The sequence below is a fragment of the Phalacrocorax aristotelis genome, chromosome 8 (assembly GCF_949628215.1).
Source record: "Phalacrocorax aristotelis chromosome 8, bGulAri2.1, whole genome shotgun sequence".
Taxonomy (NCBI): Eukaryota; Metazoa; Chordata; class Aves; order Suliformes; family Phalacrocoracidae; genus Phalacrocorax; species Phalacrocorax aristotelis.
The window spans coordinates 35,126,404-35,198,492 of NC_134283.1; positions in this window are offsets into that span (position 1 = coordinate 35,126,404).

Consider the following 72,089-nt stretch of genomic DNA (forward strand, 5'->3'; position numbering starts at 1 on the left):
AAATAGAAAAAAAATTGCTTAGAAAGTTATTTGGATCAAAATTACAGTCAAAGCAATTATTTTTAGTCTTATTATCCTGTGTTACAATCCCCCTGAAACACATGCCTTTGGTTGACTGAGGACATGAGGCTATTTAATTGTAATTTCAATTTGTAAAGGCCCATCCTTCCAGAGCCACATTTTCTATCACAGATGATCAGAGCCAGAGCTCAGTTCTTTTTTTGTCAGTGTTTGCCACCACTGCCTTTTAGGTTTCCTCCTTTCTCAGCTCTGTTCTCCACTCCCCCTCCTGTTGTTGCTATCACAAGAGCTGTAAACCAGCACCTCTTTCCATGGAAATTCTGATATCACAGGGGAAAAGTGACCTTCTGCTACAGCTGCCTACAAAGAGATCATGGACGTTGCAATTGGCTGAAAAAATCAAATTGTTCAATAAAAGTTGTGTGAATGAACACCAGTTTCATGGGTGCTTGAGTCCTTTCTGCTCCTTAAAGCTATCACTAAAAACTGCACTGTTGTGCAGTTCCTGTACGATCCTTCTGTCTTGCAAGGGATGGTGTAGCTGGCAGTTTGGAGCTCGCTGTGCAGAATACACAGCAGTGGAGTCCTGCCTGCATTCTCAGTGATGACACTCATTTGGGTCCCTGTCCACCCAGCTTTGGATTTTCATTAAGTCTGTAGAAATGCATTTACCGTTGAGGAGTGTATCCTGTATTCTGTTTTATCGCTGTGCAGAGAAAATGAGGTGTTTTTTCCTTCCTCAGCAGTGAAGACCAGCTTTCTACCTTTGTTCCTGCTTTTGCCTGATACCAGCTGGTATAATCTGCCCATCTCCAGTGCTTGGGAACAGGTCAGCTGCTGGAAAGGCAGAAAAAGCCAGAGTATATCATAAACAAGGTTTCATACAGCATTGTTGGCTTTTGTATGTTTGACACGATTTATTCCTTAGACAACATGTGTAGTTTTTTCCTACAGGATGATTTGAGATACAAGTCCCTGGTCATGAGGATTTGGGGTGGGGGCAATTGCTGTGGCTGGGAAGAGGGGAAGGTTCATTTTCCTCTCTTGACGTTTTCCACCTCCAGCTCCTGTATCATTGTTAAAAGACAGAGACTGTTCAGAGAAGACATAGTTGGCAGTTTTCTCTTCCTTGTCCTGACAACCTCTGGCTGCAAAATTAAAAGCCAGTTACTGAGTCTAGTTTCTAACAGCTTTTTCCTTGCCAATGGTTAAAGAAACCTGGAAGAGGTGGCTGTGGCCAGGCACTCTGTGCTGGAACACACGGAATTACCATGGGGACTGTTGCAGAGGCAGAGGGTGAACCTACATATTCATGCACTCCCCCTGCCTCTCTCGTGCACACATGCACACACACATTCAGATTGCTAGCCATGGAGCGATTGAACTTTGGCCATTTTAACTGAAAAACTGTAGTGTCTAGCAACAGTGCTGGGTTTCCTGATAGACTAGGTCATTGAGTATTGCAGTGGGACTATGATTTTCTATTGCCTATGTGTTTTGCAATTGGGAATAGGGTAAAGACCTCAACGTGTTTGGGGAAAAATCAATGACACAACTGTAATAGTTAATTACAAGCTGTATTAGTAATTTGGCTGTGGTGTCTGAGAGCAGAGGCTGCTTGGATGGTTCTGAAATTGCAGATAATTCTTTCAGCATAAAGGCTCAGATGTCCACCTAAAGACAATGAACAGAGACTTGAACTCTTGGTGCTCCAAGACGTCTCTCATTTCCAGTTCGGCAGAGCTCACTGCTGGGAAGGATGTGGGGCAGAGAAAGAGAGACAAATTCTGAAATGAGGAATCAGGGGAGTATGAAAGAAACTCGAGGTTAACCCCAGGAGGAGATTAGAAAAAGCTCAGTAGGTATGCAGGCATTCCCTTCTCTGAATGGAATTTCCACTCTGTAAATCCAAACTATTTATCTATAAAGAAGGTTAAAATTAATTTTAAAGATTACTCTTCTAATATTAATGCAGGAAAGCCCCCTAGGAATCTTGCCATGCTATCAAAAAATAAAGGGAAACCATTTCAGGGCCTTACTGAAGTTGCACTTTGAATTTGTTACACAGCCTAGCACGCTCAAAATGGGCATCTGACAGATGTGTATTTTTTTCCAGGGAAAGTAACATCAGTGCTAGGTTTCTTCACCACCCCCTTCCATTTCCTCTGCAGGAAAGGCTTTCTGGGTTGGAAATGGGGTTATGGGAGGCAGAGAAGACGTGAATGGACACACTTCTGCTCCAGGAATTCTGTGTCCCTGTAAAATGCTGCTGAATCTAGAGTTGATATCAAGTCAGCTGTAGCTTCTGCAACACAAAACCAGCTGCTCCTGGGTAAGAGCTGTAGAAGCTGCCTCCCTTTCTCCCTGTGCTGGGACTTCCAGCAGTACAGACCCAAATCTGGTTTGCTGTTATTAGCAGGTGAGCTTTTTCCCTGGTGTGTATGCAACCTAGATATTGCCCCGATACGTCTGTGCATGAGAACTGTAACGTGTGATTTAGTACGAGCTGACTATAAACCAAGGTGAATCTGGCAGCAGCGTCAATGAGACTAAATTTGCTCTTCTTCATTAGGAACACATAAGCAATGCCTGCTGGCTTGGGGGCAAGTTTGCCTACTTTTTGTAGGGTTGTATAATTTTGCAGAAGCTCGGATTCTGCTCCTTTCACATGGTAGGATAGAGCTGTGTTCAGGAATACAGCCCTAGTCCTCTGCACTGTGGTGGTAAATACACAGCAGTGCACAAACCTCTGAAGTAGAGAAAATGTGTGCGTGAGAGTATGGTCCATTTGGCATCACCAGTTCCAAGCTTGCTGTTTAATCTTTGCATCAAACCTTGAAATAGTTAATGCAGTATTCACCGTGTGTGTAGATGGATCGGGGTCAGCGCTGCGGTGAGCTTTCTTTGGCAGCCAGAGGAAGTGCCAGAGTTTTTAGATCCTGCAGATTTACAGAATGAACAGCTTGGCTACACAGGTGGCAAATTATTGAAAGAGTTGAGAAGTAGGAGGAATGTTCCCCAGCCCATAATTCTCTCCTGAAGAATGTACACCATGCACTCAGCCTGCCAACCTTTCAGAGGATCCAGAGCCCTGGAAGAAAACATGTATTCCCTGCACGTTTGCCATTTGTGCTCAGCAACATACTATCCATGGAACATATGCTGTATATATGACACACTTTCTGAATTGGCCTCAACTCAGACTAAGGCCCCCAGTCCTGCAAATGTGTTAATGGTAATGATTCCAGTACAATAGATTTACTCTTGAGGTTCAGTTTTTATGTATTGCTTGCAAGACTGGGCCCTCTAGCATTATAAATATTACTGGCGCAAAACTGTATTGCAATTTATAGATTGGTTTATTTTATATGTAAATATAAACGCTTGTGTGCGTGCATATGCATATTAAACCTTCAGAAGTACCTGGGTGTTGTAACAGCAGGTATTTAGAGACTTAGGTAGACAAAATTTGTATACAACATGCCCGTCTCCAGAATGGTGTTTAATTCTATATCGTTTTGGTGGTTTCTATCTTGTAACTGAAACAACTTGGTGCTCAAAGTACTGTATCTTTAAGTACCTAAGGAAAAAACATTTGTAAAGCAGAGCCACTGCGGAACTGTTCAGAGGAGATGCATGCTGTGTCCTCAAACAGAAATGTCAGTTGTTCATTCTTGTATCATTGTTTCCATTATGATGAAAGACTAAAAGCATGTGGGAAAAATAATATAAATATTATTGCCATATATGCAGAAGGGGGTGATTTTCCATACTAGATCATCACATGAAACCTTGTAGTGTATCTGTGTAATATAATAAATGGGAATAATTGGCTTTCATTTGAGGTTTTCACAAGTTTTATAAATGTTTATAAAAACATGCCAATTAAATTGATAAATTCAGTAACTGCCCCACTATGCAGGGGAATACAGGCTTTTTGGTGGTAAAATTAATTGCTTGTGATCACTCTGGAATGTGGTGTCAGAGACGGGAATAAAACTGAGCAACAGAAACTATCTGTGCAAACTGCTGGACAAAATCATGTTTCTCAAACTGCAGTATTTACCTTTCTTGCCCAAGCCTGAGAAGTATCTCGCTTTCCATACCACAGATTTTACTACTGAGGGCAGTGCTGCTATAAAAACCACTATGCAGAGTGGTGTGCATGGGATAAAGTGCAGCTTATTTCTGATCCTTCCATTTTAATATATGTGTCAGGGTAACATACTATGATAGTCAGCAGTCACTTGCTTGCTCCTACTGCATCGTCTTTCCAGAATTTCTTCCCTGGAATTCTCTATAGTTTTGAACCTGAGCAGGGTTTGACCCTTTTCTTCTCCTTGCTGTATCCTACCTCAAACTGGGGAATGAAACCCCATATTTAGAGTTTCTGAGCAGGAGGAAAGCATGACACACTCTAAGCATTTAGGGACCTAATGCTGTCTTACAGCTGATTGGAAATACACTAGTGTCAGAAAGGAAACCAGCTGTTCATTTACCTGCTGCAGAGAGGCAAGGACTAGACTCTGTCACAGCCAGGAGTAGAGGAGCAATTACCCTGACATTAGAGGATGAAAAGATGAAAACAATTAGGCTGAAAATTAATTTCTTCCGACCCTCTGTTTCATACATCCATCAGCAGTACATCTGGGCATCATGGATCTAATTTAAAAGTGTAATTTTTACCCCAAAAGATCATATTTGCTGTACTTCCTGCTCTCAAGTGAAGTTCAAGGGGGAGCAAACATGGAGTAGAGGTTATTTCTGCCTCTGTATGCTGCTTCTGGAGCTCTGCTCCACATAAGTTACTTGTCGCTTATTTACAGCTTGCAGTTTTCTTCCCTTCTCTGAGGACCTTCAGCTCTTGACCTTTTAGCCTGGTAAATTATTTACACATGAAACAGTGAATCAAAATGATGGGTCTCAGGAAGGTGCTGCTTATTCTCAAGGAACAAAAACACATTTCTTCATGAAATCTCCTTCCTGAGGCTTTCATTTTAGGCTTGTATGTCCTATCCTCCTCATCCCTTCCCATTATGAGAAGGAGAGGCATTCCTTTTTCACACGGCTGTTCCACCCGCAAAGGGAAATGTTTTTCTGCCTCTAATTTTGAAATATCCCCTTGATATTTTGGGGATTGGGTGAGAGGACATTAGTTTGATATCTTTCTGGAACTGGAAAACAGTGAAAGAATGCAAAGAAAAGGTGTGTGTAACAGCCCAAGTCGCTACGGAAATCCCAAACTGAGGGAGATACCGGCAGAGTTAGAAATGCTTAAAGCTCTAAAAAAAAACCTGCCTGCTCTGTGGAGCTTCTGGCTGCCCAAACACTCATTCTTTGTACAAACAGCTTCGCCTGACATGAAGGCTGGTTGGCTGTGATGCCCTGAACATTGTGTCTGGAGAACATGGCCATGCCATGATTTGGCGCACTTGGCTGCGCGCTCATCTGGGATTTGAGAGGCCATTGGCACTCCTGTATTTACTCATTGTGGGGCTTACGGCAGCTCACAGAGGAAACATTTTCCAAATGTTTGGTTTTTGGGCACTTTGGTGTCTGGTACTTTGGGGTTAATTTTAAAATTGTCCAAAGCCCCCTGATCCCTCTTAAGTCTGGAACTTGCTGTAACTTCCCACTTTAAAAGTCTGAAATAGAAATGCTTCATGCTAGATATTAAAAAAAAAAAGTTATTTCACATCAAGAGCTTCTAAAAAAGGTTATTTTTAATACACTATAAAGTACACATAACACTACTTCTCAGTAAAGTCCTTGCAGATTGTTTCATGAAAGGCGCTATTGTAAGTGAGACAATTGTGCACACGGGGTGATGGGGGAAATGTTTTTTCCTAGAGCTATATTAATCAAATTGAGAAAATGGTGTTACAGTCCTTGTAGCAAATATCTCATTGATGCTTACACAGTTTCATCTGCAGTACAGAGAAAACATACACAGAGAAATGTGAACCCAAGAAAAAAAGTGGATTGAAAACAGAAAGTTATTTAAATACTATGATTTCTTACCACAGAATTTTGCCCATTGAAGGAATGTGGGAAAATAAACAAGAAGACAACATTTGAAAAGCAGAGTTTTGTTTTGGAATTTTCTCTATCAGATTTTTTGTTTGTTTGTTTTGTTTTTTTTTAACAGTGTTTCCCTTCACATTAAAAGGTTGGAACATGGCAAGCACCTCCTTTTCTGAAAACACCCTAGTTCCGAGTCAAAAAAGGAAAAGAAAGTATTCTGACATAAAACTGAGCATTTTCTCAGATTAAAGTGGTTTATTTTCTCAAGAGCATAAGGTATTTTATAATTCATGCATATTTCATGAGGAAAGTGGCCAGTTTATGGGTATTTCATGAGAAATGAAATTTTTACATCATTAAATGGCCACAGAGTAAATTGAAAAGGAACATGTATAATTTTTATGAGAGCTTTTAAATTCATTTATTGTAGTTTTAGAAACTATTACATGATTTGCTATTGCTACCACTTATGGAATGGTGAGTTATGCCTGTCAAGTAGTGGCAAACAGGCCCCAAAATGCTGTATCAAGGGAAAGAAAGACTAATGTAAAGGGTTTTTTCACAACATGGATCTGAAAGGAGTATCAGGTTGGTAATTTTCTCCTATAAATTTTACATTCAAAAAAAAAAAAAGCTGGGCTTGATCATGAAATCCTTGGAGTGAAAAATACCTAATTTCTTCTTCCTTATATATGACTGCATAAAATTGCCGCCTTCTGAGCTTTGTGCAATGCTCAGTGCTCATCATTTGACTAACGCAAAGTAGCCAAACACACTGCAGCTGGTATTTGAAATCCTTTTATCCATCTTTCTTCATACACACACACACAGAGACAAAAGTTACTTTCCTTTAGGCAATCCAGAGCCCTGGGAGAGTGGCAATTTCTTTGATTGCTTATTGTAGCTGTAGCACTGGAGATAAAAGTTTAATGCATTCTTATTGTCTCAGTGCTTTTAAGTATTCAGCTGCACTGAGCAATGCATCTTCATTCATGTAAGCAACTGAATGTAGTGGTTTAAGATTAACAGATACAATGTCAGTGCTGTTACCTTTTTTTGTTGGTGCTCAAGAAATCATTTGCATTTGAGGTAAACGTAGCTGTAATAGTCCCTGGCAGATGGGGAATGTACAGCTCAGGTATGAGACAATGCAAAGAACCCAGTTAATAGAGGGAATAGTGGCAATTCACAAATATGATATTACTGTAATGAATGATGGACAAATTGGCTTGGAAAAACTGGGACTGACCCAAAATTCACCTATGGAAATCTGGTGTTGTGGAGCTGCTGGGCTGAACGTGTTTGTGGGTGAGTGCTGGGCCACGAGCATGGCTCAGCTGAATGCCCGCTTCTCAGAGTGGAGGCACTGCTGAGATGGATCCCTTGTCTTCACCATTCCCTCCATTTTCCTAGAGGGAAGTGAGAGAATTTTTTTAACCAAGACAGACATTGCAAGGCTGCTCCCATTAGATAGAAACAAAAGAAGACGGAGGCCAAGTTTTAGGCTGCCCTAATTTTAGACCAACATTTAAATTATTTCTCTTTTCTTTTGTCACAGCACTGGTTTCCCCTTGCAGCTCCTAGGAAGATGCTTATTGTGTTATTTTCCTGGCATTTCCTCTCCCCTTTCCTAACCACCATTCAGCTCTTGTTGCAAAAGGGAGGTCAGGAGAATAATGCCCTTTTGCTGACACACGGGTAACCCAATCCTCCACCCTGTTGGTCTGCTGTGCTGAATTCTAACTCATCTGATTGCACTGAGGGCTATTGTACTGTCCCTGCCATCAGAGCTGGGTAATTGATATGCTTGAAGGGACTTTAATGAGGAAAAAAGCTAATTAGTTAATGTAAGGAGTGAAAAATAAGTCCGACAACCTTGTAGTCCATTTTGTTCCATTGCAGCTTCCCACAGTGCTTAGCACTGCGCCTAATTTTGAGTGGAGTGTGACTGAATTGAAAGCTTGGCAAATCCTAGCAGCAACTGCATAGCAGAACTGGGGTTAAGTTCAGGGTTTGGGTCTTAGCTGTGCTTGGAAAGGATGGGCGTGTGCTGGCACACACTAGGGAGTCTGGTCTGGAGCATATTTATGAACTGGGGAGGGCCATGGGGGAGCTGCTATGCAAACTCTGAAATTAGGAGCTTCCTCTATAGGGGCTGCTGAGGATGAAGGTCCCTGTGTTGGCCAGCCAGGCAAACAGCAGCGGGGAGGAAAGTGCCATTGTGGAGATGTGGTACCTCAACATGTATACCTAAATATTTCCAGTAACCGCTGCTATCCTCAGGCAAGTGCAAATTCTCCAAAGTCCACATAGTTTGGTGGGACTTAGCCTTACCTCTCCCATGGGGACTGGAAAGGGATTTGGAGGGGGAAAGCAGAGCTGTAAAAGTTATATTTTGGTGGAATAAGTGAGCAAAAGGGATTAAGAGAAAATAAGGCAGAGAATTAGAAAGCATACAAAACAGATGCTGGATCTGAACTTCACATTCTATGTGCTTGTAGAAATTATCTAAAGCTGGTTAAGTGAAAAAGCTTCTGGTTGACTGGTCTAGTCTGGAAATCACGTCTTTCAGGTAGCATGATGAAGGCCTGTATGTGTCATGGTGGAGCTCAGGATTCCAAGTGACACTGGTGCGAGTGTCTACCACTGTTCCTTTCACTGTCTTTTTTTTGGAAGTTGACATTAAAAAAATTATGGTCAGAATAGTCCACCCTCTCTATCAAGTGGATTGAAAAGAACAAGCTCAGCCTTCAAAGGTGTCTCATCTGTGGTTTCCTGAAACCTCCTTGAATCCATCCTAGCACAGCACAGTCCTCTCCTTTTTAGCCCTGGGGAAAAAAGTTGGAATGGAATCAGAGAGGTTGGCCTAGATAATCTCTCATGCCCTTCATTTTATTCACTGGTTTAATGCTCTCCCCATACTTGGACATGGTGAAACTAACTGAGGTGATTTGTGTCCCCCCTGCCTGGGGAGGAGAGGTCAGAAGGTTTGAAAGGTTTCTAAGACTGACAAAGTCTGTGGAAATTTCCTCCCTGGCTTTGATGGATGCTGACTCTGTCCATTAGAGAGGAAAAGAAAATGAGGAAGGAGAGAAGGAATAGGAAAGAAGAAGGAAAAGAAATGGGATAAGAATAAGACAGCAAAGAGATACATAACTGAATATGGCTGAATAGTGTTTGATCTGAATAATTTGTGTTTCCCAGTGTGGCCTTCAGATATGTATTCTTTGTCAGAAATCCAGTTTCTTCTATCAAGTCCTGTAAACACCACCTGCCTCTGGTGCTCTAGATAATGATATGGACCAGACCATGGGAACAACTGGGGCTGAGGCTGATCAAAGTGGGAAGGCAGTAAGAGGTTATCAATTATTTGAGAGGAAAGAGTCAATAAAAAGCTTTTTTCAATATAAATATCTTGTTGAATGTGGTGGGACTCTGGGGAGTGAGCTGTTCACATGAGATGAAACTCTTTGTTGACAGTAACTAATGTTTGAAGACATCTTTGAGGTACTGATCTAATAGCTGCTGCTTTGTCCTGCTTGCATCAGCCCTGTCTTGAGAGCCTAGGAATTGTACATAGCCACACTCTGTACGCCAGTGTATTTCCAGGACCTGGTTCCTTATTACATAGTCCTGGTACCCTTTTACCTGTGATCAAATTGCTCTTTCCCAGAGGCTGCTCATCCTTGAGTCACACCAGAGCAGGAAGGCAATGAGAAGGAAGTCTCCAGGTTTAGGAGGAAGGTATTCACAAAACTGAACACCTTCCACCCTGTGTTGGTACTGTCTCCCTTGACAGTTCCTTACGCACTCTGGATTTGTGCTCATGGACATGTCTGGGGTATTGTGTCCAGTTCTGGGCTCCCCAGGACAAGAGAGATGTGGAGCTACTGAAGAGAGCTCAGCAAAGGGCCACTAAGATGGTTAAGAGACTGGAGCATCTCTCCGAGCTGGGACTGTTCAGCATAGAGAAGAGAAGGCTTAGAGGGGATCTCATCAATATGTACAAATACCTGAAGGGAGGGTGTAAAGAAGACAGAGCTAGGCTCTTTTTAGTGGTGCCCAGTAGTAGGACAAGAAGTAATGGGTGCATGCTGAAACACAACAGGGTCCATCCAAATATCAGGAAACACTTCTTTGCTGTGGAGGTGACCGAGCACTGGAGCAGGTTGCCCAGAGAGTCTGTAGACTATCCATCCTTGGAGATATTGAAAAGCTGTCTAGACGAGATCCTGGTCAACCAGCTGAGGGTGGCCCTACTTGAGCAGGGGCTTGGACCAGATGACCTTCAGAGGTCCCTGCTAACCCTGCTAACCTGCCAGTCTGTGACTCTGTGGTGTGTGTTTGCATGGGCCTGCTTTCTCCTGAGTATGCTTGTTTCCACACTTAACCACATGCTCTGTAGCAAAGGTAGCCAGATGAGTAGATCAGGTGCACTGGCCTTGTTGCCTGTGGCTCTGCGTCTGTGCACCCGCATGTGTTATCCTTTGCTCAGAAATACTTGTTAGCATGCACACACACACCAAAGTGCTCACACATGATTGCAGTGTATTCACAGGTGTGACACGCCTACGCTCTCCCTGTGTTGCTAGTGCTGGTGGAGCTGAATGTTTGTTAGCAACCATGAGAAATTTTCCCAAAAAGGCCCTTTTAAAAGAAAAACTTGAGAAAGGGAAGGCTGCTTACTTGCCTCTCTTGTAGAAGAGGTGCAAAACTGCCGTTAACAAGCAGTCAGCTTCAAAGCTTGGGTTTCTCAGACCTTTCCATTTGCTTTTGCATTCTGGACCCTGGCATTTTAATGGTATCTATGTCATTTAAATTGCAACATCCTGATGTGTGAATATTCATCACATCAGTGTTCTGACAGTCACACTTGCCAGGTCCTAGGTGTGTTCATTAAATAGTCTGTGACAGAAGAATCATTATCAGGTACAGCTACAAATATGATACTGAGTATTTGGGACTTAATGAGACTTTTTTTCTGTGTAGCTGGTTGCAAAATCTAGGTAGTTCCTTACTGTATGTGTTTTCAGCCTGATTTCCAGATTGTGCATCTTGACCACTCCCTTTTCCCCTCTGAAAAAGCTTTTGGCCAGATTTCAGCTAGACTCATCAAATCACAAAAAGAATGAAGTTCCTACAAATTTTATGAAAACTGATGACTGGATAGTAGAGAAAGTCCAAAATTAGTCCCCCAGTGAGAGCAAAATAGGCAGAATTTAGCAATCAGCCACTGTTTGTAGCTCCCAGCCAGCCCATAAACAAGTTTATAGTTGTGACCCAGCTATCGCTTCTGCTCCTTCTTGCTCTGCCAAGCAGAAGGGAGATGTGGGAGGGAGATCCTGGCTTTTGGGAGAGGGAGGGAACATTGCACTGGGAAAAAAATTTCAGGGACAAAGGACACAGAGCTTCATTACTTCTCGTGAGCACGGAATAACTTGTTTTGATAAGTAGTTCACAGGCCTTAAAAAATCAATAATAGCAACCAGTGCTCCCTAGCAACCCTACAAAAACAAAGCGGTCTGTGCAGCTTAGTTTTCATGAGCAACAGTGTCTGCTTCATTACAGTAACAGATTTCAGTGTGAGCCTTTCAAGGGGTTCCCAGTAAGCAGAGAGCATGGGAAGGATACTGGCTTGGTCCTGCATGATTGCATCCAACCCCACATTCCTTGCTTAGAGAAGTTAATGGAAGAACTGGGTGTACAGGGAATTCTGACTTAGAGTTTGTGTTGTGCTAAGAACTGAGCAGCAGTAGCAGTCACGTGTGTGGACATGAGACAATTATAAAGCTCCTATATTTCCTTGCATTGCCTCGCCTCGCCTCATACTTTGTGGAGTACAAAAGACACAGGAATTTAATCTCATATTAAACTAATTCTTATATAATAATTACCACAAGTGTGCCCATGAGACGTTCTAGTTAGGATTCAGTACCGATTGCTTATCTGAGCACGGCTCTCTCAAAATTCTTCTCCTGGGACTGAAACTTCCTCAATGGCATTTACTTAGAGGCAGATTTATCATTTTAGGAAACTAAGTTTAGTGAGACAAAGGAACTGGGCTTGGTGGTGGATGTGGCGCAGGGGAAGAAGAGGCAGAACCCCTTCTGCAGGATTTAGGTCTTGTACCTGGGTGGGAGCAGCAGCCATTTGTGTACCCTGTGGGATTGAGATACTCTGACATTTGTACTGTAAACAGCCCTCATGCTTTCTGTGACTTGACATCTCTGTTTGTGCTACATGTGGGTGAGGTTAATGCCAGTTTGCTTCTAATAAGGTGAAGAGCAGTACAGAAATGTCAGCCTCCTCCTTTCCATCCTCCAGAGCTCAGGTCACGGCTGACTGACTGAAAAGGCACCCCTTGTGCTTTCCCAAGAAAAAAGATGTTAGCTTTTAGCTCCATTCTGGAAAACAAGAACAGTGTGCGTGATAGCAAGAAACTCCTGTATGGAGGACAGGCCCACCACACAGAAAAGAGCTGCGAGAAGTGCTGAACCTGGATTTCCCCTGGCCCAGCTCCCTCGAAGGTTTACATTGCATTTGGGAGCATGAGGCAAAAGGTAGAGCCCTTGGAGGGGAGCACTGAGGTTGCAAAACAGGAGCTTTCCCTGTGCTGCTCTGGCAAAGGTGGCAAATTGTACGGGTACACCCACGTGAGTCACGGGTCCGGACTCACCTGCCAGATGCTTGGTGTTAGGGACTACCTGGGTTAAAATGTTACTAAATCTGATTAACTGGCTTTGATACCTCCTTGCTGGGATTAATTGGAGGCAAACCGCTTGCATTTCTATTATTCATGCATGGCTGGATCTTACAGGTCTCCAGTGCAAGTTTTTAAGTTTGTCTCATATTGCAGTCCTGGTTCAATGGCTTGGGGAGGTCTGCAGGACCACAGGGTAATCCGGCCTTATTCTGCTCCTACCACGCACCTGCTCCACCTCCTCTCTCCTCCAGCCTATCTATACCCTACTGTAGCTCATCCCCAGAATGAAAACATACCCTGTATTTATACGTTGAATATTCAGAGGCACACATGGGGATCTCCCACTCTATCAGAAAGCAACATGCTGCCTGGGATGGACCTGTTGGCATTCCTGCACAAGCGTGCTACTCGCACAGTTGGTTCCTGTCTTTCTTGCCTTCCTCCTCCGCTGGTGCTGCCTCTTGCAGCTCAGCACAACCTCTCCACCCCTTCATGACCCCATGCTCAAGACACTGCCCAGCGACCCCTGGCACGTGGGGTTATGCGGAAATGGAAAGTCAAGCGCACTGTGCTGCAAATAGCTGGTGAGCCATTCAGCACCCCCTACTCTGAGCATGCATTCCAGCTCCAGCTGGCCCTGGGGTCCCCTGCCACATCCCAGCATTGACTTGCCAAACACAGGCCCTTACCTTGCATGTTGGAGAAGAAACTTCCCAGGTCTGATACACTGACTGAACATGCTGTCTTGCAAGTTTGTTAATATTTACTAACCTTTTTAATGACCTCTGGGATTCCTGAACAGATTTGGGCAAACCATATGAGGCTTTTTTTTGGCTGATATTTGTCATGTGTAAAGCAGATTCAAATCCAGCTCAGGGGAGTTTGCAGAGTGGGGCAGAATTGAGCAACACATGGAACAGACCTGAGGAAACTGCTCCAATCCTCAGCAGAAAGAAACAGCTGAATTTCACATGTGCTGAGCGGTTACCGTTGCGGGCCATGAAGGGTCCCTGGAGTTGTAAAACCTACAAATCCCACCCCTTTACCCCAGCACTTTTCAGTGCCATATAAAGATGCTGCGTCACAGCATGCCTATGCACTGCTGTCATGCTACAACATAAGCACTGTCGAGCTGTGGCTTCGTAACCTTCTTCCAGCAGGCAAGCTCCCAAGAGGAGGCATCCCCAGAACACGCTCCAAAACAGGCAGCCGGGAACAGAAAGTTCAGCGCAAGCTTCAAGCGCTTGCAAGTTCTGCTGCAGTGTCCTTGAGTGCCCTCCCTCTGCCCCAAGCCTTTGCCTCTAATGCTTTCAGCTCCTACAGCTTAATCCATTTTACAAAACGTTCCCTTCCTGTTTCTTTCCACTTTGTCAGCTCTCCAGCTCTGCTCCAGCCTCATCTTACAGCCATTCCTTTCTTCCTTGCCTCTGCCTTTTGAGATCACTCTTCCCTATGAGGACTTTGGATCTAAGGCACAAATCTGTTCCTCACGTTGTGGCTCTGCATCATGTTTTTTTCTCGTTTTGCTCCCTTGGTTGTTCGTCATGTAAAGCATTTGGGACAATGTGTTTGTAAGATGTGATTAAAAACAGCGTTCCATCTATCTTGGCACATAGGACTATCAATCCCCATTAAAGCTTGGGGGCGGGGGGCGGGCAGGATTTGAAGGGGGGATGTTCCAGTTCAAAGGTACATGAAGCCAATTTGCATTTTAAACTATTTTTCCCTAATGCTTGCCTCTGGAGTAATAAGGTGCTGTTTGCAGTACTTCCTGCAGTATTTATATTGCCCATTGTTAAAATGCAATGAACTCAGCATGGATTTCAGTGTGAGGATTTCTAGGTGTGTCTCCTTAGTGGTCAGTGTATCAGTTCATCACAGACTGAGACAGAAACTTAGAGTCTGAGAGAGCTGATTTTATCAAAAGTTAATGCAAAATGGGCAGTAGCAGATATTGGAGAATGCTGCTTAATGCAGCGCTTAAAATAAGCAAACAGGAACCTCTGTATGGCAGTGTTCAGGAGCTCCACAGGTACTGTTTAGGGAATACTGGGTTCTGTGGACTGTGTGTTTGAAAGTGCAATGCAGGTGGAAAGCTGTTACTTGGAGCGGTATCCTTTCAAAATTTCCCCAAAACTAGAAATAGGAAACCTTGTAGTTAGAGCTTTTCTGTGAAGGTGGAGATGTGCCAAGCTCTTTTTGATCCTCTGTTCTCTGTATTAAAATTAAGCCAGATTCTGAATTCATTTGCACCACTGGAAATCATGAGCTGTTAATTCTGAATACTTAGAAAGCTTTCAAATAGTGAGTTGACAGTCCTAGAAATCAATACTATTAGCAACTCAGCTTCAGTGCAGTTACTCCATATTGACACAGGAACAAGTGAGACAAGATTTGGTCCTTAATGAAGCATTATTTTGACTTTGTAGCACACATGGAGAGAAGAATTTCTTTTGTGGATTGGAAATATTCTTTTCCAAGGTTTCCCTGGATGGACTTCAGTGTACTCACCCCAGTCTAGTTGCACCTGAAGTGAGATCAGTGGAGATGAATGGTGTTATGATATGAAGAAGAGAAATGAGAATATTAACATGACATTTTTCCTCTTAGTGCATCTAAAGCATATGATCCACAGCAGCCATCTGGACATGCAAACTCTGAGGAGCTCCAGTGTTGTTGCCTTGGGCTGTACAGACCCCGGGCATTGCTGACTTGGAGGATTCCCCTTGTAAGGATGCTCCCCACCTTCCCTCCTGCCTCACCAGTGCTGCAACTAAGAATGCTGTAGCTGCTTGGGAGGGATGCCAAAGAAACCCTACGATATATGAAGACCTGACCTTGTGCTGTTTGGCTGTGTGCCATAGGCCAAGACACCATCATCCTGTAAAATAAACACCTCCTCGTCCTTAGCACAGCAACATCTGTGAAGGATAAAGGCCAACCTGACTGCTGATGCTGCCAAACTGTCACCCCATTACAGCATTGGGGGAATCTCAGCCACTCATCCCAGCCCTGACTGATGTCTCCCAGCCTGGGTAATGAGATGCAAAAGCTTTGATTTGCACGCCCGCAGCAGACAGGCCTGTCCCAGCGGAGCAGCCATATGTGCAAACTTCAGGTGTTCTCGCCGGGGCTGCATATGCTTTAACGTGATTTATTTTTTTGGAACTCTGTTGCCTTTGCTGCCAGACTGTATAATGTCTTTTCAGCTTGTCCCCTGGCATCCTAGATTCCATTTTAATGGAGTTTATCTTGTTGCCTTCTAAAATGGGATGTCAGTGGATGGCTCCTCACTTCTGTTAATAGAACAGAGAGTGACATCCCTTGCTAGCCTAAAAAATGGCCTGGCAACACTGGCTGTAGGTTCCTAGGGTTGTGGACAGGACCCAGCCTCTAAAACCTGGTCCTGTTGGTTTGGATCAAGGAAACATCTGTACTTCAATCTTGATTCAGATCCATGTCATTATGTTCTGTATCAGCCTTCAAAAGGTATACTGGGTACCTGTAAGCACATGAAGTGGGTGTGGGGGCAGTTCAGGGTGGAATGAACCTGGGTGAAAGTGGCTGTACCACGACTTTTTGGTGAATTGGAGCTCTCATTAAAGCCAACAACATTTGAGGGATCTTCAGTCCTTATGGTTTGAGGAAGGTCTTCTACAGATGAACCACTGCAGGGTGCTGCTGTTAATCTAACTAAAGCAACATCTTGAAGAAGCGGCCCTTCAGCAGTGACAGGGTGTAAATGTCCGACAGCTGCCCTGGCTTTTGTGTGCATGCATGTGTGGCAGGACTCTGGCAGTGCTGGGTTCACCATCACAGGGACCAGGGGACATGTGGCACTAAGCATTCCCGAGCGATACTGAAAGGTCATGAGTTGGAGAAGGGACAGACTGTACATAGGTACTCCAAACCTGGGCACTGGGCCTGGATACTGAATGCCTTTCCTCTGGTCCTCTAAAACAAATCTTCCAAGTGATGTCCGTGTATTTTCTGGTTTTATGGGACAGCGTCAAAATCAAGACATCTAACAGTAGCATTGAAATTTCTGGAGGTTCATTGCCACTGATCCTTCTTTCATGTGGCTGTTCTTTGAATAAAGGGTGTTTTATGAATGATGATATAAAATGGCAGTGTTGATATTACAGATTGTTACATCCTTTTGAAGAGTAAAACTTGTGCACTGGTGACCTTGCCACAAATTTCAGTTTGCCATTTTGTGTGGGTTCCTGTATCCTTTAAGTAGCTGTGTTTCTCATGTGTTGTGAAGGACTCTGCTGTTTTGGAGCACAAAAGATTCACACATAAAATTGGCATCTTATAGGCTATGTAAAAATTAATACAATTTATACCAAAGCATTGTGTACTGCACAAATATAATCTCTGCTCCCCCCACCACACCTCATGTGACCCATATGAACTTCATCACAAGCTACCTGAGGCTTTACAGTGGCCTCAGATATCCCAATCAATCACTAAAAGGAATTGGAGTGCAAAAAAAGACACAGACCATCTACCAGAAACATTAACATTGTCTGGTTTTCCCAAACAAAAACCTCCCCAAACTTATAAAATATGTCAAAGTAACACCCATAGAAAAGTTTGCTGCATGTGGGTATGTTTATGTAAAGTTTCTATCACTTGGTACTTCTGCCCATTGCCCAGTTATTAAATTAATGCAAGGGCTTGCATCGTGGTGAAGGGCACAGAAAATTTTTGCCTGTACTTGTGTGCACACCATTTATGCCCACATTGATTTCCAGCCAGTGTATTTCCACTTCAGAGTGCCTAGGGAGGCATGTACAAACAGTGCCAGCCATGCAACATGTGGCCAGACATGTCTTTGGGCTTTTTAATTTTCTGCTGTGCTGGGGCTGTCGGTTTTGTTCTTCTCAGCTCTTTCCATGCAAGCTGAGACTATGCTCCTGGCCAGTTAATTTAGCTCCACTAGCCCTAACCTGGGCTGTGACTCCTGACTCGGAGCTGTTTGCACAGAGATGGGCTCTATTTAGTGGAGTTGCTGTTACCCACTTCCCAGGGATAGAATAATTGCAAGTGCTGCATGTTTTGGGCAATCATGGGAACTTTAAGTCTATTGATAGGCTGTGGATGATACAGTTCTGCTTCATGTAAGTGAGGGTCACCAAGTAAGTACTGTGTGAGCAAATGTATAAACAATTCTAGTGTCTGATGTGCCTAAACCGAGGGAGCATCATCTCTGAGAGGGACTGTTTTACAGGATGTCTGAACACTGAGGGCTTTTTGTCCTGGCTTGTTCAGCTAGGTGGACTCAAACTGGTTAATGAAATCTTGCTGCATGTTTAAATTGCCCCTTGCACATTCTGCTGCCATCTGAAACTGTGGACACTAATCTTGCTGGAATTAGGCAGGCTGGTTCCCTACTATCTGCCATTGACAGCAATAATGTGTGAAGCAGGGAGCAGCCTACAGCTTGATTTTTTTTTCCCCCCAGGGATTTGGGCTTGTATAGCTGGCAAGCTGAACACACAGTCCTTCAGATGTGCTAAGACACGTGACAGGCCAGTCACACAGGCAGAAAGCTATTTGCTGCCATGTTTCCATGCTTCCAAGGTACAAAGGATCAAATTCATGGAGGTTTTTTAAAAAAGGGATTACCCCAGGGATGAATTTGGCCCAGGGAGGAGGCTATAAAGCGACAAGAAACAACACAGAGGGGGAAAATGAGAGCAATTAAAAAAATGAACCTGCTTGACCCTAATTTTGCAAATCTCCAGCTGTCAAAGAACGTACCTCAACTAATTATGTTTGGATGTGAAATTATGGAATCATTATAGCTCTGATTACACAGGTCCCCCAGCTCTTGCCTGCCATGTTGTCTGGGTGTGTGTGCTTTCTAGTGTGATCTTTCATTCTATATTTTCTTCCTTGTTTTAACTGTCCAGTTCTCCAGCAGTATCCAGAAATAGGCCTCCAAAAAAGAAATAATTGTATCCCACATCTGAAATGTGCTATCCTCAGCTGTCCTCCCACGTCCCTCCTTTCTCTTCCTCCTTTTGGCCTTCAGAGACTGGAGTCACTGCTGTAGTTGAGCAATTATGCTTCAAAGCTGAGAACTGCCCTGAACTTTGCCAAAAACTGCTGAAGCAAGCAAGCATCCTGGCTTTGAACGAATGGTGTGGAAGTGCAGTCACTTCCCAGGCAGATGCTCTCGGGGTAAGAGCAGGGCAGCTAATTTGGAAATAATGAGCTAATATTAATGTTGGGTGGTTGAGAAACTTTGAGTTTGGGTAGCAAATGAAGTGTAGTCTCTCTGATGCAAAATGTGTCTTCCAGGTTCCAGGGTAAGGTCTGAGGTATAAAGACTTAGGATTTCTGGGTGTTTTTGAAAAAAGCATTTTCAAATTTGGTCAGCTCAAAATATACCCCTTGTTTTATTTTTATTTTTTTTCCATTCTCTAACACAGCTGCTTGCAAAGTCCACGCTTTTTTTCCTTTAATAGTCAGAGTGCCAAGATGCTCTGTGTAGTATAAGAATAATTCAGCTATCCAAACCTTTATCAGGGCCCTTGCTCTAAGAAATCAATATGACCTGCCATCCACAAGCAACTCTGAAAACAAACCCTTGCCTGCAGCTCTGACAATCAGGAGCAACTCTGCAGCAACAAATTAATGGGCACAGCCTTGCACTTGTTCTGAGCCTCCGCGTCCCTATTCCAGCGAGGGCAGCTGAGCAAGGCATGACTGTGAGGACACAGCATCTGTAACCCCGTCCTTGTCAGCAACCTCACATTAAGGAGCCCACTTTCTATATCTGCAACGAAACAGCTGGTGAAAACAAACAAAACAACCCTTTGCTGCAAAACACCACTCCCAAAATAGATTTTGGAGAGGGTATTACATAAAACAGCACAGAGAGGAAAGGATGATTCAGAAAATAGCTTGCAACAGTCCTTTAAGCAGCTCGGGATCGTATGGTAAATAATGCAGGAAGGAAGGGAAACTGCAGACTCTAAATGGATGTGCTGGAAGGTCTCATCAGCACCTGAAATGCCTTTGGAGACCTTCCAGCAGCAAGAAAACACACCGCAGACATAACTAGTTTTTCTAACACCCCCCTTGGCCTCCCTGGCTCCTTGGAGAAGCTGAATTTCTGAGCATTTAGGGAGGAACAGGGCTGAGTCACAGGTTTGAGGGAAACCCTGAGCTTCGGTTCAGTGAACCCACCAGCTACAAGCAAATACAAAGTGAAGGCTCGTGTATCTTCTGTGCAATTCCCGCCGCAGATAGCAGAGGTGCACAGAGAGGAGCAGAAGGCAGAATCTGGTCATTCAAGGCTCAGAGGTGAGCAGAAGTTCAGATTGCCTCCCTGTTCATGCAGACCAGGATCCTTTGTAGCTCTCCTATACTGCCTGACCTTTATAACACTCAGGAATACCCTTCGCAGGTCAGCTGCTGGTCTGTGCAGCAGTGACCCTGCAGAACAACAGGCGAGGGTCTGCAGCTGGTGCCGAAAATTTCATCTCTGGCACCCTGAGACTGCTACTAGCTTTCCAGGATTTTGCCTTCTTGGCCTCCACAGCTGAGTGATAGATCTGTCCCCCAAAATGATGTGATCTGGCAGCACAGGTAATTGAGTTAAGTGAACTGATACAGAACAGGTATCCTGTACTGTAACCACCACCTCTGAGAGAGGCATTGCTGCTTCTAGCTCTTGTTTGCTGCACGTTTTAGATTTTTGGTTGGGCTTTTTTTGTTTTTAATTTTATGGTTGTGAATTTAAAAAACCCTGAGCTTTAATCAGGAAGGAGATGAAGACCCAGAGGGCGAGTGCTCTGTGATAAGAACATAGAGTTAGGAATAGGACCATACCCATCTGACCTGTTATCACCTAGTACAACGGTGTTGTAACGTGAAAGCAGCCCTTCACTTGCAACAACAGGATGACTGAAAGAGAGTTAAAACTTTTCTTTGAAGGCCTCTCTGTCCTTCATTTGCCCCCTTCTAGGAGGTGGTTTTAAAGCAGTGCCCGCATGAGCCTGGAGACCTGCTGAGTTGCTTTCCAGAAAGAATTTGTGCTCATTACAGAAATGGGCAGCAGGTTATTTCACGTATATATTTTCTGCATACTGAAAAGTGTTTATGGAAGCAAGTTGCGTGCTTCATCATCGTTCCAAACAGACACTTGCAAATGTATCCTTACTGAGACATTAACGTGTGTCAATGTGCGTGTATAAGCAGCGTTTGCATGCTTAATCGGGCACGTGGCCTTTGTTAATTAGACAGTCAGTTAATGCTGTATGTCTGTGGGTCTGCATGTGCAATCATTTGCCCAGAACCTCATTAATTTCACTGGCTGCCCCTCCTGTTGGAGTTCACAAATCAAGCTGAGCATGCACACAAATCCCTTTGAGTAGGTTTCTCTAATAAAGCAAATCAGGCATCAGAGGAAACTCTCAGAGAATACTGAAAACAACAAAGCTATAAGGGCCAACCTGGTGATTTTGCAAAGCGGTTTTGTGCTATCAAATGGGAGCTGCAAAGTTCAGCTGAGAATTCCCCTTTGCAGCTAGGGGCAAGCAGGCTCTTCTGTCTTCTAGCTACTTGCTGTGCACATATATGTAGATAAAGCTATACACAAACGTGCAGTCCTTGTCCGTATGAATTTCTGTGTGTACTAGGTGTAGATATCTCCTCTGAGACCTCTGCCTGTAGGACTCACGCAGCATCTGCCAATTACCACATCTAAAGAAATAGCCTCAGTTGACAATAACCCAGGTAGCCCAGACTTGAAGTACTTTTGTAAATGTGGATTGTGTGTATACAAGGGCAGATTGTTCCCACATGCTCATTCTCAGCCCAGGAGAAAGGAAAGCAGCCAAGGGGGTTTCTTGAGAGTGGAATTAGAGAAATATCATTATCACTTACTGTTCTGGACTATGGTCAAATGCAGCAATGAGGCTCCTGGGACTGGTGGTGGCTGTGGACTTTTGCAAGAGGTGATTTTCCTTCTTAGTGGTCAACAGATCAGTGGGGCAGAGGTGTAGGAGATGCTTGCTTTCTTTTGTCTCTAAACTACAAAGCAATGAGCATCGCTAAAACACAGCCTAGAACTGGTCATGGGGTGAAATCCTCATTCCCACAGACTGCAGTGCAGATAGTATTTCACTCAGGATCTTCTGGACATCATTCCATGTTACTGTTACCCCAGATAGCCTCTTCTATAGATAGAAAGGTGAAAATGCTTCAGGAGTAGCAGCCTCTCTTCCCCTCCTTGCTGCCAGTGTGTTACGCTTCTTTGAGCCGCTCTGCTTGCGTTATACACCTCTATTGGCGGAGGCACAGCAGGAATTGTGACTATGCTTTTGCCATCTGCACTGCAGTCCCCATTACGGATGCAGCGCTGAGCAGCTTATTTCACAACTGACTGAAGACAAGGGTATAAGCCCATGTGTGCATATGAGGTTGTCCCTTTCATCATTCAGAACTGATTTGGGGGTTTGGTAAGGTAGAAGGTTCAAATTCGGAAAAGCGGCTCACATAAAATGTTCTCTGCAAAAATAAAAGGACTAGTTAAAATTTTTAAAGCATCAACCTACAGCACAGATATGGACATAATTAAAAAAATGGGTTAGACCTGCACCATATGAAAGTGTAGCTGCATGTTTTAGCCACATTCTTAAATTGAACTGTTTGTCTGGATTAATCCTGTGCTAGGGGAGTGTTATTTCAGTACTGCAAATACACAAGAATATACGTGGAAATGTGGTAATTACATGGCTCAGTTCCACCTATATCTCCAAACTGGACTGTGTTATTACTGTGCTAAGGGATAACTGTGATGTTGCAAGGGAGAAGTGACAGTGAAACTGAGATCTTAAAATAGAGAGGGGCTATTTTGCCTTTTGTTTTTTATTTCCCTCAGCTGTGCTTGCATAAATCTAGACTTAGTTCAGATGTTAGAGGAGTTCCAATTGCTTTGGAAAAAAAATCAGTTATAGTTGTTGTGAAATACACGTGTCTGCACTGGCTGGGCTGCTGAGAGGGCTAGGGTGAGAAAGGCAGGCTGATGGGTCTTTAGCTGCCCTGAAACAGCTCCAGAAGTAATGTTTAATCAAAGCAAGCTGACATTTGTCTGTTGAATTGTTTTCAAAGTTGCTTAGTCATTCATGTGCCATTGTCTTTCAGAATGGAGAGCAAGGGATTTTTTCAGCTTGACATGAGCTATTAGCATTTCCCCAACATCCGGCTGATACCTTCACTTCACCCTGCTAAACAAGTCACCTTGAGGGCAAAGTACTGTTGACCCCCTCTGCATGACATTTCTTGTTAGAGCATCCCTGGGAGGTATTTTCTTCTTTATTATCACTCAGCAAGCCAGCTCTCCAGCCTCTTGTGGGCGGCTTGGGGGATGAAAGGGTCTGCCTGCTCTTTGCATGCTGCTTTGGTTTCATGCCACCATAAATAACACTAAAGATCTCCAGTAAACACTTGGCTCCACCTTTGCTGTGAATAGTCATGGAGGCTCAGGAGACCGCCTGTGGTATTGCTGGCATTTAAAGTCGGTTTGGATCAAAAGTCTTTGCCCCCTCTGCTGCCCGGTCTTGAGAAACAGCCACTCTGAATGTGGCTGTGTGTGGGAGGAAGAGCGGAGGTGTTATTTGGAGTGGAGAGGGGGCAGCTGAGTGAGGAAAGAAGGGGTATCTAGTTTGTGTGTATGTGAGCGAGAGGCAGACAGACAGACAAAGTGGATGTGTTGCTGAATGCAGGAGTGAAAGCTGGGGAAGGTGTAGCCATAGAAACACCGTGTGCTTAGTAGTAATGGTTCAGAGCAACACAGTCCATTTCTTCAGCCTGGAGGAAACAGAATATTTCAGTGATATTTTAGGTCTGTGCTTGCGTGCATCTGTCCTGGGCATGCACGTGCATATCTTACATGTGTCTGCAACTCCTGGTAAATACATGAGTGTCCATGAGGACAGAAAGTACCTGGGTAAATGGCACTGTACTGTTTAAAGAAAGATATACTGATCCAAGAGGAAGGCTGGAGTGCAACCCTGGGCTTTATCAAAGAGCTGAGGAGAAGGGGTGGCAAAGCAGTGGCAAGGGAGGTGCAAGTGCAGCAGGTAGAGAGGGGAGGTGGTGTCTCACCACTACCAAAACATGCCTGTTCCCCTCTGGGACCAGCCAGTATCATGGAAAAAGTCTCTTTCCTTCTGCAGATGGAGGATCTTTGCACGGGTGGGTACAGTGTGGGTCATGGGTGTTCTCTGCTGGCATAGGTTTATGCTTGGTTTCAGCTCATCTTAGTCCATGCTTCTGGGTCATGTGCTCTCTCTGGTGCCAAAATCAGCTCTCGAGTGATCTGCCAGATTAGGAATCTGATCCCTCTGAAAACTAACCTAGCAGAAAAGGAAAAGACAAACAGAGGGTTTCCAGCTGGATCAGTTCCCTAGCTTGGCTGATGCTCATGCCAACAGACAGACAAAGGTAGGGACAGGAGTGGGGATAAAGTGAAAATACCTCTTTCCTTGGCAGTTTGAACTAAAATCAGCGTAACTACAAAACCACTGCTCCCTGAGCCTCCGCTGTCTGCACCAAAAAAAACAGGAACAGGGATGAGGAGCATAATAAGCTAACTCTCCACCCAGTGAAACATTGCTGTGTTTGCTGGGAGCGCAGTGGTGATGTTAGAAAGGAAAGCCGGCCAGTAACAGTGCAATCCCTTACCTACCTCTGATTTTAGGCACAGTTTGCATGAAGTTTATTAGTTAAGAGGTCAATGCCCATGAATCTCCACTGATTGCTCCACAGCCCAGGCATTCCCAGGATTTCTGGGAAGGAGTCAGTGCGGTGGTGAATGCCTGTATAATGGGCTGAAAAAATGTTAAGCTTAATCTGGGCAACAGGGAAAGAAAAACTACAGCATCTCTCACCCAGCACACAACATGCTTCAGGTTGCACCTTTTAAGTTGAAATGGCAAGCTGAAAATTTGGGGTCTTCTTGGGCATATCTTTCTGGGAAAAATGAATTATATTGGAGTTTGCTCATTTTAATACAGTTCCTGTTTAGACATTGCCACGTCTGCTCTGCTGTCTAGTGAACGTGCAAAAATCAATAGGTCCACGTGCAAATCAAATCGATGTGGCATGTGTGTGTCACACAAATATCAGTGTCTCACCAACTGTTATACCAGTACAACTGAGATACAGGGGCAGTAAGGAGCAGTGGAGAGTGAGAGAATAGCTGCAGAGACCATCACCACCTCTTGCCTTGCATTCTGAAACCAGGGCCTGAGGTCAGGCTGAGGCTCCTGTGGCTGTGTCTGGCTTGTGGCTTCTTTCCCACACCCTCTGTGTTTTCTGTTCCTCCCCTCCCTATGCGCTGCAGCCCAAACCCAAAACAATAACTAGAGGAAACCTCTGACTGCATAGTTCTCATTCCTAGGCTGAGATGCATATGGCTTTGCTTTGGGTGGAGACATGCTTGTGTTCAGGCTTGGTTTTACTAGTATTGTTTCTAACCTGAGTGAAGCATAACTGTCATACTCCCTAGCCTCACTGAGTCCTGACCCTCCCACAGCAGCACTGGTGCCGGTGGCGGTGAAACATGCCCAGCCCTGATATCTGTGAGGCTGCATGCTGGCCTCCAAACCCAAGCCCCAGTGCCTGCGAGACAGGACCATGGGCTGCATTCAGCCTCAGATGTGTCTAGCACAGAGAGGTAGGTAGGTACCACCAATATCTCTGTAGCTCTGCTCGAAGATGGTTATAGCTGACCCCAGTGCATGCAGTTGTGCAGTTATACCTGTTTTGAGGAGATATCCCTGTATGTTATTATTAAGCATACGTAACGTCAAAGCCTTTTGCATATGTGCTCAAGATGTCACATTGGTGAACCTGCTTGGTTTAGTGGTATGTGTGAGAAAATAATGGGTGTTACCCGTCAGCTCTAACTTGGGCAAAACATTTGTTGGGGAATGGATATAATCAGACACGGGATCTCTGATTCCAGACTCTTGTATTTAATAGTAGGCTTTATTTTGCATGACCTTGCTTTGAAATAATTTGTGTCTTTGTGCTTCTGTGAAACCAGATTTTTTTTTTTCAATGCTGTAAGCTTGGGAGGTGTTTAGTAAGGGAAAGTGCATAGACAGGATCATAATTGCTTCTGAGTGAGCATACAGCAAATATGCTGCTTTGAAATGTCACTGGTTCCCCTGTCAGGAAAAAAATGAAACAAAATCAGAGTAGATGACAAAAAAAAAAAATCATGGAACTTCAAATTCTGATCTTGTCTTACAAAAAAATAACAGTGCCCCCAGAAGTTAGTGTAAGGGATAATAAAGCTGTGCTTGAAACTGCCAGGCAAGAAACATTGATGATTTAGTGGGCAACAGGAAATCCTTTTTCCTGCTGCTGGGAAAAAAAATATGGAATGTGGAGCATATAACTCTGCTGTGTGCACCTCTCTCTACTTGGGATGTTGCAGGAACACTACAAATCCTCTTTCTGGCAATGGGATTTTTCCAGAATTAATCCCCCAGGTTGTGTGCTCCCTGGTAATAGCAATGGGCAGGGAGCAGAGAAAGCTGTCCTGCTCCACCATCTGCAGCTGGGCCTCACAGGAGGTTTGATGTGGGAAATGAGGGGCTCTGACCCACCAACCCCTTCAGTTGGTCCCAGCATGATCTGGCTGAAAACACTCCTGCTTTCAGCCCTGCCCCTCTTGGAGGTCCCCAGCTGCTGCGAGGTCTGTGCAGCCGCTTCCTAAACTGCGAGAGTTTATGGCATTTTGAGGTAAACTGTCACCCAGTTCAGGTTTATCTTTGAATGCTGCTTGTAAACTTATCAGACACAGCTCCCAAGGGTAGGGTAGATGGACCCAGGTTTACTCTGCTCATTCCCCATCTGCCTAGATGGGACTGGCTGTGGTATTGGCCTTACAGGCACAAAAGTGTAGCAAATACTATAACTGTAACTATAACTGAGATACCCTCTATATTTTTCAGTGCTTCCATGCTACAGTAGAAACAGCAATAGATTTTCTCTTTTTTAGTTTGTCATATCTACTTCAGTTCTAAGCCTGTACCACAAATTACTATTTTATACACCACGTCCCTGCAGCAATGTGGTAATATCTGGACCCCATGCATTCTGGGGCTGCTGTAATCCCAAGAAAAATTGTCCCTGCACACTTCAGCTGGATGTCAGACTTGGGGCAGGGGAGAGCTTGAAGGGGAGTTACCTGAGCAGGTGATGTCCAGCTGGAGAGGAGATCAGCCTCCCTGCTGTGGCACAGGGGCCGCTCGCTCGAGGATGCTCACTTTCGAAATCCCCCAGAAGAGGAAGGTATCACATGGCACCGTGGCCGGGTTATTCCTCACAGACATGCTGCTTGTTGTGGGTGGGCTTGCTCCAAGTCATGCTCTGCCTGAAGGCACAGGGAGGCAAAGAAAGGTTTTGTTATCTCACAAACCCAATGGCTGGAGTCTGGGTAGGATCCTGTCATGTGGGCCCTGTGGCAGCTCTTGGGGTGGAAGATGGTTGGGATGTGCTGTTGCACCAGAAATAAATAAAACCCATATTTTTTCCCCCTCAAACAAGGACATTAATCAATTAAAATAGATGTAAGTGTTCTCAGAATTGGGGAACATGTCCTTCATCTTTATGTCTCTTCGGGAAAAAATGTGTATGGGAAAGGCAGCTCTTTCCTACTCCCCCTGAAAGCCCATGAACTGAGCTTGTTGTGTGCACAGGGTCACAAAGGACAGGGTTTCTGTGTGCGCAGCAAAGAGCAGCAAATGCTGCCAAAAGTTCTGCATCTACAAATTGAGATGTTTCCTCACTTTTTCATTGAATTACCCAGAGCTTGTGGGTCTGTGAGGCTTGGGCTGGATGCTTGATGGGAACAGATGTTCTTCCAAAATTTCCAGTACGTTTTGTTTCAGATCAATCCAGGAATAGCACAAGGACAATCTTTTGTAGTAGCTGGCACCTCCTGGCCCTGGCCCCAGCCACAATACAGGCATGCAGAGGCCAATGTTGCAGTGAAACATGATGAAGAGAGCGAGCTGGAATTTTCTGGACCTTGGAAAAAAAGGCTTTAAACTGCATGCCAAAGTCTGTACTGGTTCTGCCAGTAATTCTCCATCCTGGCTTTAGTAACTGGAGTTCCAGTTGGGGTGTGTTTTTTAAGGAGAAATGGGTTACCAGTGATAGGTCTGGCTCAGAATGGGTATGCTGTATTGGACTGAGATCTTGGTGTATATTTTCAGATCTGAGTGTAATGTGTTGAACGGACCCCTTTGTTCCAAATTGTCTCCATGCTTTGGGGAAATACTGTTGTGATTTTTGCCACTTGAGCCCAGCTTTTCCCCAGTTCTGACTTCCTCCAGTCCCTTTCTGCACAAAGAGACGCAGCTTTTCTTCCTCCATCTTCTCATTCACATCTGGTGTCAGAAGCATGTAGTTGTCTTGTAGAAGTGTTTCAGGTCAGTGGGTAGCTAACAGCTGAGGTAGCTTCAGTGGATAGACACCGCTGAAAGAAACTCCCCTTTAGAAGGAAGTTATTTAATATGCTACATAAGTGAAAAAGGTCCCAAATGTAAACTACCAACCTTCTCTAAGGAAAGCTGCTGAGGGACACACCTTAAGTGCTGGTATGGGAGGCAGCTAGATCCCCTGCACGTGCTTCTGATATTTTCTTATTACTGGTGTTTCCACATATTTACTGAGGCGCTCCCTGTACACAGTGCCAGTGCTTGTACAAGCTTTCCTAGCATAAACTGAGACTGCCGTGACCTGAGGAACCAGCACCTGGCACCTTGTCTTTGATGTTCTCCATCAGCATGTCAAGATGCTCTGTCACTTGTCCTTTTGCTTCTTGGCCAGGGAAAAGGTTTGCTGTTTTTATTTTTGTTTGCGTTTTGTTTTGTTTTGTTTTAGCTTTCATCTCCATTGTCTAAACACTGAACCCATTTGTGTTCATTTGCATGGTCTGCCACAGCTGCCAGTTACTTAGGCAAGTCTGTATCCTCAAATCCCCTGATTTATGAGCTCAGAAGGGTTGCCACATGGCCCTGGGCACAGATTAGTCTTTTGGAAATGCTTGAAAGCTAAATATAACAATAATCACCATAAGTAAGGAAATACAGCAAACCAAAAATGTAGAGTGACTAGGCATTTGTGTGTATGCAAGCTTTAAACTAGCAGCCTAGGGTATCTACACACTTGGTACTCCAATCAACACGCCTGGTTGCAGCAGGCTGTGTTGCATGTTGGGCTGCCAGCTCCTTGGAAACTTGAAAATGCTCACATTCCTTGTTCACTTTGGTTTCTACACTACTGCAGATCAGCTTTAAAGCTTAGGTAGAAGTTGCATTATTGGCACGAGCTGTCATGTAGATATACCCACACTTAAGCCTTTTCTTTGCAAAATTTTGACAACTCCAGCTAACACAAGTTACCTTTACGCAGAGCAATGCAAGATGCAATACAATATTTCTCCTGCCCTCTAGACTCTGGATTTTGCCTCAAACTGGGGTGGGATATGATCAGACCAGGATATGGTCCATAATAGACAAACATTTTTAACAGCCTACCAAAAGCCATCAGGAGTGAGGCATCACGGTTGGTCTTTTTCCCATGTTTTTTGCAAACATATATACATGGCTGAGCCAGATTCATGCTGGCAGGTTCAGGGAGGTATATTCATTCTTCTGAGCCACAAAAGCCACTTCCCTCGCTAAAGCACTTTGCTAGGGGAGAAGCTGGCTGTGTTTCCAGCCACCTTCTCCCTGGAGTCCCTGGCAGAGCGGTTTATGGGATAGTCCTTCCGCTCTGGCCATGCCCACTCCAGTCTGCTCCATCTGCTCTGGGACCACGTGCATGGCCGGTCCTCACCAGAGGGGAGGTTGAGGCTGCCACGTACTGTTAATTTCGGCAGCTTTCCCCCCCGCCCCTCCTTGTTAGTGCCGGGAGCCCTGCACCCTGGCTCCCGTTAGAAGAAGCTGGCACAAATTAAAAACAAATTTAGCCTTGGTGTCTGTGTTCTCAGTGAATTTCACCTCGGCTGATTATTTTTATGGCTTGTTGACAAAATGGTACGTGTGTGCAGGGAGTCTATTGCAGGTCCCTGGAAAATGCCAAATGAGTCACTTTGGGAATGCTAAAACACATCCCTCCACGTGGAACACGCACATGTGCCTGCATTTGGGAGACAGTGGGGTGAGAACAGGGCATCCACCACAATTATTTGTCTCAGTAAATGAATGTTTTTTTTTCTTTTTCTGGTGTGTATGCTCTAGCTGCTTTGTCGTGATAACTGCATCTGCTGTTTCAGGCTCATCATAATCAAACCTCCCCCTCTCGCCCCCGTCTCTGAGTTGCCAGGCAGCAGACCGATGGCTTCAACACCCATTGGGAACCCATTACTCAACTCATCTTGTGCTCGGGATTATTCACATTCTGCTGATGATATTTACGGTCACAGCTGCTAAAATGGTGTTTGCAAATTTATGCTGATTTGATTAGCTAGTTTAGTCATCATAGCTTCTAAGAGCAGGATCTGGCCATAAAATTGCTTTCTGCTGCATGTGACTCGCTAATGGTGTGTCACATGAGAGCATGAGCCTTGGTGCAGCGCAAGGGCTGGAAGAGACCATATGGTGCATCAAGAGTCCCCTCCACCATCTTCAGAAAATTTTATACCCTCTGCAACTGTGCTGCAGGCAAAGGATTATCAGCTCTGTTGAACCGTATAACCATTCATCCACCCTAATGATATACAAGTAAGTTAACAGGGTTTTCGATAAAACTAGCCCTAAATCAGCCGTGCCACTGTACACACATGGTTTCCTTACTCTGTGTCATCTTTTGTCCTGTAGGCTGGTCAGAGGCTTCCCTGCCACTTGCAGAACTGTTTGGAGCACAGCGGAAGCCTGTGGATTTGTGCTACCATGGTTGTATCCAAACTGCTCTGGTTATGTTTCTGTTGGCTGCCCCTTGAGCGTGAGATGCAATCCCCAGTTATACTTTGAACCTCTTCTTAAGGCCTCTGCCTGATGAATTTGGGCATGGCTCACCATCTGGCATTATCTGCAGGTGATGGAGCTTTCTGTGTGGCAGCCATGACAGAAATAAACTCACTCCACCTTAAAATCCAGCTCACTGACATTTAAAAAAAAAAGGCTAAAACCTTCTTTTCCCCCAGAGAGATTTCTAAATTACTACCACTACTATAGGTACCTTTTCACCATCTGTGTAATTCTGATGTCTCTCTGGATGAAAAGGAAGCATTAGTTTAATGAAAGAAGTACTACATAAGAAGTGGTGTTCTCTTAATATTTTCAGGGTTACTTTTCCATCAGTAGCATGTCAATTCAACCTTTCCTGATAGTGGTTTGTGCGGCTGTGACTTGGGAGGCAATGCTGTGGTAGATCTGCAGGCATATCCTCCAGCTGAACTCCTTCCTTTTAACAGCGTTGGGCCTGTAGCCTGCCATTTACTGCTTCCCTGCCATTCCTACCATCTCAAAGAACCTTTTCAGAGACAGTTTCCTAATTTTCTTCAAAATGACCTTTTTTTAGGTCTTCCCAGACAAGTGCACTCACATACTGCCATGCCTCAGGTTTTTTCCTTTGTTTCTTTGAGCATGTCCTCTTCTTCTCCTGATCCCCCAGGCCTTTTGATTACTTAATGTTCTTCTGGCCTTCTTCCTGAAAAGTGCTGCATGCATTACCTTGCCTGTGGCCCTATCCAGACAAGCTTTGAATAGGATGTAAATCTCATCTGGGATGTCAAAATCAGAGTCTCTCTGACTGTAAGACATTGGTAACTCCTGCTTCTCCCAGGTGGGACTGTAAATGGAGGGGGACTAAATTCAGCATCTGGTTATGCTGTAGGTGGAGTTGGCTTCCCTCAGTCACCCTTCACTGCAAAGGGTGAAATGGCTCCTGCTTACTGCTGTGATGGGTAGAGAGGTGAGGTGGTGGCTGGGTGAAGCTGATCCCAGCTCTCTTTTAGGGACAACATATGGGAGCAATGGGGAATGGTGGAGATCAGGGAGAACAAGCACCTGGTTAAATTTTGGGAGAGTTCAGCAGATGAAAGTGGAGCCAGAATTTGTAGTGGACCTGAGTTCATTAGCAGTTGATATTTGGTTCAGCTAATGAAAATGAGGAATTTCCCAGCATTTTTAGGAAATTATTTAACCCTGATGGTTGTCATTTCATTAAAAAGGCAAGTGTTGCCTTCACCCCTGCAATACGGTGAGGACACCAGCCCTGCCCTTGGGCAGTATCTGCTGCTTCAGCCCTGGCCCTGGAGGCTCTGTGGAGCAGTGTCCCTATGGTACCTAGCCTAGGCTCCCTCTCCCAAGGCTCTCCAGTCCTGAAGACGGTGGAATGGCTGAAGGAGGTGGCTCAGCTTTCTTCAGAGGAGGGAACAGTTTGACAGAATCAGACTAAGCTGGGGAAAGGAAAAATTAGTATTAAGCAAAGTTCAGGCACCCAAGTGCTCCTACTTTGAAAAGTATTGCTGGCGGATTTAATGACAAAAAACCCAACAGGGAATATAGTAGCTTCTGTGCTTGTTCAGCCTCTCAACTGTGAATCAACATGGAGGTCCAACCCCAAACCACTTACTCCAAGCTGCAAGGTTCCCTTCCTGGGTTCTGTGTGGCAGTGGCTTAGTCATTTCTAGAAAAGCCCCGCTGGATGCTTACATTTTGTTTCATTTCAGCAAAATGTTTTGTTGTTTTTCTGCCATGAGGATTTAACACCTTAATCAGGGCTTTGTGTTTTCTGTCTTGAACCTCAAACTGAGGGTAGAGGGCAGATTTTGGAGAAACGTGCCCAGATTTGTCCCAGGTTTTGATCGCGCTTATCCCTTCTGCACAGATTGTTTGCCCATATGAAGCAATTCCCCGTCTTGCCCGCATTAACATTTCCTGATGAGCCAGTGTGTTAATTTTGTGCTCCATGGTTCTCTGCTCACGGGCTTCTGCTGGCAGAGCGGCTGCCTTCCCTTCTGTTAAATCACCCTGTGCTACCGCGCCCTCAGCTCTCATTGGGCTCCATTGAGTTTATGAATCCAACCCCCTTCCCCTCCAAGTCAGGTAGCATGTTTTCTCCCCCAGATTTTATCCAAGAGGAGCTTTTTGTGTTACCATCTCTTTAATTAAATAGACATGCTGACTTGATTGAGACTTAAAAGGCATCATACAGAAGCTTGCTGGCACACCATCAAGCAGTGTCCCCCATTTGACCTGATAAACTCAAGGAGAAGCTGCCCTTTCAAGCCTCTGTAAGACTAAATACCAAGCCAAGATGTGATACTGCAAGGCCATGATAAGAAAGGACTAAATCATGAATGCTGATTGCATGGAAGGAAGAAAGGAAGAAAGGGAGCCCTGTGGTCCAGCAGCAGTGATGCCCCACGTGTACCTTTTGTATAGCAATCCTCGCAGCTCAGGTGGGAACAACAGCTTTTCCACATCCCAGCATAAGCACTGCTTCCACTCCAATACCTGCTGTAATAGCAGGGATGCAGCAGCCAGCAAGGGGAAATGCTAGGGAAAGGTGCACTCAATTAAAAATAGAGAGAAAGTCCCCAAAGCTCTAACATGGTTTTGTCAGATAGGACTTGCAACAGATGAATCCTGTGAGGTTTTCTCACTCTTGGGAAATGGTTTGCGGTTTGTCACCACCGGGGAGCAGACCACAGGAAGAAGACGCAAAGAACAGAACAGGCCCAGGAGGAGTGGGAGTTAAGAGAGCTGTAGCTGAAAAATCAACATGGGAATCATACCAAAAATGTTTGCTCTTGTTGTTTGCAACCCGGACATTGCAACAGTCAAGAGGTGGGAAGTGAAACCAACTCGCTACAGCAAATTCCAGGAGTTTGAAACCTGTGACTCAGTCCTCCTCCCCCCCAAAATCAGGGGGACAGTGTGAGAACATCCTCCCTCCCCTCAGACAAGGATGCTCTGGGTTTCCTGAGCTTTTGAGCTTCGTTCTGCAACCACAGGGCTATATGCTTCTTGTAAGAAAAAGATGAAGTGCTGCATTTGCTCTCTCTTGATTAGAGGAGCTAGTGCTTTAAGAAACATCCCTTCCGCCCACCTGCCCCTTCACCGCACCTAAAATGTCATGAGTGTTTCAGTAAACCCGCAAGGATCGGCAAAATTGCTGAACAGAAGCGGCACTGTGATACCATGGTGATGGTTGCTACTGAAAACCCTTCACTAGGTAGGAGCAAATGCAGAAGGGAGCCTGCTCCACCGATGGGCTAGGGAGCTGTGCCCGAAGCAAACAGTTGAAGTGCTGGCTGCTAAATTTAGATTTTCCAGCTCCTGTTCTCCCCCACCCCACCCCGGTTTATGAGAGTGTGCTGCTTTTTGTAATATGTGCTCTCTAATGGCTTTTGTTTTCTTTCGAATGCCTCCAGTAAAGGGGCCAAATGTATTGTCAAAAAAGCCAAGGAGCCATAATTGCTGTTTAAGAGCCTCTGCTCTCAGTGGTGTTGGGTTAAGCACCTAACAGAAGCGTGAGCAAAAGCCATGAGGTTTGCCTGCTGCCTGCTCGAGTGTCCCTCTTGCCCCAGCCCTTGCCTCCCGATTTCCATGGGGCAGGCCCAGCAGTTCCGTATGAAGTCATGTGGCCTGGCACAAGGAGCTGATAACACACACACACACTGACATGGGTCTTCCTTCGCCATCGCCCAGTTACACCGCAGGGCCATATTTCAGTCCAGTAACAGAGTACAGGCTGGCTTTCCTCCAACCAATCTCTCTGTCTAGGTGTAATATTTTTACTTTGCCTATTGCGCTGCTATGAAAATGCTGAATTTAAGCAAAACATACTTCTGTAAAATTTTACACAACAATTCAGTGACTTGATGACTTCAGTTTTGGATCATCTCATTCAAGCTGCTTTTCCTCTATGCAAATGATGTCTCTTCCGTCTGGGTAATGACAAGCTTTTAGTGAAAGGTTTGTATGAAAGCTGCTATTATGCTACATATTCCTTGCAGTGCACCAGGACATCTTGTTACAGCAGCCTTGTTTCTTATTAACACCTTACTTAAGCCATCCAGACTCACATGCTGGGGGAAATGAGGGGGCTGTTATTTATTCTGACCTATTTGTCTATTAGTTGCAATGACTATGTGGGAGTGCATGGGAGGAAGAAAGCTTCAGATCTTCGTCTGCAGACATGTTGGAGCAACTTGCTCTTATCAGATCAGCAGAGCTCAGATAGAGAGATAGGCTTGCTTTGCCCTCAGCTTTTTGCATATCCTAATGAATCTCATTTGCTCAGCCCCGAAGGCAGGTCATCAAAGGAGTCTGTCCCGCCACCCCCAACCTCAGAGGGGACTGCAGGCTGCCGCTAATAAATCAGCGTGCAGGAGGACTGCTGCACTCCGGCCTTGAGCCGCTGGAGGGTGCGGGATGGTGCAGGCGGGAGCTCTGCGGAGGCTGGTGGTGGCAGCACACAGCCGGCTTGCAGCAAAGGCACCACGTACAAAGGACAGGCTGGGCACTTGGTGTTTGTAATTAAAGCTTCTGGTCAACTCGCGTAAGTCAGCCAAGGCTTGTGTGTACACACGGTTGTGTGTACCTGCCCCAGGAACAGGGCCGGCTGTGAGGAGGGCTGTGCTCTCTCTGTCTCCTTGCATAGCTGTTTCGTTCTTGAAAGCTCTTTAAAACTTGGGGAGTGGGAGGAGGAAAAAATGTTTCTTCCCTTACATTTTGCTACCTTTGCTTGTGCTTACAGGATGTAAAATATGGACAAGATGGCAGAGCAGAATTTGGAGGCAGGCGGGAGGCTTGGCAGGGTTTGGGCCACATTTCCAGAGCTTGCAAAAGCATTGCATTAATCTCTTGAACCTCTGTGAAATGTTATCAGTGTCCCCACTTCATGAACAAAATGACAGGTGAGGATTGTGCTGACCAGCCCAAAGAATGCCGAGCAAGCACTTGCCTTGCTCAGAGTTGGGGTCACACCTTTGGACTTACCTCAGCCCTCTTTCTTGCACTGAGCATAGCTAACCCTCAGCGAATTGCTGTCTGCTTGCACATCTCAAAGCCCACTCAATTTTCCTGGCCTCTGAGACTCTTTGAGGGCACTAAGTTGGTTAAACTCCCTTCCTTTGTTGTTGCCTGTTTTCGGTTGCACCTCTGAGAGTCCACCCTCTGGGCACATACAGGCCATGGGGAAGCCTGGAGTTTATTTTTGAGGGGTCACAGCTTATACCGCACAGCTCTCAAGCTCGTTTTCTATTTTTAAGCATGCTAAAATTGCATGTGTACCGCAGAGCTCATGGGTCATTTGGGCTATCTGCGCAACAGGCAATTTGCTGTGCCAGTGCCAGCTCTGTGCGAACTCCAAGCCCAGTCAATCATCTCCACAGAGAAGGAAGAAAAAGTCACATCTACTGTAGTCTGTCAGCTTCCCTAACCCCTCCAATCCATTAGCTCTGAAGACTTTTCAACTGCATCCATATAGAATGCATCCTGCCATTCTGTTCCTGGTGATACGCTTTAGACTCATTTTTTTAATGCTGCTTTCAAAGTTTACAGGCTATTGCCTGTAAACATACTGTTTACATAAATAAAAAAGGGACATACTGTCCCTTTATTTCGCACTCTGAGAAATGTCTGAGGACAGCAAGCGCCTGATTTCCCCTATAACTCTCCAGAGATTTATATGCCAGTGTAATGAGAATGAACATTGAGCAGCAAATGGACATCAGAGATGTATAGCTCTGCCTACAGTTTTGGAAGAGGATGGTCTTTGCATTCTTGGGTTGTGCTTTGAATAGGTGGATGAGGAGAAAATAACTGAGTAGCTGCAAAGCTAGAACTAAGCAATCTGTAAAGGTGCAGCAGAGCTCTGAAAGTGTAATGCGGAGTTTGGGTCATTTATAAGGTTAGATGGGAGGTAGCTGATGATTAATTGGTTTGTGTATATCAGTGCAGCTTCTGGGACTGACTTTCATGTGAACAGGTAACGATTAGGAGATGTTTCAGCCTGGGACTTCAGTCCTGGCCACCTTGAAGGCCCACAGAGTGTGCTGTCAAATGCCAGGAGTGATTGCAAACACTAATTCCTAGACTTTAAGCACACTAGAGGTGAGATGTGTTAAGGCACTTTGGGGAATTTGACAGCAGATTGATTTATTTGTCTAAACATAACTTCTTTCTTTCTCCTGATAGTTTTGAGCCTTTGGGTTTGAGTCTGGAAGTACAGTCTTTGCTATATCACTTGCCAGCCTTTGCTATATCAACTTTCCAGGTGAATGCACACACAGGAGAGAGTAGAGGACTCCTTGTGCATTATACAACATTTGTTATAGTGCAGCACAAGCACTACCCATAGCCTAGAAACCAGTGTCAGCAGAGTGTGAATGATGCCAGGGACAAGCATTAAAGCAAATTCTGCTCAAGGGGAAGCTATTCAACCTGAGATATTTTTTCCATGATATTTAAAGATGGAGCATATATGTACCTCCAGGTATATAGGGGAGACATAAATCCATGCTGGACCTTGCTACCACTTATCACCAGTTTTAAATAGGTTTACAGGCTTCAAACTGGACCCCAGCTACAGCTAGTTAAATTACTAATATTGCCAATACACCCATCACTTCATGTTTGTGCTGCTGCACAGGAGGGACATACACTGGCTCTGTCCTGTGTACTTACATGGACCTCTATTTGAATTTTATTTAAAAATGCCTTAGGGGTCCATTAAATGCAAGTTCTAGTCTTCCTACAGCAGTTCTGTGCCTGGGTAGTAGATGTCACAAAATATCAGCAGACGGGATAATTTTAGCTTCCTGAGTTGCTTTTCAAGTTGGAAATAGTGTATGAAAAGCCTGTGTAATAAGACATCTGGGACTTACTCATCTAGGGTCTTGCATGGGCCCTTTTGGTGCTGTGGTTCCTTTCTAGAGTGATAAAGCAGAAGTCATTGGTATTAATTTAATGGAAAGTCCCAGCACCCTCTTCCAGATGTATAAGCTACCACATTCTAAAGGAGGCAAAATACAGGGCTGTAATATTCAAATCTAGGAACATATGCCATATGTGTGTGTTGCTAACTGCAGTCTCTACCAGGCATATCCTGTAGGTAATGGTATACTCCTTGGCATAATTAGCTATTACGGCTTTATGCATTTCTAACAGATGATGTGGCTATGCATGATTTATGCAGCATGGAGACAGCTTTGCATGCGGCTGGGATGTGATGTTGGTGACTCTTTATGTGCCTCAGTAGCACAAGGCAGGAGCTTAATGAGGAGGTTATTCATGTCCTGTCTACACCACTGATTTTGCTCTGTAGGTATCTGCAGGCCTGTAGAAATGTTCCTGGCCCCATGTGTGATATAAGCTCTCTCTGTGGGTTTCTTTGTGGAAGGGAGGATGAGGAGGCAGCCCGTAGTGGTACCACCTGCACTCTCAGTCCTGCCACCTCCAGACACATTTATTTCCCCTTTCCTGCTGGAGGTATTTGCCTCTGGGCTTGGCTGGGCTGTGGCTTAGCTGTTCCCCCTTGCTGCAAAGAGCTTGAATAAGACTTGCAGGACAAGCCCTTGCTCCCACATGCTGCCTGTGTAAAGGGGCAGTCTTCAGAGGCTCCCCATTTAAACATTCTCCCATCCTTACAGGCGTTCAACACTGCTGTGTTAATTACAGTGTTATTACAGCGTTATTACAACATTAACTGTAGCAGATTGATAAAGGTAGAGCTCACCTTGGCAAATATCTGAATTCTTTGACTGAGGAAAAAAATCCTCATCATCTGGATGAGTACCATAGAATTTGTGGACAACCTTGCCCTCTTAAGCAGCACTGTTTGCGACCAGTTTTCCAGCTTGAACTAATATGGTCTTGAACTTCCTAGAGAAAATAGGCAACCCCAGAAAAGAAAACGTGAGGAGTGAATCAAATGTCACTACCAAAAGTGGACTGGATGATTTAATAGAGTATTTGCCTCTCTGACATCCATGTATGTATGGATTGCTGTTTAAAGGGATATACAGGGAATAGTGGTTTGGACCTGTGGTAAGGGAGTTTTATAAATATTGGGAATGTTGTTTTAAAATACAGTTGGGTTATCCTGATGGAAGCTGAATTGGAAGCACCCACAGAGGCACAAGGAAGGTAGTGGAATTGGAATACATTAGGGCAAATCCTCAGTGAAGGCAGAATTCAGTCCAGTACATACTATCATCCCATGTTTAAACAGGATGAGTAAATACAGTTCTTGCAGAACTGAGGAGGAAATGAGCCTCATGCTTGCCAGGAATCATTCAGCAGCCTGTAGAGTTCATGTCCCAGCAGACATCCCTTTGCTTGGGGGGCTCGAGGGCCAAGCTACTGGCACAGGCTGGTAACCCTCCATAGCATCCCGCCTTGCAGCGCTCACCCCCTGCACTGTGGTAGCAGGAAAACCTCCAGTATCAGCTGGTATAGAAGAGCCATTGATTCTCCACCCACCACCCCCAGTCTTGAGCCCCACCTCATTGCAGCAAAGGCTTACTCTGATCTTTTGCAGTACTGCAAAACTATGATAGGCCCAACAAAACTCGTTTTACCCTGTGCTGGATGAAGGAGGCACCTGGGGGTCTTGGGCAGGCCTTGATGTGGTGGATGAGATTGAAAGAGCTGCCTTGGCTGCCTGTGGCTGAAGGTTTCTGTCTCAGGATGTACTGACGCATCTGTCACTGCAGCACAGCGCACGGGGGAGAATGGGCCCCTTTGTGCGTTGCCAGTGTATCCTGCCGGAGAAAGGCTGGGGATCAGATCTCATCTCAGCTTTTCCTTCCTGCCATGCCTCTGCTCCTGCCAGACCTCCTGCCAGACCTCCACCCTCAGCTTTTGCTCACTCTGTGCTGGCAGCATCAGGTCTCTCCTCTTTGTGGCTGGGGAGGGGTTTGCAACTGGCTTGGAAAGATTCTGGGGCTGGTGTGACACTGGTGAGAAGCATGGCGCTGCTTAGGAGCCTGGTGCTTTACCTGGCTTTGCTCTGCTGGAGGGAGCCAAAATAGGACCCACCTGGAGTAGTTGCAGGTTAAATGCTCAGCGAGGACTAGGCACATGCTGTTACCTCAGGGCAGGGAATAGACTGAGAGACCCTAACACACTGGGCTTGAGCTGGTGTGGTGCTGAGTGCCCTGATACTGGGAGGATTTGCGGGAGTTGAGTGTGGCTGGCATGTGGACTGGAGAAGGGGCTGCAGTGCAAGTGGGCTTGTGTTTGATGCAAAGTAGGAGGATGTTGGAAACCTGGATGGCCGTGAGCGCAGTCCCCCAGGTCTTGCCTTTCTGTGTGCCCGAATGAAGGTATTTCCCATGCTGCCTCTCCCTGTTTTCCTGTCTACTGAGATCCCAATGCAGGTGCTTCACCTCCCTGGCAGCTGCCTGGCCATCTCCTCCGCACTCCTCCTCAAGGAATTTCAGAAATAGGTGGCTGGGGCAGGCTGGGATCATGCCTGGGAAGCTGGCAGCATCCAGTGCCAAGGTCTGGCTGTTGTGCTGGGCTTATTGTTTCTATGTGCTGATTTAATTCCTCTGTGTGTATATGTGTTTGGGGAGGTTGCTTTGTTTTGGGTGGGTTTTTTTTGACACTGCTTAAAAATAAACTCCAATCTGCTAAAAAATTGGCATTTCATTCCCACTGGCTAGGCACTGACACATTCCCCTAGAAGGGTTTGATTTCAGGAATCTGGGGTGTAGGATGCAGATTTTGATCAGATGAGAGAGCTCAGCTTTGGTCTGTGGGTGCTGGAGGGTGGAATTCTGCCCAGGTGGTGCACCCTGCTCTGCCAAGCATCACTGAGGAAGTCCTTGTCCTTTGGGAGACAGGGGACCCCTGAGCTACGGCGCTGTGGGCTGGCTGAGGGTGCCTCGCAGCATGCCTTTTGGGGCTACAGTGACTGCTTTTCTATAGGGGTGGGACTGAGATTGACCTCCTAAACCTCTGTGAATATCAGATCAGAGTGGATTTCCCTGGTTCTGAGTCACAGGCTGGAGCCAAGGAAAGAAACCCCATGCCTAATGCCTTCACGGAGGGACAGCAGTGAGAAGTGCAGGTCTTCCTGTGGACTGGGGATAAGTCCATGCAGGTATGCAAGGTACAACTGGCAGGTATAAGTGGATCTGGGCTAGCTTTGATCCCCTCAGTGTGACTATCTCTAGAAATGAAGCAGTGATACAGTCTGGTCCTGCTGCGCCAGTAAATACTCCAAGCCTGGTGAGGACCACAGGTGACCTGTGAGATGTATTTGGGTCAGCATAGGATACCTGCAGGCTTCATGCTGGGCAGTGGATCTGCAGCATTACATGACAAAAAGGCTCTTGGGTGAAATCTTGGCCCTGCAAACGACCAGTGCAACCTTACCACCCAGCGAGCCAGGCTGTCAGCCCACTTCTCTATTTGGCTGCCCAAAATGGAGAAGTGGTGGCAGTGACGTTTTGGTTGAACCGACATGCTGGCTGCCCTCTGCCATCTGCAGCAGCACAGACTCGGGTATCTGGGGCCTCGCTGCCAGTGGAATCACTGAAAAGGCAATTTTGGCCGAGCTCTTTCACAGACATTTACTTTTCTTTGTGTCATCGCTGAAGGGGTGTATTTCACCCAGCCTGTTCCTCCTCCTGAATGACCCCAGGACCATAGGCACACACCTCTGTGCTTGCTTTTTCTCTCTCACTCTCCCTGCTCCCGTCCACCAGGCCAAAACACACAGTCCCCTGCCTGAAGCCTGGGGCACTGGCAGCTCTGTGGGAGCTGTGGGGCCCCGCTCTGCACTGCCTTGCTCCACAGCGTGCTCCGCGCTGAAGCTCCCCATGGCACAAAAGCAAAATCTATCCCAGATGAGATCATCTCCTTGGGACAGAGCAAACAGTTAATCTCCTTATTGCTTAACCATTGTATCGGCAAAGCGAGCTGACCCAGTACAAGGAATAAATGTGACTTTGGTAGTGTGGTCTTTAACCTTCATCGCACAGAGGAAGATAGTCTCCTGCAGCACAAGCTGTGGGGTGGTGGGATGCACTGATGGGCACGGGCATCAGGGTGGCACCCTCACCCCAAAAGCCCATTGGTGAGCAAGTGTGAGGAGTGCCAGAGAGGGCTGGAGGTAGTCAGCTATTTGAAAGCCATGTTGCCATGGCTATCGGGAGTGCACGAGGAACATAACGCTGCTCAGCACAGGAATGTTGCTGTCTGACTTGTTTTGTGTGGCTCAGTGTGGAGCAGGGGACAGTCCTCACACAAGGACTAGGCTTAAAACAATATTGAGTGAACGTGCTGACAGGGTGAGAGAGATTGCAACAAAGGAAATTACTGAATCATATCATGCTAATCTAAGCATTGTGGGAGAGCTTATGGTTTAGTCTTTGTGAACAAACACCTTGTATCAGAAGGAGTCTGGTCTGGGAGTTGTCAGATAGAGCATAAAGAGGATTTTGCAGTGGTGAGAGGTGCTCTATTAACAGCTACAAAACAAAACCTGTTCCATCTGTCTTCAAGAGGGAAGTTAAATGTGAATAACAACAAAAGGCTTCTCTATATCGTCCTATCTCAATGCGGATTGGGGACTGAAAAGCGAGTCTGTTCCCCTGACACATTCCATACGTGGCCCTGGGTAGGAGTGCCAGCCAGGAGGACAATAAATGCCAAATGTCACAGTGTTCCTGAGATGGAGACACTTGCCCAATGGAAACTGGACTGGAGCCAAACTCATTTAGCACAAGCCATCAAACAGTCATGAATTAATTGTAATCTTTGACAGGTGCATCAGGAATACTTTTGGAAAGACCGCTGTTTGCCCTGGGTACATCTGGAGATCTGTGCCCACAGCGACAGCAAGGAAATGTTATCGCAAAGTATGCAAAGCCACCTAAACAAACAGAAGTTTCTAGGAAGTTACTTGAATGCTTGAATCCCCTTCTAGCAAGCCATTTGTGCTGCACCTAAATATATATATATACATGCACAAATGCAGGATCACTTCCATAGCACCTGTCCTTTGCTGGTCACAGGGTGACTTACTGGTCTGAACCTCACCTCACATGCTGGCTGCATGGCCGAGGGAACTGAGCAAAGTGATTTCAGCAAGGTGACATAGGAAGCCTGTAGCAGAGCCAAGTATAAACCCAACCTCTCCTGGTGCCCAGACAGGAGCTCTAACCACAAGACTCCTTCCTGCTCAACATGTCAGCTGGCACTGTCAGCAAATTCAGCGCTCTAATTCTTTGCCCTTTTAGGAATGTACAGTATTTATGAATGGTACATGTATGGATTGTAAACTCAAGTGTTAGCAATATGCAAAGGATTTAGGTTAATATTATTACTGCATGCGTCCAAGCAAAATTCTACACGTTGTGTTTTTGCTCTCTTAGTCATTTATCGTGTTCTTTTATACTCAGCTCCTCCTAGGGAGGTGTTTAGTGAGGTGTTTGGGAAACAACTGCCTGTGCACAGGCTGTTGATCAGCTTTTGCAGGTGTATCTCAATTGAGTTGGTTTGATGGGAAACCATTGAGGATATTGCCGCTGGCAAGTCAGAAGATATTCTTCTGAAATGAACAATGTTTGCATGACCACACTGGAAAAATATTGACATTGACTGATGGAAAGAGGTGTGTAAGTCTTTGGAGAACGTGGCCCAGCTACAGCTTACTGTGTGTTTGCACTGCGGTTGTTACTAAATACACCATTTGTGGAGTGTGACCACATGTGCACTAGGTGTGGTATTTGCACGGAACACAAAGACTCTTCCTAACCTAGACCCCACACCATATACAGTTAAGCCAAGAAACAACAGTTGTGGGCAGAGTGAAGGGTCACTGGGATTATGCAGGAGCAGAAGAGGATGGATTCAGGGAAGTTTGTGCTGCCCTTTTTAAGGGAGTTCAGCTGCAGTCCTCAAAACCTCTTCAGAGCTGCTCCAATGCATGGTGGAGTTCAGAGCCAAGATTTGAGGAGAGCAGGTGCATTTGCAGGGCCCTCCCCTGGAGTGCAGACACCTGCTCCTGGGCTGCAAGTAGGACACACTTGGAAAAGGGAGAAGGAAACTGCAGCAATGACTGCCAGCACACGGGCTTGCTGATCAGCTGCAGACTAAGCAGCATCCAGCAACTGCTAGAGAAAAAGGAGGCATGTCAACAGCCTTGCCACCGGATCCCCAGCGTTAACTAGAGGAAACTGAAGCCCTATTTCCACTAGGCTCAGACTGATGACTGGAAAAATGTTCCTCTGTTTACAGGAATCTGAAACCTTGTAATTCTCTCCTGCTTTCCCTCCCCCTCGCCCTTGCTCTCCCCTGCAGCCAGCCAATCACTAGTGGACACATTTGGAAAGGAAGGTTTATTCCGACTTGAAACCTCTGTAATTTAATAAGAAAAACAGTTTAGGAACAATAGGAACCACAGCAGCAAGATAAACAAAGTATTTTAAAAGTCCAGGGCTAGAAAAGTTTGGACTAAGTGCTTTAGAATCAGAGATGCCAGTCTCCCTGGAGATCAGTAATAAGAGGACAACCACCTGATACTGCCAAGGGCTGAGTAAGAAACCAGCGTCTGGAGGACAGAGCCAAGCTGGTGTGGGTCCTCACAGGAGCTGGGTGCTTTCCTGCAGCTGCCTGCCTTGGGCAGTGGCTGGCACCAGAATCTCCAGATCTCCCCAGTTCTTAAATTTGGTTGATTTAAAAATCTGGATTGTGAGCACTGTGTCCCTGCTCCTGACTGTGTGGGCTGAAATGTAGAGTACGACTGTTTGCATTTGGATGGTACAAAGGCTGTGACTTGTGTGCACTCTCCCTGTGATGAACACAAACAGACAGCAACACATTCAGATGCTACTAGTAGAAAATTCATATGAAATAAAGTCTGAATTGAAGAAAAATTCAGAATCTGCATTAAAAAGTAGGCCTTTCCTTGTCTTTACTAATTAATTTCCCAGGTCACTGTTGAGTCTCTTGGGCTGGGCTCCTTTCTCAACTCTGGTTTCATTTCCAGAGAAGTAGCTGAATCTCCACTTTGACTAGAGGAAAATTCCCAAAATTGCCCTATCAACCAGAGGAACAGTGTATCCCTCTCTTTCTGTAGCTGTAAATCTAGCAGGGTTCATGGGGTGGAATAGAAATGATCAGTAAACCAGGAGGAGTATGTTTGAGGAGGCTTCTCCAAGTTGCTCTCGCACCTGCTGCACTGTACCTGAATACACCTTGCTTTGAGTTCAGGTAATGCAGGAGCTGGATTCACAGTCAGTTTGGATATAGGAGGCATTTTCTCTAAACCAGCAAGATTCATTAGTTCAAATGAAAGCCTTAAGCCTGCCTCCACTCTGTATGTGATGTGTACTGTCTTTATTACTACTTGCCCATCTTGCATCTTATATGTCGTCATTATTTAATGTCTCAACACAAACATGTGGCTATTAGCAACTTTTAAACATTTTGCTTCTTGTTTTGGACCGAAGTTCACAAGTGTTGAATGCAAAGCTCCATTATGGAAGTCCTAGTCATGCTATGGTAACTGTTTAAAATCTTTTCCCAGTGTCTCTGAAATTATCCTCCTTCAAGGGGATACCACCTTCCTAGTGGTCCAGGTGTGTCGCTGAGAGCCCTCCACAGCTGCCAGGGCTGTGGGTCCTGCTGTATCCCTGCCCTGGGCTGGGATGTGACCGTGGCCACCTGTGCTGAGCTCCCTCCACCACAAGCTGCCGCTCCCAGGTACCTGCTTCCCAAAGCACCTGGCTCATTCCAGGGTACTTGTGCTAGCACCAGGACAGTGTAGCAGACAACACCCAGTGCAGAAAAAAAAAGCTCAAAATGCTACACATTGATGTGCCTTTATTTTTCCTTATTTTTTCCCCTTTCTGGAATCCTATTGTGAATTATTTTGTAGGCTAATGCTGAATGAATCAGCTGTGTTAGCTCCTTATTACCCGTGTGAAAATGGCAACTGCAAGAGAGGCCAGCATTCTTAGCACTCAGAGGTAAAGGTGAAAATGGGAAGGACAGAAAGCCCAGGCAGCTCAGTAGGAATTTGCCTTCCTCAGGCTTTTCCCTATTTCAAAATTGGCAGTCCTAAATCTTTAGTATTAATTGGGGATCATCTGTGTTTGCATACCACAAGCGCATTATTTACCGCCAGAAAATTCTGGCAGGTCTGAAAATACCCTGAGATACTAAGTGGAGCAGGAACCTTTTGAATTATTCAGAGCTTAGATAGACAGCAATCACTGCTGCTGTTGTAACAAGTTTATTATTTTAAATCATTATTTTCTGGTACTGTCTTGTGTGCACACCCATGCCTTTTTTATGCCTTCTCTTTTTTTTTCCCCTTATGTTCAGCAATGACTTACAATCTTTCACATGTGTGAGTATTGCCAGAGATCTCCGCCCTCCTCAGATAGTTTGCTCATGAGGAGTAATTGTTTTTTCGTGGAATATTTTATTGCCCTCTGACTTGAGCTGTTCGTGATGGTTGGCATGTGCAAAGTACCAAGAAGTGCATGCCCCCTCAAATAGTCTGAGCCTCTCCCAGAGGAGCCAGTTGCCCCTTTTCAGTTCAGTTTTGTACCTTGAGGCCCAGGTTTTCTTCTAAGAGATTTTCCTTCCTCTTCCACGTTAAATCTTGTAAATAATCTCCTCTGCTTCCTGGGCAATTACAGTTATTTTTGGGGCAGTGAATTCACATTAAGGCAGAAGGTATTTACTGCAAAGGGCATAAATGCAGGTGCAGATGTTCCTGCACTATGGAGAGCATTGAGTGGAGGGCTGCGCTGCACCCACGGTGTGCGTGCAGCTGGCCAAGGTTGCCCCCATCCATATCCATGTGGGACACATGGCTCCTCTGTGCAGTCACAAAGCCTTGGGCACCAAAAAAAGAGTCATCCTGTTGACTTCTGTGAGCTCTACTTCAAGGAAAGTAAGTTTAAAAGTGCAGAGAACAGGGAGTGGCTGAGGGGATGTTGGCTGATATGTGACCGTTATCATCTTATCTTCTTCTGGCCAAAATCTTTAGACCTTCCTGGTCTCAAGGGACTAGAGCTACCAAGAAAGTGAGTGCCAGTGGTGTTGTGATAGCTCTGTAGGTTGAACTCTTAAAACAAAAAAACGTCCTATTGTCATTAGAGAAGAGCTGAGGAAGCACTGTTTGGATTGAGTTGGATCAGTCTGGGTGGTAGGATTCAGCATTTAGGACTGAACTAGGGCTGAGCCTCTTGTTTTGCAGCCATGCAGTCCCATGAGCTGGGACTCACAGTGCCCGTCAGAATTCAGCTTTGGATACCAGACACCTTGTCAGGACTGCTACAGCCTCCTGAGAGCTGCTGCGTTTTTAGCTGGATCTTTCAGAGAAGTACTTTAAGATAACTTCTACATCTGAACTTTTAACAGAAAATCATAGAATAATTTAGGTTGGAAAGGACCTCTGGAGATCACCTAGTGATCTAGACCTCCTGTTCACAGCAAGGTCAACTTCAAAGTTAAATCAGGTTACTCAGGACCTTGCCCAGCTGAGTTTTGCATACCTCCAAGGATGGAGATGGAACAGACTCTCTGGGCAGTGTAAACTCTCTCATGATTTTTTTTTCCATATCCCATCTGAATTGTCCTTACTACAGCTTATGGCTGTTGCCTCTCATCTCTTTACTGTGCACCTCTGAGAGAAGACAGGCTCTGTTTTTCTATTTAGGTTGTGGAAGACTGCAATTAAACACCTCCAGAGCCTTTTCCCTTGAACACTAAAAAAACTTGGTCCACCCAGCCTGTGCATGTGTGTTGTGTGTGCCAACTCCCTGATGTCTCAGTGCCCCTCTGCTCCACTCTCTCATGTTTGCCAATATCTTCCCTATCCTGGGGAGCCCCAGACTGCACCCAGTACCCCAGATGCAGCCTCACAGGTGCCGAGGAGAGAGGGATAATCCCTTCTTTTGGCTGGCTGGCTATGCTCTTGCGAATACAACCCAACAAGGTTAGTCCTCTTTGCTGCAAGGGCATCCAGCTGATTTTGTTTAACTTGATATCCATCAGGATGCCAGGTCCTCTTCTGCAGAGCTGTTGTGTAGCCAGGCAGTTCCCAACCTGCTGAATTAACCCTTTACCACTGTCAGATGGGCTGTATACATGCTGTGATGGGAATCTAGATTCAAGCCAGCATGGCTAATATATCTTGCAAGTCCATATTTGAGGGTTCAGCTCTGAGGGTTGATGTGACAATCGCATCACGTGGTCAGTTCAGGAGATTTTCCTCCAATGCCTGTAAAGATCATAGAGATATATAGTCACTGGGGAAGAAATAGGAATAAAAACTTAAGGGCTGAAGTCAGATACACTGTTGTGGCTGCTGCTGTGTCAGGCCAAGAGGTTGCTGTCCCCCTAGATGTGCCAGCGTAACTGCAAGTGTGATTGCTTCCTAGTTCTGTCAAAATATTTGTGGTTAGTTTAAACACAGGGAGGGAGATGATGATGTTTGTGGAGAAAAGATAAGAAGGTGACAGACTGCAGTTGGCTTGGGGATGGTAACCTCTCTGGTGCTGCAGGCAAGAAAAACCACAACTTTTTCACAGTGACATTTCTGACATGCTTGTGTTGCTCCAGACAGATCTGGAGCTCCCCAAAGGGCCCCTGTACCAGGTGCCTTCAAACAGCTTCCCAAGTGTTGTCCAGTCTGATGTTAAGTGGAGCAGCGCTCCACAGCACACCCATGACGGCATGGCATCGTGGGGAGAGGATGTTGGTTCCATGCTGACCCAGGGGGACCTCAAATGGAAGCTTCAGCATGAGGGACCAAGTCAACCCAAAGTCTTTGAGAGCACCAACCCACAGACCTCGTGGTGTGGCAGGGCCTTCTCCTTCGAAATATGGCAGCACAGGAAAAGCCAGAATGCAAGGCATCAGCGATGCCATAGGAAGTCTCTTATGCATCCCTGGTATTCATAGGTCCTGCTCTTTCCCACATGGGCATTTTGAAGAGGCTATTCAAAAGCAGAGATGGTAAGTGAAGCAGAGCCCCACTGATTTTTGAAGGGCACAGAATTCCCTTGAGCATCTTTGAAAAACGCAGTTAATTAAATTAGCCTTGCTTGAGGATTGAGTGGAATGAAAGATTGTTGTGGGTAGATGGGTATGCTGTTTAATTGCACAAAAGATGGTCATTTTGCTTAGATTTTTCATGAAGACTTGGAGTGAAAGGGGTGCATTTGTGTGTCTAAAATGTCAGCTTCAGATCCCTTTATTGGTCTGTGGCTTGTTCTGGGATTACAGTATATTTGGGATGCTGTGAATAGAAGGCAGCTCAGGGCAGTGTTTTATGTAAGGTAGCACTCTGCACTATTTTTAAATTTTTATGATATGGCAGGCTTGTTCTAGTATTTTAATAAAATGAGACATGCTCTTCCTTTTCTACAACAGCAGCAAAATCTAGGGCTGCCCTGCTTGACAGCTTGTGGCAGGATTATAAAAAAGAGTTTGTTCTGGGGCTATATATAAATGTTACACGTGGGTGGAGGCTGGACAGAATTGTCTCACGGGTCACATCCAGTATGCAGAGCACCCTTTGCACAACTTTGTTCTACAGATGCTGGCTGTCAATAGCATGGAACTTTTCTTCGTTAAAATTTCACAAAAACGGGGTCTGTAGCTTTATCTGCCTCTTGGAAGAAGGGTTGAAACAACCTAGAGCCTGGGCACCTGGCAGACGTGCACTGCATACCTGTGGTATAGATATCTGTATCTCAGCATCCTATATCTCTTCTACCTCTCAGCACACATCAGGTATTTCCCAAGAAGTGCCTGGCTGATTTATCTGCCTGAGAGTGGTGAAGGCAGATGGAGATAGGTGCTGATGGCTTTCTGCCTTTCTGTCCCCACAACTGCTGTCCTCCTTGTGCCATGTGGACCATAAAGTTCACCTGGAGCAGGCTATGTGGTCTCCAAACATGAGTCGTGTTTGGGCTTGAGGCCGAGACTATTCTTCACATGTGCTATGGCCATCGGCATTGCCACTCACTACTTCTGTCCTCAAAATAAACCCAATTCCTTTCCAAAGGAAGCAACCCCTTTCATTTGAGCTGCTGATGTCAATATAGCACATTTTTCCTCTGCCATTTCCCCAAAAATGTTTTGTTTGTGACATTTTCCCCCCAATTCTGCCTTCATTATGTCTCCATACAGTAATGCCAGGTATGTTTACAGGCCTGATTCTCCATGGGTTCTAAGTCCAGAGCCACTCTGTTAGAGTTAAAATAAACATGTGCTCCCTTTAATCATGTGAGCTCAAATAAACACGTGTAAACTTCTTAAAAGTTAACTAGAACTCACTCAGGTTTTGATAGTTTAACTGTAGTTAAATGGATTTTATCAGATTTTCCTGAATGATTCACCTCTGGGCTAAAAATAAAACAGGAGGTACTTTGGGGTAATTTACAAAAGAAGTATGCATGAAAGCAGGGGTTTGGAGTCAAAGCATCTTCTCTTGTATAGTCAGAGTATTGCACGACAGTCCTGATAATTCTGTGTAAACAGCCTGATGCGGGAGAGACAGGGAGACAAGAAAAACAAGGAGCAAAATTTGGCAGATTCGTGGATGTTACTCCATATTTTTACTGCAGGAGCTGATGATAAGAATTTACCCACAAGGGATTTAAAAATTCAATAATGATTTAAAAAAACCTCACTGATGTGGGGAAGGACAAGGGGAAAAAAAAAAGACCTGAAGACAAGATAAGTCATTAGAGATGCAAAGAAATGCTGCTGTTGTCTTCAGGCTAAATCTATTGGAACAGAGCACCATAAATCGAAGATTCATTGCTCCCTCTGCTCATTAGCTGTGTGAAACTGTGACTAAGCTTGAAGGTTAGTTGGTGTAGTGCAGTATTATTGTTCTTACTGCCTTGCTCTGAATCAGGCGTGTCGGCAGGCAACCATGATTCACACATACTGCCTGCCTTACTAGGTGCCAGATTTCCACTACGTTTTTCCACAAGGGGGAAGATTCTGCAGCCTTGTATGTCTTCTGGCTTCATTAATTTTTGCCTGGACAAAGGCAAAATTATTCAAGTGGATCTCTTATTTATTAAAGGAATTGAATTTGTTCACCAGACTAGACTTGGAATGTAACAGGCAGCAATGTAAAGCATGAAAGATACAAGCCCAGTGGACATTTTTATTTTAACAATGAAAATATGCAATCTGTCTCAGCAAAATACAGCTGCTGAGCAAATTAACTTGTGTTGAATGCTTATTGGGGCCCACAGCTCATTCTTTTGTTCTTCCTGTTCAGCAAATGTGTTTTTCTGACTAAGAAATAATAGATTGTGGCTCTATAGAGCCTTTCATCAGATGATCTCAAAGTACTTGGCAAACATTAGTGGTTTGCTTGGGAGAGACTAAACCTTATAGTATATCCAGTGGATGGTACCTAGAGAGGAGGGTGAAAAGTACATTGCAACTATGACAGAGGGCTGCAAAATGTTAGGCTAATATGACTAACAAATACCAGGTGATGTTCTCTGACTAGGTGTCTGGTGTTAATACTGAGATATTTCTTTTTTCCTTTATGACAACAATAAGAGGACGTAATAAATAGGTTTTAATTTTTTTTCCAAGCTAACGTGTTTGTGCCCACCCAAATATCCAGATAACTTTATTGTGGTGTGTATGAGCCCTGGCTCCCACCCAAGTCTTTGTTCCCATTTCCCTATGCTGCTCCTATGGAAAGTAGCCCATCCCACCTACCAGCTGGGAATTTCCCTGACACATGGGCATTCTCTGGGTAATATGAGATTGGCAAATGGTGTTGTGTTGCACACACACACACACACACCCCCGCCCAATCTATGCAATGAAGTATGTTAGGAGTGCCTGAATATTCAGTATCAAAAGACTTTGAGCTCTCCATGCTCTGTCTCATCTGGGTTGTGGTCCATAGACTCTATAGGAAGTTAATTAGGAAAGCCCTAGAGTTGTGGTAATTTGAGGTAGGGACTGGAGCAGTCTCCAGTCAAGTCCAGAATTAGAGCAGATACAATTTTCCCCATCTTCTTGGTTGCTGCTACTTCACTGTCTTGACTTAAAAACCATAGAAGGCACAGCTGATGTTGCCCTGTATCTGCCTTTGCTTGCAATTTTTAGACTCCTGTTGCTGCTGTGCTATTCTTTTCACCCACCATTCAAAACCAAGTTTACAGAATTCCAGCGTGAAATCAAGTATCTGCTCAAATGTGGGTGTTTTACACAGGGCTGGACAGAGTTCTGGGTTTGGAGCTAGACTGGAGCTAGAGCTGCAAACCTGATACTCAGTTTCCACCGGTCTGAAATTTGCAGATGGGAAAAATGCAAACTTCTGGATTAAAAAATTATTCACACAGTTCCCCAACTGGTAGAGTACTCTTCTGATGTAGTGCAGGCAGCAGAATCCTTAAATAGACAGTAGTGAAAATACCACTGAATTTGGAAATACAGCCTTATGAAAACACCTCTGAATTTTGGTAACATTGGACCTAAGCATATATTCTCTTTTAGACCCAGGCATGAATTAATTTGTAATGTGATTTTGTTATGTAGATCTGCGAAATCTGCATACCATCATCTTTGACCCCGCTCCAGACAGAACCTATGAGAGCTGGGGTTTCATAAATAGTTTCATGTGGTGCTAATATAACCCAATGGAGCAGAGGGAGGAGAACAGAGTAGGACTGAGAGCAAGCCACAGAGTGCAGCTCCCAAGAGAAAAAGAAAACTTCAGTTCTACCAGGAGATTTACATAATGTCAGGAAAAGCGATTTAAATGCAAATAGCCTGGTAAGATTGTTAGAAATTTTGCAGTGGCTCTAGCAGCCAGGTGTAGCAAAGAAAAAAGGGAGCTAAACAAATATTTCCTTCCTTCTGTGAGTTCATTTATTCACAACCCAGGTTCATTTCTTTGGCAGGTGTATTTTCCCCTTCATCTTAAAAAAAATCAAAACAAACAAAAACCCAGAGGAAGGCTAGCTACCCCCTCTTTCCTAAACAGTCTGTTTTACGTTACAGCAAAACATGCACCCACATGCAGACAGTGAATAACCTTTCCAGATGCTATGCAATACGTATATTTATTGAATTTCCCATCAAGTTCTATAAGGTGAGGCAGCCATCAGTATTTTGAAACAAATTCTCTTCTACCTCTCTTCTTATATCATTCATTGCACACCAATTCAGGTATTTGGGGAAGTTACCAACTACCTTTTTAACTCTGCCTGATTCAAAGACTTCACAAACTCTACGAAACTGGCAGAAGTTTAGGATTTGCCCTCCTGAAATGGTCTGTCAGAAAGCAAACCAGAGCCCTGGCATGGGCTGCTGGGGAAATGCCCCTCATGGTTCACATGTCCCATGAAACCAGGCTGGTGCAGGCAGAGAGGGTGTGGTGAAAGCCTGAGAGACGTCTCAGACTGTTGTGTGAACACTGAAGGCAAGGGGAGGCTTTTTGGTTTTCCTGTAGTAATTATCAAACTGCCTGGTGGGATTCTCCTGGTGCATGTGAAAAAAAAAGAAACCAAATGAGGAGAGGGAAACGTTTTCTCTATCAGGATTGTGGGAATGTTTTGGGTTAGGCATCTTTGTGTTTTCAGTTTTTGCTTTGGAGGAAGCTGATCTCTTCGGAAAGCAGGGATGATCTGATGTGACACTGCTGATCTTGTAGCTATAGCTTTCTAGTGGTTGCAGGTTCACTCTGTTAAGACTTTGGGAAGGTCATTTAATACTCCTAAGGGTAAACCTTGGTTGCACTAGATCCAAAGATCTTTTCATGATTGATTAGCGTAAGCTCAAGCCTTGTTGCCTCAGTTTCCCCCATTGTAAAATTAACACATGCATGCTCTCTAGAAGTCCATGAAGGTCTATTTGTTTGCTGCTGGTACAGTTGTGATCCAGGGCTCCTAAAAACAGGAAAGAAAGAAAGAATTACACAATTTGTATTAATTAGTTACCATTCACTGCCAAAATATTGCTAGGTGTTTTGTTGCCCTTGTGCTACAGTCACTGTAGAGGATGCTTGCAATGGACCCTGTTAGCAGAGAGCTGGCACGAATCCCTCCATGGCAAATGTTTCATCCATTAGACCACTCTCTTAATGACACTGCAAATGTATTTGTTCTCTACAGAGATGCTGCATTTAGGAATTTGCTGTGTCTCCATCACATCTAACAGTTTTTTCCTCCAGAATCAGCATGAGCAATTCTAAATTAATTTTCATTATGAAATTCATGATAAGCAATTTCTAAATGAAAGGAACAAACTGGAGAAAGGATCTATTTTACTTTGCTTATCTCCCAATACCTGGGCAAGTTTTAAGTACCGTATCAGTCAGGCAGAGGAAATATGCATCTTCAGAGCTAGAATCATGTCGCATCTGTTCCAACTTCCGTCAGCAGAAACACACTGTGTTTCACAGAAAGGCTATCTAATTTATCCAGGATAGCCCTCACCGAGAGCACAGGCAGCCTACATTTGTAGTATGTAATATTTTGGGACTTAAGAATGACTCCAGAGTCGGTCTGTCTGCCTCATTGGCCATGTGTCACCAGTGCAAGGGCTGGTGGTGATGGAGTGGGCGTGAGCATATTGGGAACCTCTCTCCGTGCCAGTGGGGATTCACACTAATGGGTGGCAGACTTTTCCTCATGCAATTTCGAAAACATTTGCTTAAGCGGAGACTTGCATCTCAACTTTCTGGATAGACTGAATTTAGATTTGAATGCAGGCTTGGGCTTGTGCTGAAAATATTTGTTCCCTACAGTAGACCTACCCACTGAGCCTGACCTGCTTTGGCAGTAGCGAATAGTGGTCACTGTCTGGTGATTGCTTGGTGTCTCTCTAAAGAAATCTGAGTTTGGTTTTTGAAAAAGCCTCCATGCTAGGAATTTTTTTGGCTTGGTCAAGAAGCCAGTTAGTGCCCTGTCTGTGCTTTCTCTGCTCAGAGTCCCTGCAGAGGCTGCGAGGCAGGTTTCTGAAGGCTGTTTTGGTCATTACTGATCCCGGCTGGATTTGAAAAAGCTCCAGGTACTGTGTTGTTTCCTTTGTGTCATAGACCTGTCCTGGCAAGGTGAGCTTGTTTTGGTTTTAGACTTTTCAGAATTGCTTCCCCTTTGTGACCTTTTTCTTTCTTCAGGCTCTGTATTTTGCTTATTGACCATTCAGTCAGATTGCTTCAGTTGAAGTCGCTTGGCTAAGTAAAGCATCTGAAGATGTCTTAAGATAAGGAGTTAAACCTCCACCTCAGTGATGACTGCATTTACCCTTTACTGCAGCCTTGACTGTCTTTGGAGCCGTCCATCCTTTTCTTCTCCCTCCCCATAGATCTTGGCTAGAGCGTTTCCCAGTCAGTCCTACTGCACCCATAGGACTGGAAAAAATATCCATGAGATATGCAATATAATACGTGAACACTAATCTAATCTAGCAATTATCTTCACTTGTGAGGGCAGATGACATTACTCATCATGAGAAAGGTCATAATAACAGAGATCAGCCATCATGTGGTGTTTACACACACTGATTGTTGGTTTATTGCGAGATACTAAGACACAGGAGGAAGAGTTACCACACAAAGCTGATGTGATTATAGGTATCTCTGCCTATTGTAATTGGATTTCTCCCAGTAATAAAAGAATGTTTGCAAAGGAATCCACACTTGATGCTGCATTTTTTGCATGCTCCATATAGTCATATACTTGCTTTGTTCTGCAATGAAACTTCGATATTAAAAGTAGTAGTTTTACCTTTGTTAGCTCTCAAATTTAAATCCAGTCAATTAATGATCTCATATAGAATCTTGAGGCAAGAAGATCATAAAATCTTGTGGAAAGAAGATCCTAATTTTTCTATTTTTAAGCATTGCCATGGTTTTTCTCCCTGGGATTTGAGTGTGGTCAGAGAATTTTATAGTACTTTTTTTTTTGTCTAAAACACTTCTTGGTTTTTTTTTTTGTGTGTGGCTGGATCTGCTCCCTCAGTGAGGGAGAAGGGGATGATGGAGACTTACTTTTCTTGGGAATAATCTTTATAATTTTGTATGCTTAAATCTACACAACCAACCAAGAGATTATTCAGTGAACTCTAAAACTCAAGACTACATACTGGAGAATCATCCTGTGTTTAAAAACATAAAAGGATGCATGTAAAAAATTAGTCAGGAGCAAATGGCTGAACAGATAAATTACCATTCTAGGAGAAAGGTCTTCCTATCATGCTGAGTGAACTTCTATAGGTACAGTGCTGCTGGCTGAGAATGAATAAAAATATAGTATCTAGACAAAGCAGCAGTCACTCACTCATAATAAACGATGTTCTGCTACTCCTAACCCAGATCTTGCTGTCAAATATGCTTTAAAGCTTTGCTTGGTTTCATTTTCTTCTCTCTAATCCATTGTTGCTTCCTTTGGATGGGTTAATCAATACTCTGAAGACTATTTTTAGATTTGGTGACACATTCTCTACACCCTCAAGGCAAAGAGAAACGTTTCCAGGTCCCTCTCAGCCCTTGGTTAGTTTTGAGAATGGCTTTGTAGGAGAGGGAAAGTGACACTTCAACATCACAATATTTTTAACCTTGGTTTGCTACTAACAGACTCAGGTTTTCTAAATATCTCACTAATGGTGGATAGGCATGGTTGAAACTGCCATTATATTGGAGGAAACAGTTTTAAACCCTGTTCTCTTGATTTTCAGTGGCTCCTCTGCTGTAGGTGCTGTTCTCCTGCTGCAATACTCTCCAGGTTGAGTATCTTGGAGAGCCCTCGGTCCCGTCACCCCAACTACACCCATACCCTGCATCCTGTCCGAGCCGCCGGTGCCCACCGAGGTCCAGATCCAATTCAACCTCAAGGCCCAGCCATGGCGGTGCTCCAGCCCGGCTGGCCCTTGGTTCCCCACCTAAGCCTGCCCTCACAGCTCCACTGGCTGCTCACCCTGGCCCCAGCCTTCTCTGGGCTGACCAGGATGCCTGCTGTGAAACCAGCTCTGACTTGGGCACAACAAGGTACTACTGTGGTCCTCCAAAACTAACCTATCTGCTATTTTCCCCCCATGGTATCAGATTATAGGACGCAGGTCCGAAGTGTCATGCCTTAAAAGACAGGGGATCAGCACGTGGCCGTGTTGCTTGTGCTGCACCTCTTCAGCATCTGCAGCCACAAGGCTGGCAACTCTGCAGTTACTTTTGTCTTTAACCTCTACCTGTTTGCTTAGCTGGGATTTGAACAGATCACTGCATCCTTGTGCTAATTACAGTTTAATAATTAATGCCTATCAAAACGCTGCCTTTCAACTGCCATTCATTTTGCTCTTTGCTTGCCAAATAACTTCACCTTTCCCTCACTGCAGCCACTGTGTTCAAAGGTGACAGAGTTAGCGTTTCTTAATTTCACATCTAGTTCCTTCTCTATCCTGTATTTTAACCCCTTGGTGGTTTCAGCTTTATTCCCCAAGCTAAAAGATGTAAATCACTTTCAATATACTTGTGGAGAACAGAAAACATGCTGCATGTAAACCAAGCCCACAGTTTTTCTGTACAGCTACGTAGGCGATCCTCCAGCAGAACCAAAGTAAAAGAGATGGCAGTCAGGCTGGTCAGTGCCATTTTAGGTTGTAGAGATTCATTCAGCTTTAACATGTTTTTGAAGGAATTACAGATAGTCACACGCACAAGAGGCTATAAGGAGCCAATTCTCTATTCTCAGGATTTTAGATGCACTGAGACAGAAGAACGTGGCTAAGGAATTACAAAGTCAGAGGAAAATTATTTCTTGACCTTTAGCCCAATGATCAAACTGGTTTGCAAAACGAAGAAGTATCTGGCACCTAAGCTAGTTGCTTGGTGTCTTTGAAGCCTGGATAACTGTCCATTCCCATCTACCTCAATGTCAATAGCAAGGCTCATACGTTGCTGCCTCTGCAGCAAAATGCAGTTGCTGCTGAACGACAGTGTGAGTGTAGTGAGGAGTGACCGTGTACCACCAGGAGCTGGAGAGAAAACTGATTTTGCTTACAGTGTAAACCACAGATCAGAAAGAAGCTGAAACTTGATTTGAACAGTTTTCAAGGATTTCTATGCTACATCTCATTAGTGTTAATTACAAGCTTATGCCAGTGATTAATCAAACATTAGAAATGCTGCAGCCAGGATCTATGTCATGTGAGCTTTGAACACCTTCATCACTCCTTGCTAGGGGACATTTGATCAGTTCATCTTCATTTTACTTCGTTTTAATCACCACAATCAGCCCGTCACTGACAGTAAAGCTGTAAAGCCCCTTTATACTTCCAGCAGTGGATCAATAAATGTTCATCTGTCCCTGCTTTCTGCCCATTCACACATTTGTCCTCCTGAACTGGAGATGTCAGGACTTCTCCCCAGGGCTGCCTGAGTCCCAGCAGCCCAGAGTCATGTCTGCCATATCAGTGATAAATGTCCAGAAGAGCTACAAATAGTTATGTGCTGTCACTTTCTGTACAGTTCTAAGGTTAAAAAAAGATTAAAAAGATGTTCCAGCAGTCATTAAAGAAAAAAAAAAACCAAAACGTGTTTAATGGTGTTGCAGCAGTAATGTGGATATGTTAGAAATGAAGCCAAGAATTGAGTGGGTGCCTGAGGAAGCATATCTCTCCCCTTCAGGCTTTGGAGGGCAGTGGGGCTGGACAGGTTGGGGACTCTATGTGCTGCCCTCACTCCACCAGCCCCATGGGGAAATGGGACTCAATCCTTCAAATCTGTCTCTCACCAGCACTTGAAGCTACGCAGCTCACCCACCTCAGTGTGACTCACAGCAGATCTTACCAGTGGGGCACAGAAAGGCTGGAAATCAGCAAGACTGGATTGACCAGGCTTTCTTGCAGCTGCGAAGCAGCATGTGATATAGATATGGAAGGGGCTGGTGATTGACCGAAGCTTTGAGTTATCTCCTTCCTATCTGAGGGAAGTTGTATAAATTGCTGGTAGATCCACCTCTGGGGGATTGTTCTGACTTTTCTGCTTTTGTAATCAAAGTAAGATTTCCTACTGAAATGGCTATAGTTAAAGTTAAAAATGTAAAGCCTCCTCAAAAGGTTCCTACCTCTGAAATGCCTATACTAATCTGATCACTTCTCTTTTCAATGACTATTATGATCACAGGAAACTTAAAAAAAAAGACACACCAAAATGAAGATGTGTTCTGATCTCAGTTTGAGACAAGACATTAACCAATTCATTGCCTGCTCGTATCGACAGGAGATTCCTCAGCTCTTGCCTGGTCAGAACTGCTGCCCAAGCACAGAGTTGGAGGAAGAAAGGGCAGGCCTAACAAAATACAAATTATACAAATCTAAATAATCACGCCAGTAAACGTTAAGGTGATAACTTAAGAAGCTCCCTGCTTCCTAGAGATACCATACTGCATTCATGGAGCAGGACAGATAAGAGCTGTTCAGGGAAGCAGGAAGCACTTCCCAGGGCTAGTACCCCATGTGAGCTCAGTGGCTGTGCCTTCCAGTGCCTCCATGCACCACATCAGCACCTGACTCAGCCCCTTCTCCTTCCCTCCAGCTCTAGTGGGGCTCCCTTCTATCTCAGACGCTAGAGAGCACGGAGGGAGAGAGAGATGAGTCCCCAGCAAACCCAGGCTGTTCCCCAGAAGGGAACAGATTTGGGAGCAACACGCATGTACTTTTATAATCCTATTTTTTTCTGCAATTTTTGGTCTCACATTAGCATCAACAAACAGGCTCTGACCTTGCCTGTTGATGCTTTAAATGCCCTGTTACACAGCAAGCATGGGAATGAGTTAGTCACGTGGAAAGTACTTAGTCTCACATGGGCTGTTCATGTGCAGAGAGGGAAAAAAAAACAGTCTCACAAATACAATAATCTCTGCAGGAATCTCTCTCTCTCCCCCTCCTTCTATAATGGTGAAATACAGGCTGGATTTTTGCTTTAAGGCAGAATCATATCATGGTTTCAAGTAATTGAAAAAACATAGCCAAATCAATACTTTATTCTTCTTAACAACCACAGCATAAACTCTGTAATACAGGCCTGTCTTTTAAGAAGCCACCTTTTTTAATACATAGTACTTGTGTACCTCAGCTCAGGGTAGGGTGAGAGTCTAAAAAATGAAAACCCAAAAGCCTCTGAAGGGAGACATGGGCAGAAAACAGCCCAATATATTTCCCCTCCCAGCTGGCTGTTTCCAGGCCAGAGGTGAGCTGCCAATGCATCTGGAATTCGTGGAAATGCAAGAAAGAGGTGGGTTTTCTGGCTGCAATGCCTCTTGCTCAGAAACACATACTCAGCACAGACCCAAGCCAAAGCCACTGCAATATGCTCTGAAATGTGCTCTGTTATGCTCTCGGACCCTTTCCTTGCTCATTTTTACCAAACAGACCTGCATTTTCCCAGAGACAAGGCACTCCTACTTTAACCATAAATCTAACCATAAAAGAACTGCATGGAGCAGCAGGTTTGGGTATAGGTTGCACGGACCCTGTTGCTGCATAGATCAGCCTGTAAAGCTCAATCAGTTCTCAAGGATTTCATTCACATGCAACAGCTCTGCTAGGTAACAAATTCACTGGTGACACCCAAAAATTACTTTCCATATTTTGGGGAAACCACAGCAGGTGCATAGACAACATATCTTTTGTCAGCTGGAAAACCTTCATGAACAACTGCAGAGTAATTATTTGGGTTGCGAGAGGATACTCTCTTTTGTTCCTGCTCCCAGAATAGCCTCTCGCAGTGCGACGTGGCAGCTGAGGTACCCGTGTGGTGTTAGCCTTGTGTGATACACTGTGCTTTGTGGTCAGAGCCAAGCCAACCATTTGTGGGCCCAGCTTCAGGGCCTCGCTGCTGGTTTGTCGTTCTACCTCCCTGCTTGTGCCTCGCTGAGCAAAGCTGCAAGGCTGAATTAGCCTTGGTCTGATAATGACCCCTGTGCACAGAGTACATCCCTGCACCTCGGCCAGCGCTACACGTCTGGGAGCTTCCGAGTTACGAGAGTCCCACATTGCTTATTCATCCAGCTGCACAGTTGCAGCGCTTCTGCTGGTGATAGATTAGTTGGCCAATCTTCCCCGGCCGGGTTGGAGCCCATAACTCCGGCAGCTCCAGGCACCGGTGATGTTATCTCTCTTGCAGCCAAGCACCAACATCAATTGTCCCTGTGGGATTCCATGGTAACCTTTCGTTTGGCTGCTGTCTCCATGCCTCATTGCTGCTGCTGGCAGGGCTTCTATTTATGACTTCTGCACACACGTGTGTGCCTCTTCCCTCCGCCTTTCCCACTGCTGCACCCCTATGAAAGCACCAGCACTTTCTGCTGCCTGAACATGTACCCATTGCTACCAGGGAGCTGGTGGGGGAAGAGGGAAGCAATAAATCCACAGCCTCTATCTCCATTTGACTAGACTTTTTGCAAAATTTCCCTGTGTGTGTGTTCTTGTAATGCCTTTATGTTTTAACTCCCTGAAAGACTGACTTTCTTGGAAATTTGTAGTTTGAAAGCGTCTTTACCTGCAATGTTTGGTGCTGCTTGTTCTTTTTGGAGCAGAAGAGCCACAAAACTACATTAGCAGCTCAGCAGCTGACACAATTCAATGCTGCAGTGCATCAGAGAACTGGCAGTTGCTCTTGCTTTCCCATCCAGCCTAATGCCAGCTGGCCTATAATGTCGATTTTTTCTTCTGGTGTTAGAATATGATTTTATGTGGGTGCAGGGCTTGCTCCTGCTCCTTGGTGCAGATCCTCATTGCAGGATTGATGGGGTGTGTGTGGTGGGGGTGTACACAGGCACGCATGCAGGTTTTGGCTCTGTAACATCTGGGTTTACATAGAAGGCAGGAGAGATGTGATACTGTTATCTGCTAGAGAAGTCTGGATAGAGGCATGTACTTTTTTTTGAGCTGCTGGGCCAAAATTTGAGCCTTGCCTCCACAAGCATTTATTCAGAGATTGTCTTTTTCCATGCCAGCCCTTGGAATGATTACACCTCGTAGCAGAATTGATGCCTGATCAGTTTTGACAGTTCTCTAAAAGTGGTTGTGGCTATAATTTCCCTTAGCAAAGGATTTTCCCCTCCACAGGCTCCTTCCAAGAGATAGATGCGTTTGGAAAATGAAAAGGGGAATCTAATCCGTTATCAGCAATGATACTCAAAGGTGATGTGCAACTCCCCTTCCTTGGTGTGTATTTATGTAACATAATAGAGCAAATGCTGAAAATACACCTGGGAGCCCATGAAGAAAGCAGGACAATAGTTGCTCATGGCATTCATCTATTCTCAGTACATTTGCCATTCAAGCAGAGAGAATGCAAAGGGTACTTTCTACCGTTGTTTTTTAAATCTGTCGTTTTAGTACAATCGCTGTAAAATCAGACTATGTGCTTTGTACACCAAACTTGCAGGATACCACAAAATAAGTTTCTGAATGAGCTCGTATAAATGTGATGCTCCATGTACTTGGAGAGCGTAATGTAAACGTTAACATAAAAAGGTATTCTATTGAACTGGAAGAAGTGAAAAGCTCTTCTTATTCTGGGAACATGCGATGCTAATATATGCTGCAATGAAAGAAAAATTCTTGAATTTTCACGAGATGTAACAGTTTTCTGGTTACGCATTGGAACTGAACCCAATTTCTGACCCTCAGCCAGCTATACGTAGTCTGTGGACAGCCCTGTGCCATTCCTGGTTATTTATTGTTCAGGTCATAGTGTGTGGCTTTCTGTGTAATTACTGATGAACATAACATGAAGCTGTGTGTGGCTTTCCCTGCTCGCAGACTGCAGAGATAGTACAGCTCTGTTCACGTGCGCAATGCTGCAATGGCTCGTTTGCTGTTAGCCAGTCTTGACATTTAGTGTCGCCTTGGTGATTTTCTGGGTTCTGAAAAGTTAGCCTGAGCTTATAAAGCATTGTCTTGGAGGTGGAAAAATTAATTTTGTGAAAAAACTACCTGCTAAATCAACCTTTATTCCTTCTTGTTGGCCTCTCCTGATCCAAATCTGCTTTCCAGGTTCAGCTGATAGGCAGAAGAGTTCACTGAATAGCAGGAAATACATCTCAGCCTATGAATTGTTTGCAAATTGGGTGCTTTGATGAACTGTGGTGGGTGATGGGCTGCCAGCATCTCAATGCTGCTCCCAGAAAAAGTGGCTACAGGCTTTAAACTGGAGAATGCTATCAGGTGAACGGTGCAGAGGATAAATCTGTCTCAAATATATGAAGAGTATTGGTTTTTGATAGTTATTTGAATTATAATTTGTGCTATACTAGGTCCCAACAAGCCCACAGGCTGGGTTTTGTAGCAGCACTATATGAAGAAGTAGCCAAACATAATACCTGTGTTTGAGAAGTAGCATGGAGTGGAGGATTATGGTAAGAGTAAGGAGAGGTGCAGCCCGAGAACTGAGTGGTCTAGGTAGTACCTGAAACTTCACCAATAAATTGGCAATTAAGTGTTGACAGTAAATAATAAAAGCCAGTGTTTTAGAGCAATCGCTCTGTGCTATTTGATCCAGCCCTGTGGAAGATGGACAAGCCCCTGTGCAGCCAGCGGATCCTTGTCCCAGCCCCCCTGTGATGGGCTACAGTGTCAGGTACTAGGGAAGACCTGTGCACTGTGGTCAAGCCTTAGCTCTGCAGAGCAAAAGCCAGTGACTTGTCATATGAAAAAATATACAATATCTCTTTGTCTTTTAAATAATATGTATTAATTAAGAAGCTTTTGGTAATGAAATCACCATCCCTATCTTCTTCTCATAAACCAATTCTCTATGCTTTGCACCCCACCAGGCAGAGCTCCCCAGCTCGGAGCATGCTTAATTTCCCAGGGAACCTTTTGTACATGTCCTAATCACATGCATTAGTGGAAGAATAAAAACTGCTGTTAGCCTGTTTCAGGGGCTGTTGGCGCCCAGAGCAAACTCCCCAGCATGCTGCAGAATAAACAGGGCCCTCGGTAACACTGATGTGATCCTCTGGCTGTTCAGTGGGATTTCACCTTAACAGGACCATTCACATGCTATCTCCCAGCCATGTTTACATTAAGTGACTGTCCCTCGAGCCCCCTCATCCCTCCTCAGAGAATCTTATTCATTTGTTAGGCTTTTCACTTGGAACCATTCAACCTTGCTGCTTTGATTTTGTAACAGGACAAACTCCAAGTCCTAGCAGGATAAACAAGATTGCATGGCTAATGATTTGTGAGCTTAGCCCGAATGCAATTTACTGCAGAAATTCCAGCCTATGAGACTTTGTGACCTGCTAATAAAGCACTTTTGGCAGGGGCTGTACAAATACAAAGGATTTCATAGCCTCTGATTCCGGGTTCACTCTCCCAACTTGCAGAAATGCTGCTTTAACGTACAGTTTAAAAATCTAGTGACAATTGTTGGAACGAGGCAGTGTTTAATCCCCATTTGATTTCACTTATGAGGTATAAGGGATGCTCATTTCTTTATTTTACAAGTTGTCTGCTTGTAGCCAGAGTCCAAAGGTGCCTCACAAGTGAAATGGGATCCCATCCTTATGAAGCACTAAGTAATAATAAGATCATTACATAGTAATGCAGCACTAATCAATGTTAGTAACTGTGACTCAGCTTCATCTCAGTTTGGTCCCCTGAGCAGGGAATATGGGACAACGGTGGACTGTGTCACATGAAGGTAATCTGCTGTGGCAATCTGTTGGATTAGGCATTTCCTCATGAGTTTCTGGGCTTTGTATTTGACCTTGGGCATGTCAGCATGCTTGGAAAGAGGAGATAATAATTCTTCGGGAAGAGAAGAGCCTTGAGAGTCTCATAGTCATTGCTTTAAGTTGTTTTTAGGACCCTAACCATGGTCAGGGTCTGGGCACTCAGATGCTGAGGCTTTTAAGTGGTGGTCCGTCTCCTGACCTCCTTGTCTCGTGAAGTTCCTACAGGCACCAGGAGAAAAAAGCTGACCTACAGCCAAACACTGAAAATCATCAGCCTGTCTTCTCTATACTGCTGAAAATCTGAGGGCTGATCTGGGATCACAGCTTTGTTTATTTTCTGAGATTCAGAGGCCAGCTTCATTTTATTGATTGCAGAGAGTCTCTCCTCTCATTCATGGATGCTGTCCGCTCCTAAATTTTCAGATGAAATGATGAGGAAATGTCTGGTTATCCATTTCTTTGTCAGAGTCAGAAACCTCTTCCAAACACAGCATTAGCTGACACAGGCAGACTGCTAGCTAGACAAACACTGGTCTGCGTGTCGCGTTCGAGTAAATACCTGCATTTGATTCCAAAGGGCTCCATTGATTAAAACCGGCTCCCCCCGCAGACCCAGAGAACAATCGTCACAATAGGACACTGAGCCATTAAACATTACTACACAAAAATGCTGCTGGATCCTTTCATGTTTGTTGCTGTTCTTATTATTGTTGAGATCTGGAAAATCACCCATCAATCACTCCTTAAGCTGCTTGTGGAAGTTTTGCTGAACGCGAGGTCTGAGTTTGCTGCTGAATTCATTAATACTCGCTCCTGAAAAAGAAATAAAGCCACGGGAAGCCTGTTGCACTTCCATTAGGTTGTCTCAATAGCTGTTATTTCCAGCCTCTTTCAAACGCACTGATACTGGCATATGAGATGAGACACACAATTTCAGGTTCTTTGTTATAACATTTCCTACAGATGTCATTTTTTCAGCACTTTGGGTAGATTTGCATGGTGTCTGCATTGGTTAACTTTTTAGCCTTTGTTGCTAGGCCATATAGCAGATATCTTTATAAAAGCCTAAGAAGTGCAGTTTGCATCAGACCAGGTGTTCATCTAGCCCAATATCTTCTCTTTAGCAGTGGTTCAGAGTGGATGTAACGTGTAGAGAAAAGTATATGAAGAAGCCGAACAGCCAGAGATACCTCCTTGGTATATTCTTTTAGCCTCAAGCAATTTGTGGCCTAAGCATAAATTCACTGCAGTTGAGATGGTTTTGGTCTATAAAACTGAAAACCAGAATAAAGTGGAAAGGAATCTATCCTTGTAGTAATAGGGTTATTAAAGCTTTTATTTAGCCTGTGGCATGCATAGCATATAACACCTGTGGAACTTAGCAGAAAAGTAGTCAGGGACTCTATCTGGCAAACAAAATGCCTTTGGGATAAGGTGGTTATAGGAGTTAGATCTAAGGCACGGGACTGATGATCTTTCAGGCCTCAGTCTTGCAATAGGTGGCACATAAGATAATTATTGGGAATGACAGGTAATGCTAAAGGAAGGTCCACCTGCTAATTGCAGAATGATAAACTGGGACTACAGTCCCTGCCGGTGTACAAAACCCAGGGAGGGTATCTCAGAGATCCAAGGAAAGGAGGGTTTGGCCACACAAGGAGGACAGTCATGCTTGGGAGAGGATAAGGGCAAGTATTTGCAAAGGCATATGAAACCATCTTGAAGAAACTAAAAATAATTGAAGGGAATAGGGAGACAGTGGTAGAAGAGCTGGCATTCATTTTCCTGGGCTGTTTTACGCACAGGGCTCTTCCACCTCCAGCATTCGTGATGAGCTGAATAGTGCTAGAGTGGCTGAATGGTTAAATCAGGAGATGGAAAAAGCCCTGCAGCTGCTGGAGTTTGGATCAAAGGGACACATTTGCTTAAGAGCCTTGAGATTTTATTTTCTCAGTTCTGAGTTAAATCCCAAAGCAGAAGCTGCTTATTTCCTTGTTTAGGTGTGGCCAAAAACTTATAATAACAGCCACTCCTGCAAGAGTTTGACGTACAATATTGTAGGACTTGCGAGAGCAGTGACCCTTGTGAGAATTCCATCATTTTGTAGAAGGATCTCTTAGATCAACTTTTATGATAATAACAGCATTGAATCTGAACCTGATTTTTAGGCTAGATTTGGTTCCAGATATTTCAGCCGTTCTAAAATTAACTTCCCTTTTCAGCTCGCATGTACATATGGGGAGGAAAGTGGAGGAACAGAAAGACATCATAAAATGTTTGTTAATGAAGGGAATGAAGCACCTGTGATCTCACACGTATTATTTCAATTTTCAAAGACTAATGCAAAGTCCATTGGGTGGAATTTAAACCACTGTCGCTGAGCTAACTGTAGGAGCACGGCGTTACTATGGAAAATTCCTGATTAAAGTCTGCAAAGAATTTCCTATGCAGAGGCTGTTTATTAATAGGTACCGCAGCCTCGCATCTGACATTGACAATTCTGCCCTTTAAACGCATCATTTTGCAAGCAGTGTGATAAAATGTTGCACTACTTTTTTTTGTATGAAAAGAGAGCCTGTCCCAGCCCTCCCCCCAGGCCTCCACCAGCTGTAAGTGCTACAGTTTGGTTTGCTAAGCACAGGAACAAAAACTGCAACCATGAAATTATTTTAACAAGACCATAAAAAAAAAAAAGACAACAACAATTTGCCCAAGTGATGCTTGGAAAAAAAAAATTCCTCTCTCTAAACTAATTAAACTGTACTATGTGTCCTTGTGCAGTTCCTGGCGTTTTTCTGGTTCACTCAGTTTCAATAGATGCACAAGGACTGGAGCCAGAGCTCTTGAGTGACTAGTTCAGAACAAAAGCAGGTCTCCTGAGTATTCTTGAGCAGCCAGCAAATTGAGGGAAAGTTATTTTGGGTTAATCAATGTACTTCAGTTGCAATCACATTTAGCTTCTAACAGAGGAGCCTGCAAACAAGGAATTACTGTTCTGAGCTCAGCTATGGATGGGACTGGAAAGTGTTACTGGCTAGACTGTGCTCTTCTCAATGCCTTTCTTTTTCTTCTTCCTCCTTTTTTCTTTTGCGTCCTGAATTTGGTTTGGCAGTTTTACGTGTCCTCTCCGTTTGCCTTTCCCCCCTGTTTACTTATTTATTTATTATTGGCACTGGGAGCATGGGAAATTATTGGCAGTTGCTTAAAAGTCCCCGCAGGGGAGAATTCTTACCATGTTCTAGCCAGGCCTACCGTATGGAGCTAGAGCAATTGTGATCAGTGCTCAGCCTCCCGGCAGTAAATCCCTGATTTATGCAGGTTTATGTTTATGAGGGCTGGCAGCCGAAATCACTGAGGTGTGGCAAAGCTGGGGGTTGGGTACCTCCAGCATCCTGGCGGACAGGCAGGATGCAGTAGAAGTTCTTTGGATCAGGCTCCTGGGTGAGTTTAACAGCCTATACTTAGGTGTGTAAATATAAAATGATTTGACAATTGCTTCTCCTCGTGAGGATCCTGAACGTTGGAAAATGTGACTCTTTTCCCCCCTCCTTTTGCAAACCTGGCCTCTGGGTATGAGGTGTGAAGTGCTCCCAGAGACCACCTGGGTGAGGGTCCCAGTGCAAGGGGTGCTGCAGGGCTCTACACTCTCACCTGCTTTCCACACCAGTTTTGGGGCACCAGAGCTGCTGCAGTGCCTGGACCAGCCCTACCAAAGCTTTCTGGCCCTGTGACCAGAAGCTTTCATAGGTATTTACAGCCCTGAAAGCCACACTCTGTTAAATGGACTCCTAATTTATTGCTCCTGCTGCAGTGTTTTATTCATTCAGCCACTCCTTGCCATTCATGGATGTGCTATTACTCTACAAAAATGCCAGTAGTCCAGGCACTCAGGCTGTGCTGGAAGAACCAGTTAAATAGATCCATATCTATCAGTTCAAGCAGAGCCATTGGTCTCAATGCAATCCCCAAACCCAACTCCTCTGTCCTTTTGGATTGCAGTCTTTCCTACCCGCAGTGAGGATCCTGCCTGTTCACATGCCAATAAGCCCCCCAGTACTGATGTTTCATTCACCCTTTCAGAATTTGGCCAGTTAAAAGGTTGAGATGCCCAGACTCCACTGAATTCATGCAGGATTTTGGGGTTCCTGAAGCACAGGCAAAAGGTTTGTGTGTTACCTAATCTCTTGCAATTAAAGGTTTACTGGGACAGACAAAAATCCAGGCAGCTTCCCAGACAAGTTCAGATGTTTTACAGCTCATCTGTCCTCCTAGTAAGATACATACCAGTATACCTCACCTTAGAGTTTTCAGTTCCCAAGGTTGCTCTTCAGGTCAACAGAATACTGTTACTGGGGAGCCTTCTTGAATTAAAACATGTTTTCTTTATGGTTTGCTTGTGCAAACCATAAAATAATAATAAAAATTAATAAAAAATGTTGCAGCATTGTTGTGCAACACAGTGTTCAGACACCTGGCTGTGCCTCCTTCCGAAGCTATGCCTCCCCAAATGGATTGGTGGGCTGTCTAGCAATGGCCCAGATCTCTCTGAATGGAAAAGGTGGGCCTAAAACCATTATTTCACCTCCAGATACCAGTGAACTCTAGACCTAAATCCCAGCCTTGCAGCTTTATGTACTAGGATGACATAAACGCAGTGTGTAGAGTCCCGCTGCCCACTGGCCTGATCGGGACAGGGTTAGGACCTGTCACATGTTACATTAGACATGTGGTCCTACAAATGACTTTTAATCTGACTGCCATCAGGTTTATGTACTGTATCACAAGCACAGATCTGTGAGCCTGGCAGCACTCAGCCCAAGGAGCGTTAAACCTCCAAATTTGTGCATTGAGACTCACAGTCTCATAGAGGTAAGCGAACATGAGCACATCCAGATCTATAAAAGCGGCTTTCGTTGTTGCTCGTACTCTAAGGATGGGTAGGAACTTCTGTGGGTGAGACCTTCTGTTTCAGAGACTTACAGTCCATCTGCTCTGGAATTACATGTGAACATTTTCTAGTTCAGCTCCTTCTGTTAATTTTTGTTTTGAGGGGCTGTTTAAAAATGCCTTTATCTGGGTTTGCTTGTAACATGTTTGCAGGATTCTTGGGTGGAAGCCATGTCTTGGAATCCCATAACTTTCTCAGGCATGTTTTTCAGTGCTTACCGTGCTCTGCAAGGGTTGTCTCTGCTGCTGTTATTTTTTTGGCTTTGAAATAATTATTTTTATCCTTTTCCTATCCTTTTCCTTTAGGATCTCTTCTTAAAGCAGTTTTCTTCTAGCTTCCTTGATTAAATATATATTCAGACTCCCTCCTTTCTGGAGCTGCATCTGAACCAAGATTGTAGACCTGAGTGCTAAGCGTCAGGCTGAGACAAAACACTACTTTGTCTTTGGGATTTACATTTTCTGAGACTGTTTTGTTAAGACCACATCAAAATGCGAAACAGAGATCTGGACCTGCAAGTGTGAAAACTTGCTTACTTAATTGCAGGTGGTTTTGAAGGGTTGTTTATAAACACTTGAAAACTGAGTATTACAAGAGTTGCTCTGATTTGTTGTGCCAAGTAACAGTTAAACTTTGAAAAGTCTCAGTGCTTGAGAGAAACTATGAGTTTTGGCACAGAGCTCAAGCTTTAGTGCTTCTAGGCAATTGTGTAAGACCAGATCTGTTTGGCCTAAAGTTCACTCTCTTGGTTTTGGGGTTTTACGCTACTCATACTGAAATACTTGGTCTGCCAAAGCAGTGTCAAGTCTTAAACATTGAAAGCACTTCACGGGGTGTGAACCACACCCGCCCATACCTTTAATGCAGCAGGAAATTCGCACAACCAACCCCAAACGCTCTACACACAGATTTGAAAGCAGGAAAACTTAAGAGTCTAATTTGATCTGGGAGATGAAAGGAATTGACTGCAGAGAGCAATCACATATGCTCAAACACTGCCTCTTAAGTGAGTGCATGTCGTGCTGGCTGAAGCAAAGACATGCCAGTGTCAGGCAGAACTCTCTTCCAGCTCTGCCAGTGACTCATTGGGTGACCATGGGACAAGCCACTTCACCTCTTTGAGCTACAGCTTTTCTATCCATAATGCGCTAGCATGAACCTTAAATAATCAATGCCAAAAAAGCTCTCCTAGAGCCTCAGTGAAAAATGCTTCCTGAATGTGAAGTGTTATTACTGCTGGGCCAGAGCGGTGCAGTGGTTTTGCACATGGTCCAGGAGGCAGGAATAGCGAGCGGAGGTGTCTGTCCTGCCTGTGACCTTGCAGTTTCTCACACTTGGTGATTTAGGTCAGGTCCCTCTTTTCCTCTTCTTCACATTATCTTCACACAGTTGTCTGCGAGTCTTACTACAATGAGCATTTATTTTATTCCAATAAGTGGCTCTAATTAAATTAAGCTGCTTCTATGACCAACAGGTCAAATTTCTCAACTACAATTGACATTTACATTCTTATTGTGTCTTCCTTATTGGATTAAGTCTTGATCAAGGAAAATCATTTACTGGGGCAGCATCCAGAGAGGGACAAAACAACATTCTGTAGCTTGTTCTCTGTTTGTGTGGTTTGAGAGGCATCGCAAACTGTAGGGTGATACACGGCGGTTTTATACAGCCATTTGCCAACTTGCTGGTCAGTGGTCAACACCAATTTTTGTTGACTGAAAGCTGTTAGTATTCAGGTATATTTATTTATAGGCTTGTATGTTCTGACCGCATCATGGATGTTTATGATTTACCAAGAATGTCCTATTTTGTTGGCAGTTTTCACAGAGGCCAAGGGGAGACCATGTCTTGACAATAAATTCTCTTCACAAACTAGGAAGGTCTTGCAAGGTCAGAGCTGGAATATATATTACATATATTGTACTATGTTTATTTTTATGTGTAATACTTATATATATTCTGAGTTTTGAAAAATCAAGACTAGGTTCTGCAGCCCCAGCTTCTCCCTGAAAAAAAAAAAGATTCCTTGTTAAAAAAATGTCATGAGCTCTTGCTTCTCTCTCTCTATTTTTATTTTCTTTTTTTTCTTTTTCTAATAGGGATGTTTGGGCTGAGTTTAAAAAAGGAATTATTTAACTTTTGATTTATAAGGGTCATGTTTTTAAGCTTTTCTTTGCAGTCATGAGACCTAGGGAAAAACGAAAGCTAAGACTTTCAGTTAATGAGAAGAGTCCAGGAGTTTCGGCTTCATGAAAAGTACCGAATTCCACAAGGCTTGCAGGGAAATTGCTAGTGTTGTCAACCCCAGCCATCCCCTGGGGAGGGTTGTTAGGAGACACTGCCTGGGTTTCTACTCCTAATAAGTAAGGATCATTTAGGGGAACAAAGAGAGCCGGCTTCATAACTCTCAGGGCAACAGCACACCCCAAACCATCCTGTCTCTGTGTAAATGAGGTTGTATTACTCACTGCAGCATTATAATCCCATCCCAGGGAGAGCACAGGTTCTCAACTAGATTATAGGCTGGCACTGGTCCAGAGACAAAACTTTCTGATCCTGAGGGAGGAATTTAAAGCCCTGCTGTGCACATCCACTGCCTGACAAGGTGTTTATCTGTAAGTCTCCCGCAAGCATTCTCCATCCCCCTGGCTTTGTGGCAGGAAGAAGGTCTGGTGCCCCAGCCA